Source organism: Pinus tabuliformis, chromosome 8, assembly GCF_031772625.1.
Source record: "Pinus tabuliformis cultivar Carrire ecotype Pingquan chromosome 8, CPIR1, whole genome shotgun sequence".
NCBI classification, from domain to species: Eukaryota; Viridiplantae; Streptophyta; class Pinopsida; order Pinales; family Pinaceae; genus Pinus; species Pinus tabuliformis.
Window position 1 is genome coordinate 2,062,096,512 of NC_142294.1, and position 72,089 is coordinate 2,062,168,600.

At 36.2% G+C, this 72,089-nt stretch overlaps 1 protein-coding gene across 3 annotated transcripts; it reads right to left on the reverse strand.

Moving 5' to 3' along the window:
• Window positions 1-6,521: 6,521 nt before the first annotated feature.
• Window positions 6,522-50,793, reverse strand: LOC149244745 (transcription factor MYB3-like). 3 transcript variants are annotated; one of them, XM_089368055.1, is made up of 3 exons: window positions 7,713-7,934; window positions 7,495-7,624; window positions 6,522-7,279 (listed from the first exon to the last, which is right to left on the reverse strand). In XM_089368055.1, exons 1-3 carry the CDS (start codon window positions 7,870-7,872, stop codon window positions 6,616-6,618), a joined length of 954 nt encoding a protein of 317 aa, XP_089224181.1. In that variant the 5' UTR covers window positions 7,873-7,934; the 3' UTR covers window positions 6,522-6,615. The 3 variants fall into 3 exon arrangements, with proteins under 3 accessions (XP_089224181.1, XP_089224183.1, XP_089224182.1); XM_089368057.1 differs by lacking the exons at window positions 7,495-7,624; window positions 7,713-7,934 and adding exons at window positions 50,352-50,481; window positions 50,593-50,793 and having other exon boundaries at window positions 6,532-7,279; XM_089368056.1 differs by lacking the exons at window positions 6,522-7,279; window positions 7,495-7,624; window positions 7,713-7,934 and adding exons at window positions 49,363-50,137; window positions 50,352-50,481; window positions 50,593-50,782.
• Between the last annotated feature and the right edge of the window lie 21,296 nt (window positions 50,794-72,089).

Here is a 72,089-nt window from a genome sequence, read left to right on the forward strand (position 1 = left end):
ATCCACAAGTCCTAGGATTCGGACAATACGAAAACTTGAAATGATAGACCCTCATAAATAATTTTCTTAAAGGGGACGCTGAATTGATTAATCTGAGAAATGTGAAATCATTGAAACTTGAAAAACGCGGGTTCAAATCCCCCCTGTTGTGACGCGGGTTGACATATCATAGCCCCCTAGAGGTTTACTAGTAGTTACGTGTCAGGCTGGATGTTGAGTTCATCTAGGTCACAATATATATATATATATATATATATATATATATATATATATTGTGACCTAGATGAACTCAACATCCAGCTTGACCACTTCAAAGATATCCTTAAAAGTGCTCTTTCTTAATAAAAACTCTTTCCTAAGATCTTTATGTGATAAAGTTCTGCTTATGGAATTTTATGTTGATGCTTTCTCTTATTAAGAATTTATTAAAAACTAATTCTTCCTATGAAATTGGTAGTGATTGATTCCAACAAAAATAAAAAATCCTTTAGAACACATATTCAATTAAAGCTTTTTACAACTCTTCATACGTTAGTTAGTAGAATAACAATTTTAATCTAGTAGCACCTCACTTCAACAAGAAACAAAAACGTTTTGTATTGTTTTTTATTTCCTTTAGTGCAAGATAGTGAAAACAAAAATGGTAACAATGACTCACATATGATGGTTAAGAAAACAATCAACATCCTTTCAAATGAAGAATGACTCCTCATGAGTGTCAACAGTTTTCTTACTATTGAGTAGAACCATGGTTTTGCTTAAGAAAAATCTTGACAAAAACAAAACATTAGATCTAACATTCAAATACTTGGATCTAGTTATTTACTAACAATTTTCTTATTACTGAATAATAATGGTTATAGTCAAGAAAAAACTTCACAAAAACAAATCATTAGATCTAACTTTCAAATCCTTGGATCTAGTTATCTATTCTCCATTTTCTGAAGATTTTTAAACGTCACTCTAATACCACCATGATAAATAAAGTCTTAAACCTCACTCTAATAAAATGTTAAACAAAGAAACAATAATAGGAATGAAGCAAGATAGAAAAAAAAGGCATTGCACACCCTTATATTCATTAAATTAGATTTTACAATAAATCATCCATTTTTAAAATCATCCAAAATTAACACTTTTAAAAATATCTAAAACTTTCATTAAAAAAATCTGAACTAATAGTTGAAAAAAAATCTGATTAAAAATAACTTGCAGCTAATTGTCCGCCTACCTCAATTATTAACAATTCTACTACCAATTATAAACAACCAGGTCCATCCTAACCATTAAAGTGAGCTACTGTACAACTCTTCATTTCCCAAATCTTCGGCGAATGTAAAACTGTTCATGGGTTATTTTGGGATGTTCTAGATCATATCACACTTGAATAAACCATTCCATTGCAAACAGGGCTCCTTGATCTCAATCTCCTTATATATCTTTTTCCTTTGCCAATACCTCTGGAAAATCCTTTGGTAATTTCATTAGTATTCACTTTTATAACTTTTATGACAAAGGAGGATATGCAACAAAATGTGGAAAAAAAGAGTGAAGTTCAACTAAGGATAGATATAGATGATGAGATTGATGGAATGTGGATGCTGAAGAGGAGAACATCCGAGAGAAAATGAAAAAGAAAAAGGAAACAAACAAAAATGTTCATCTAATTGCAATACCTTGCATCAACAAAGCAAGTGAACAACAACATGCAAATATGAAAGGACAACTACAACACAAGGTTTGGGATTCTTGAGGATTCATAAATTAATTACACATGACTAGGAGGTCATGAAATTTTTCTACCTTGGGAGTTCGATGCAGGAGCATAAAGCTACCAAGTGATCAAAATTTTTGGAGATAAAGCTCCAAACAAGGTCTTAACATGGAAAAGGAATTTTATTTCCTTATTGTAAATAATTTTAATTTCTTTATTTCTTAGAGAACTATAGATAGAGAAAAGATTTAGTAGATATGACTTTCAAGAAGAAAATATGCCTTTTAAGGCATGAAAAAATTAGCAAATAAATCATGAGGTTGTAGGGAAAAAAATCTTGGTAGCAATTAGCAAGTTGTTAGGATAAGAAAAAGTTTATAAATCTTAGAAACTATTGGGGGTACTTTTATGATTTATAAAACTATAGATAGACAAGATTTTGTCAATAAGGCAAAAGTGAGTCTACCTTGAAAATAGTCTACAATTTTCCTTTGTTTAACGTAAATGAAAATTTTGCAAAGCCTTTGTGTATGAATCTTTGTATTATTTTATGCGTTATTTGAAATAATTTGAGATGTAGTGAATAATATTTAATTGAGTAAATAACGAAAACTATGCATGTAATCTAGATTGAGAATTTGAACTTTGTAAGGAAAATTGAGTGTTTCATGCATCACTTTTGAAAAACTATCCATTTGGAGCTTTTCAAGAATACAAATTTCACAAGTGTTGATTTTCTCTCTCAATATGAGTCATCCTTTAACCACTGTTTGTTTTTATAAGAGAACAAGACTCCCAAAAGGTAGGTGACCATAACTAAGATGTCACAACCATGTCTCATATATTTTGAGACATTTTGTACATATGACTATGACATAATTACACTTCTGAGATTTAATGAGATATTTTAATCTTGGGCATTTGGACCTTTGCAACAAGTTTTCCACTCAATGACTTATATATTATTGTGCATATGGAGTCTTTGAATTTGACATCATAACCATGTGGACTTAACTATACAATAATTAATAGATTGTGCTTAATATTTGGTATGTAATAGACAACAAGGATATATTTCTTCTCATTTTTCTTAGTTTGGATAAACACCTATGGCCTTGACATGATAATTATATTCCAAATTAATTTCCATTAAATAGAGCTATCAATACTAGAAAACAACTTCTTGTTACTTTTAATGTAATTGTTATAACCATTATCTAGAAACCAATGATCTTTCTTTTGATATTCTTCAATTATTTGACATGAGATTAACATTGATTCATATGTCCCTTCTTCAATTTGGAGACATTAGCTCTACCCTTTTTCAAATATGAGTTCTTCTTTTCACATTCACTTTCATAATGTCCACATTTTTTGCAATAGTAACAATGTACCTTTGACTTTTCCATCTATCTTGTTCCACTTCCCCTCTCATTCCGAGAGTGTCTAGATTGATTTGGTTATCTTGACTCTTCTAGTATAGTTATTCCCTTTTATTGATGATTACCTCTACCTATAACTCTACCTCTACTAATGGATGTCGATTCTTCAAGGCATGTTTTGACGACTCCTCTTCCATGTTGATTCTTGTTTCATGGGGTAAAATACATCCCATTATTATTCTAATGTCATTTTGGATAGATCTTTGGACTTCTCTGTGGCAATGAGAACCATCTATAAATTCTTAGGTAGGATTCTCACAACTTCTCCACAATTTTCTAATTTTCAATCTTCTGTTCATGAGTCCTGAACTAATTCACAACTCCCAACACTATGGTCATAAATTAATCAATGCTCTATGCCTCCTTTATCTTTAATGTATCAAAATTTCTCTTGAAAGTCCAAAGCATCATAGTCTTCATTTTGTCATTACACTGATATACTAACTCTAGAATATTAAGGCTTGATTTGTGCTAAATATTCCCATTATCTTGGGATTTTTTTAGTCATACTAAACTTTCGATCCAAAATTTGGCCTTGTTCTCCCTTTTTCTCATTTATCTAAGCCGATTTTGCTTGGTATTAGAAATGGTCTTTAGAGGTATTTGATTTGGCTCTGTGAAGGCATTCTCCATTACTTCCCAACATTCATGCATATACAAGAAGGTGTTCCTTGCATGGACCAAAACTCATAGTTCTTGCCAAAAATAACTAGTCTTTATGTCTTCCCCACATTACTTCTATAGCCATTAAATAATCTCCTAAGTAAAGATATCATCCCTTTTATCTCTCTAATGTTTTTGCAACTTCAATCCATTTTTTAAGTCTTTTATTTTAAAATAAGACAAAAACCTATCTTAACCTCACTTCATTTTAATTTTTAATTTTTACTTTTTAATTAAAATAATAACAAAGAAAACCATTATAACTCCCTCTTTTTGATATAAAATATTTATATTTACAGTTCTAAATTTCAAGTAATAAGACAAGGAAAAAACATGTTTTTTGACTTCACTTAATATTTTTTTCAACAATGTCTCATGGGGGGTGATGCAGGAGCATCAACCCATCCTCTGAAAAAAATTAGCAAGAACGACTTGTGGAAGGCGAAAATGAGAAAAATGCTTCAAAAGGAAAGGGATTTGTTAAAAATCTTGAAAAATTAGATCCATCAAGGATCTTAGGGAGCTTTGTGAAAAAGATCATGTTGAGAGACTTGTGGAGAGGATCATGTTGAGAGCTTTATGGAGAAGATCATGGATTTTGAAATGATCCACAATATTGTAATTTCCTTTGTAAATTGTAGCCTTTGGGCATTGAAAAGATGCGGCCATTAGAATGAAGATCTAGCTAGCCAAGGTTCCAATATATGATACGTAATAGTTTAGTGGATTTAATTAATGAAATTTTATTTCTACTTTATGTAACTCTATGTGTTTGCATGATGATTTAATGCATTGATGGCTTGATGCATAAATCCGTTGATTTTGTGTGATGAATTAATGTTACATGTAGACCACGAGGTTATTCAGTTTGCGCAGGAAGCAAGGATGAGTTGAGTTTGTGGGCTCATAATCCACAGGTCCTAAGATAAGGACCATAAGAAAGCCTGACATGATAGACCCCCATAAATCGTTTTCATCAAGTGGTATCAAAGTGCAGAAGGTTCATGTGTGTAGTGTGGAGGAGAAGCAATAAAAGAAGGTACAAGTGATTGAAGGTATAGTTAGAGATTTGTTTTCATTGTGAAGGTGACAACAAAGGAAGGTGAGAATATTTTCAATAGCATGGAGCAAGGAGTTCTCGAAGGGTTCCATAGAAGAGAACCAGGAAGATGCCAAAATCCAAAACTCATGATAAAGTTTGGTTAGGTATCGTGTAGCAAGGTTGAGACTTGTTACTGCAAAGGCGAGTTTCATCTCATGAGTTGAAGCTGTTACGAGAAAACTAGATGCATATGACTAGGAGGTCATACATTTTTGTACCTTGAGAGTTTGATGCAAGAGCATCGACCCAACGTCTAAAAAAATTAGCAAGAATGACTTCTAGAATGTGAAAATGAGTAAAACACTTTAAAAGGCAAGGGATTTGTTAAAAAACTTGAAAAATTAGATCCATGAGGGACCTTAGGAGCTTTGTGAAAAAAATCATGTTGAGAGCTTTGTGGAGAAGATCACGTTGAGAGTTTTATGGAGAAGATCATGGATCTTGAAATGATCCACAATGTTGTAATTTCCTCTATAAATTGTGGCCTTTAGGCATTGAAAAGAGACGACCATTAGAATGAAGATCTGGTCAGTCAAGGCACCAATAGACGCTATCTAATAGTTTAGTGGGTTTAATTAATGAAATTTGATTTCTACTTTATGTAATTCTATGTGTGTGCATTGTGATTTAATGCATTGATGACTTGATGCATAAATTGGTTGACTCTATTTGATGAATTAATGTTACATATAGACCACACGGTTTTTCAGTTTGCAATTTAAGTGAGGATGAGTTGAGTATGTGGGCTCATAATCCATAGGTCCTAGGGTCGATACCATAAGAAAACTTGAAATGATAGACCCCTGTAAATCATTTTCATCGAGGAGAAGCTCAATTGGTTAATCTAAGAAATGTGAAATTGTTGAAACTCAAAAGACCTAGGTTCAAATCGTCGTGTTGTGTTGTGACCTTCACTACTGTGAAGAGGACATATCGTAACCCTCAGAAGTTTACTAGTAAATATGTGTGAGAAAAACAAAAAACCTATTCATTTAAAACTTTTTACTACTCTTCATATATTAGTCTGTGAAATAACAATTTTGATTTTAATCTAGTAACACATTAGTTTAACGAAAAAACAAACCTAACACATTAGTTTAACTAACAAACAAAACCCTTTTGTATTGCTTTTTATTTCCTTCAAAATACTCACCCATATGATGGCTAAGAAAACAATCACCATCTTTTCAAAACGAAGAACGACTCCTCATGGGTGTCGAGTTTTCTTACTATTGAGCAAAACCGTTGTTTTGATTAAGAAAAAAACTTGACAAAAACAAAACTTCAGAACTAACACTCAAGTACTTGGATCTAATTATTTACCATTGAGCAAAACCATTGTTTTGCTTAAGAAAAAACTTGACAAAAACAAAACATTATATCTAACTTTCAAATCCTTGGATCTAGTTATCTACTCTCCATTCTGCGAAGATTTTTAAACTTCACTCCAATACCACCATGATAAACAAGTCTTAAACCTCACTCCGATAAAATGTTAAACAGAGAAACAATAATAGGAATGAAGCCAGATAAAAACAAATAAGGCATTGCACACCCTTATAATAATTAAATTAGATTGTACGATAAATCATCCATTTTTAACAATATCCAAAATTAAGTGCATTTAAAAATATAAAATAACTTGCAATTAACAATTCTACTACCAATTATAAGCACTGGGTCCAACCTAACCATTAAAGTAATCCACTGTACAACTCTTCATTGCCCAGATCTTCGGCGAATGTAAAACTGTTCCTGGGCTCTATATTTCTTGGAAAAGAACACATTCCTTCAAACTCATTCGTTTCTGTGGCTAACGTAACCGGTGCCATGTAGAGCTCTTTTAATCCAAAATCTGTACTTAATGAACAGTACGATGGAGCCGAAAGCAGATTATAGTCTGGAGATGATACCTCCTTCACAAACATTAAACTCTGGGCTAAAGTAGGTGCTAAATTCTCGGAATTCTGGTCCGATAAGGGAGAGTTTGTCACATCCGCCATCGCTAGGGCAACGCGCCCTGAATCATCGTCTGCAATCGAATTTTCCACAGGGAGATCGCACCACGCAGGCTGCGAGGAGTTAGTAGTTTCTTGAAGATTACCCAATTTGAAGGAACCTTCATCCGAACTATGATTACTGCCATGACCCTTCCAGACGTTTGGTCTTACGATTTTCACCGGTTTGGGTTTGAACATATGATTTTGTACAGGAGACGGAAAAGTTGACTCTCTTTTGAGAACCTGCGTATTGCGTTTAGATACACTCATTTGCAGCTTCTTGCTGAGATGAGTGTTCCAGTGGTTCTTGATTTTGTTGTCTGTTCGCCCAGGCAGTCTCTTGGCTATCAGGGACCACCTGCATGCATATTTTTCGGAGAATACATTACAAGTATCTCCTGAACAAATTTGAAATATTGATTTCACTTCTGATTATCCGATTCTTAGATATTTTCAAAGTTTCAGACATAAAAATAGTCTCAGAATCTACCATCCACATAATTTCTACAAACCCAGATCAGATCAGACTTAAAAAACAATAAATTTTACAAATGAAGAAATATATCCTCATACCTATTACCAAGAAGGCGATGCATTCGAATAATAAGCTCCTCCTCATCGGTGGAAATATTTCCGTGGTCAATATCTGGACGAAGATAGTTCAGCCAACGTAATCTACAACTTTTTGCAGACCGCTTAAGACCTGCAAAGCAAAATTTATTATCCCCTTATTCAGCCTCTTAATACACATTACCTCTGCAATATTATATTTACCAGTAGAGATTTTCTACCATTAGAGATTCTCTGAGACTCGCCTGCTTTTTGGGGAAGATTTGTCCATGCACCATCCCCATGAATTCCAATGTAGTGGGACAGAATCATATCCTCCTCTGCAGTCCAAGCCCCACGCTTGAGCCCTTCTACTGAGCTGCTGCAAGGAGATCCACCCATTTTGGATAATTCTTTTTCCCGAACTCCAGTGGTTGATCTCCCTTTGGTCGGACAAGACGCAATAAATCGCATCCACCCTTTTCTTTCACGGTGCCATTTGTGATAAAACCTTTAAAAAAACCCTAACCAGTTCAGTATTAAAAGTTATTTAACCATATTCTATTTAAAATATAACAAAATCATCATAGCAGTTCAGCAACACATGAAATTTACATTAAATGTAACTCAGAATAGACTCAAAATTTGACTGGATTCAACCCCACCTTTAATCTGAAAATGGGGTCGGTCAGGTACTAGAGTAACCTTATTCCCTTCATGTCTATTAACTCTGCTGATTTAACATGTGCTTCACGATGGTACCGTTTACTAAAATGCACATGTGATTTCACTGAAATCATGGGAGGATAGCATTGCAATTTGCAATGCACGGACCATATAAAAGAATAGGAGTTGTTTAAAATGGTTTTTTAACTGCATATTTGGATTCAGCACTCTGGAAACCCTGGGAGGCTTTCATTGTCCAGAAACTAGCTATCAAACTTGCGATTCCAATAAATTCCTGCCGGATTTCGACCCGAAAAACCTGACCCAAAAGCTTTCAAAAAGTCGCGTTATAGACAACTGTGATAAAAGAATATGAAAGTACTGTAACAATTATAATTATGTTTTTTGGTACGGTAACAATTATGTTTTTTTGGTATCTAATTTTAGTAAAAATTATTAAAATTTATAATTTTAAGTGTTTTAATAGGTTTTGATGGTGTTGAACTTATTTCTATTATCAAAAACATAATTCAAACATTTTTAATTTTTTGAAAAACATGATTTACACAATTTTTAAATTTTTTTACTTTGATTCGTGACACTAACTTTCCGTCAATTCCTCAGCCTCCGTAGACTATACGACAGTGAACTCCGTGGCGCTTTTGGTGTCTGATAGCCAGGTAAACTCAGTGTCCTGTAACAGTCTTTGAGTACATTATTGCGCGACCAATGCCAAAGGTCTTTACTGGCTCGCCTAACTGAAGTAAATTCAGTGGGTTGTGCAGGTAGAAAATTGATTGAAAATGAGATCTGTTTGCAATCAAATTAATCATTCGGTGGATTAGTTGAAGTAAATTCGGTGTGTTGAGTGGGTTGAAAACTGATGGAAACTGAGATCTGTTTGCAATCAAATTAATTAGTGTAAAAGATATGTAATGACTGCATTAATTGTTGATTTAGCCTATTGGGGTTTGTAGTTTGAAATTTGATATAAGATAAGATATGTACCAGCTGGATTGAATGAAGCAAACTGAGTGGGGTGTTAGTTTGAAAATTGAATGTAAATGAAATTTGAGATTTGCTTACTAATTGGTTTTTTCAAAAGTAGTTTTATAAATTTTTTTTTTAATTTAAAAAGTTTATAAAAAGAAAAATATCAAAATTATTTATTTTATTATTATAAGTAAGTAAAATTATTTTACTTACTTGTCACAAAAATCTAGAATAATAAAATTATTAATTTTTTATGCCATCATGATTGTGAAATTGTTAGAAAAATAATTGGAATGTTTTTCACTAAATCTTTAAAGTGGAAAACTACTACACTAATAAATATCGTTGATATGCATCATTGATATTTGCTTATAAAATTGGAAAATGCCACTAATCCACATATGCCAACGACATTTACTAATGAGATTATGCTTGATCCAGGTAGATATTGGTGGCCACCCGCCAATTCCACTTCGACCCCATCATTGTTTATTTCAGTTTTTCAGTGCCCTTATTTGTAGCACAATTTACTATTTTTGGCAGTTTTTTGGGTCCTGAACTTCTGAAGCCGTTTTGAGGCCCTAAATGACGTTTTTTGGGAAAACTGAGAGCAACTTGAGTCCATCGATTGATCATTCTCTTCCCAAAGTTGTAGTCCTCGGATAAACCTTTCTTACGAGGTATTGTGCGCATCAAACAAAGATCGTATGCCAAAGTTATGACGTCGAGAAGTTGATGTACCAATTTACCCAAAACGAAGCCCATAGTTTGGCGCTTCATCTCCTAGAGTTAGGGTTTTTTATGTTTAGGGTTTTCCATTGTTTCTCAACAATAAATAGGCCTTCAAGCCTCAATGTAAGACAGTTGAGAGGCATGTAACCACCACATCTCTTCTTAGAGATAAGCTACCATCGCCCTGGCTGGTTTATTTCCATTTCTATTTGTAAGCATATTTCAGTATTTTACATTAATGAAATGAAGTAGTAGTTATGCTGCATCTCTGTATTTATGGTTATTTATGTACTTTATTGCGTTCCTATTTAAATCTGGATCAGTGGTATGAGAGGGGTCTACTCTTTCTCTGTTTCTCTTTGCATGTCCCCAACGAGGTCGGGATATAAGGAGTTAGGGCTTGAACTAGTCGAACCTTTGCAAGACCAGCCTCACAAATCCCGACAGACTTCCATGGCGAATGAAAAAAGTGATGAGGGGGTAAGAGATCCTATCAAAATCTTGCTCGAAGAGGCCCTCAAGCGACAAAGGAACGCGATGATGAACAACTTTTCCCAAATCCTTTAGTGGCTACCCAGGGGCAACACATCTATTTCCAGCACCTACTCTGGAAGCGCCACACCCTTTAAGGTACAATTTAACTTTGAAATTCCCATATTTGAGGGTCAGATAGATGTAGACATTGTAGATAAATGGTTAAATCTGCTAGAAGGGTATTTTTTTGTTCATGATTTTTCCGGTCGGGAAAAGATTACTTTCGCTCTTCTCAAAGCCTCCCCCCACGTCAAGGACTGGTGGGAAACCTATTGCGAGTAGAAGGATGAAAGTACGGCCTCATTTTTTTCAACCGCACCTACTTGGAATTCATTCCAGAATGCCATCAAGGAGTAGTACTACCCTGCCAAAAGCTATGAGGATAAATACATAAAGTGGACCACATTGCAGTAGGGAAGGGACCAAGATGTGTCGGAGTTTACTAATATTTTTCATACCCTTCACACAAAGTTGGGTATCAAGGATTCTGAGCTGCATTTGGTACTCAAATACTGCGGCTACCTACACAGGTACATCTAGGATGAGATGGAGTTCCTAGACATCGCCTCGCTCGGCACGACATACCGATACACTGTCAAGATTGAGCAGAAATTTAAACAGAAAAAGTGAGACTTTGTTTCTGCAAATCCGAAGCAAGGGAAAGGCGCCCCCAAATCGTTGAACAAAGGACAAAGCCAAGGCAGGGTGGCCCAGGACAACCCGCCAAATCCGCAAGCAAAGAACAACACCGTGAAGCCGAAGAAGGACACAGAAAAGTGGTGTGAGTTCCATAAGAGCTCCACTCACAACACAAGTGAGAGTCGGGCCAAGCAGTCACTAGTGGTCGAGCTAAAGTCTTCAGAATCATATGCATGTTCAAACTCTGAGTCAGAACCTAATAAGGGGAATGACAAAGGGAAGCAAATTATCAATGCGAAGCCCAACACCACCATTGCCATCACGAAGATCCAAAAGGAGGAACCTGAAGATCCAAAGGAGGAGGAGTGCCTCTTCCACTCCCAGATGTGGGTGAAGGGCTCCCCGCTACAGTTCATTATCGACAACGGGAGCCAAAATAACCTCATATCGAGAGAGGTCGTGAAGCTGTTGGGCTTACAGACCACAACACATTCATAACCATACACCATCGGGTGGCTTCACCAAGGACGAGATCTTCACGTGAGCTAGCAGTGTCGCCTTACATACAACATCAAGCCCTTTAACGATGAGGTATTGTGTGACGTTTCTCCAATTGATATTTGTGATGTGTTATTAGGCCAACCATAATTATGGAAGTGACATTCTGTATATGAGTCAGGGCCTCGTGTTGTTATTGTTACTTTGGGAAATAGTTTGTTTGCAATAAAATTAATTAGTGTAAAAGATATGTAAACTGAGATCTGTTTGCAATCAAATTAATTAGTGTAAAAGATATGTAATGACTGCATTAATTGTTGATTTAGCCTATTGGGGTTTGTAGTTTGATATTTGATATTTGATATAAGATAAGATATGTACCAGCTGGATTGAATGAAGCAAACTGAGTGGGGTGTTAGTTTGAAAATTGAATTTAAATGAAATTTGAGATTTGCTTACTAATTGGTTTTTTCAAAAGTAGTTTTATAAAATTATTTTTTAATTTAAAAAGGTTTATAAAAAGAAAAATATCAAAATGATTTATTTTATTGTTATAAGTAGGTAAAATTATTTTACTTACTTGTCATAAAAATCTAGAATAATAAAATTACTAATTTTTGATGCGATCATGATTGTGAAATTGCTAGAAAATAATTGGAATGTTTCTCACTAAATCTTTAAAGTGGATAGGACTTTTAAAACTACACTAATAAATATTGTTGATATGCATCATTGATATTTGCTTATAAAATTGGAAAATGCCACTAATCCACATATGCCAACGACATTTACTAATGAGATTATGCTTGATCCAGGTGGATATTGGTGGCCACCCGCCAATTCCACTTGGACCCCATCATTGTTTCTTTCAGTTTTTCAGTTTCCTTATTTGTAGCACAATTTACTATTTTTGGCAGTTTTTTAGGTCCTGAACTTCTGAAGCCTTTTTGAGGCCCTAAATGATGTTTTTTGGGAAAACTGAGAGCAACATGGGTCCATCGAATGATGATTCTCTTCCCAAAGTTGTTGTTCTCGGATAAATCTTTCTGACGAGGTATTGTGTGCAGCAAACAAAGATCGCATGCCAAAGTTATGACCTCGAGAAGTTGATGTACCAATTTACCCAAAACAGGGCCCATAGTTTGGCGCTTCATCTCCTAGAGTTAGGGTTTTTGATGTTTAGGGTTTTCCATAGTTTCTCAACAATAAATAGGCCTTCAAGCCTCAATGTAAGAAAGTTCAGAGGCATGTAGCCACCACATCTCTTCTCAGAGATAAGCTACCATTGCCTTGGCTGGTTTATTTCCATTTCTATTTGTAAGCATATTTCAGTATTTTACATTAATGAAATGAAGTAGTAGTTATGCTGCATCTATGTATTTATGGTTATTTATGTAATTTATTGTGTTCCTATTTAAATCTGGATCAGTGGTATGAGAGGGGTCTACTCTTTCTTTGTTTCTCTTTGTATGTCCCCAACGAGGTCAGGATATAAGGAGTTAGGGCTTGAACTAGTTGAACCTTTGCAAGACCAGCCTCGAAAATCCCGACGATCTCCCATGGTGGATGAAAAAAGTGATGAGGGGGCAGGAGATCCTATCAAAATCTTGCTCAAAGAGGCCCTCAAGCGACAAAGGAATGCGATGGTGAACAACTTTTCCCAAATCCTTCAGTGGCTACCCAGGGGTGACACATCTACTTCCAACAGCTACTCTGGAAGTGCCACACCCTTTAAGGTACAATTTAACTTTGACATTCCCATATTTGAGGGTCAGATAGATGTAGACATTGAAGATAAATGGTTAAATATGCTAGAAGGGTATTTTTCTGTTCATGATTTTTCCGATCGGGAAAAGATTACCTTCGCTCTTCTCAAAGCCCCCCCCCCCCACGTCAAGGATTGGTGGGAAACCTACTGCGAGTAGAAGGATGAAAGTACGACCTCATTTTTTTCAGCCGCACCTACTTGGAATTCATTCCGGAATGCCATCAAGGAGTAGTACTACCCTGCCAAAAGCTATGAGGATAAATACATAAAGTGGACCACATTGCAGTAGGGAAGGGACCAAGATGTGTCAGAGTTTACCAATATTTTTCATACCCTTCACACAAAGTTTGGTATCAAGGATTTTGAGCTGCATTTGGTACTCAAATATTGCGGCTACCTACACAGGTACATCCAGGATGAGATGGAGTTCCTGGACATCACCTCGCTCGGCACGACATACTAATACGCTGTCAAGATTGAGCAGAAATTTAAACAGAAGAAGCGAGACTTTGTTTCTACAAATCCAAAGCAATGGAAAGACACCCCCAAACCGTTGAACAAAGGACAAAGCCAAGACGAGGTGCCTAGGACAACGCGCCAAATCTGCAAGCAAAGAACAACATCGTGAAGCCAAAGAAGGACATGGAAAAGTGGTGTGAGTTCCATAAGAGCTCCACTCACAACACAAGTGAGTGTCGGGCTAAGCAGTCACTAGTGGCCGAGCTAAAGTCTTCAGAATCAGATGCATGTTCAAACTCTGAGTCAGAACCCGATAAGGGAAATGACAAAGGGAATAAAATTATCAATGCAGAGTCCAACGCCACCATTGCCATCATGAAGATCCAGAAGGAGGAACCTGAAGATCCAAAGGAGGAGGAGCGCCTCTTCCACTCCCAGATGTGGGTGAAGGGCTCCCCACTACGGTTCATTGTCTACAGCGGGAGCCAAAAGAACCTCATTTCGGGAGAGGTCGTGAAGCTGCTGGGCTTACAGACCACAACACATCCACAACCATACACCATCGGGTGGCTTCACCAAGGACGGGATCTTCACGTGAGCTAGCAGTGTTGCATTCCATACAACATTAAGCCCTTCAAGGATGAGGTATTCTGTGACGTTTCTCCCCTTGATGTTTGTGATGTGTTATTAGGCTAACCATACTTATGGAAGTGACATTGTATATGAGTCAGGGCCTCGCGTTGTTACTGTTACTTTGGGAAATAATTTGTACAGGATACCCAAGGTAGCACCTCCTACTGCCATCTCTTTGGTTATTGCAAAACAATGCAGTAAGCTCATTTCCAAAACCGGGAAATTTGTTTTCCTAATGATACACCCTCAAGGAAAGAAGAAGACGGTGGCCACGACCTTTAGACATGGCCCCTCCGCACGACTACTACATATGGACAAGGCTGTGGAGGAGTACAAGGACATCTTCACCTCCCCCACAAGGGTTCCTCTACACTGTCAGGTCAAGCACTCCATCGATCTGACCCCAGGTGCGCCGTTACCCAATGGACCAATCTATTGGCGCTCCCTTATGGAGAATGATGAAATCAAGAGACAGATTCAGGAGCTACTGCATAAATGTCACATCCGACCGAGTTCATCACCTTGTGGGAGCCTGATCGTGTTGGTATAGAAGAAGGATGGGACTTGGATACTCTGTATTGACTATCAAGTGCTGAAGAAGATCATTGTCCGAAATAGGTACCCAATCCCACAGATTGGTGATCTTTTGGACCAATTCAAGGGGGCAAAATATTTCAGCAAGATTGATTTGAAGTTAGGATATCACCAGGTACCAATCGAACCCTCCGATGTGTGGAAGACTGCCTTCAAAGCCAATGAGGGCCTTTTGAATGGTTGGTTATGCCTTTCGGGTTGACAAATGCTTCTGCAACCTTCATGAGGCTAATGGATGACATATTGTGGCCATTCACCAACTCATTTGTAGTGGTATACTTGGATGACATCCTGATATTCAGCCAGAGTTGGGAAGAGCACCTCCACCACATCCGACATGTTCTCCAAACACTGCGGCAACACAAGTTATGTCCCAATTTGGAGAAATGCACTTTTGGCATGACCCAAGTTCAATATCTGGGATACATTATTGATGAATAAGGGGTGCATGTGGATCCAACCAAGATCCAAGTCATTCGAGATTGACCATCTCCAACCACTCTGACAAAGCTGTGTAGCTTTATGGGTCTTGCCAACTTCTACCGCAGGTTCGTGTTAGGATTTTCTCATATCACTTGGCCCTTGATTCAAGTCACCAGGGGAGGAGCGAAAGAAAAATTATTTTGGTTTGAATCTCAACAGAAGGCATTCATAGATTTGAAACATCGCCTCTGCTCGGCACTAGTGCTCACATTACCAGACTTGCAAAAACCATTTGAGATCGAGACAGATGCCTCTGACTATGCTGTTGGGGCAGTCCTTACTCAACACGGGCATCTAATGGCATATCACAGTGAGACACTTTCAGACACAGTCCAGAAGTTTCCCACTTATGACAAAGAGATGCATTCCATTGTGCAGGCCTACCGACAATGGAAGCATTACATTTTGGGGAAGGAAACGGTCATCCACACAGACCACCAACCCCTGGAGTTCATATAGACGTAAGGGAAGTTGCAAAATGATCGCTATTAGAAGTGGTCCACATACCTGCAACAATTCCATTTTAATATTAAGTATAAGAAGGGCAACACCAATAATGTTGCAGATTGCCTCAGTCGACCACCAATCATGGCGTTAACCACCGTGCTTAACTTTTGTGGGCACAAGACTTCTAATTGTCCACTTCTCTACAAAAGCGACCCAAAATTCAGCCACACATACTAGACACTCTTGGAGGGTCAACATGTTCCAGATTTTCACCTCAAGGATGCCCTGTTATGCCACCTAGGTCAATTTTGTGTTCCTTCAAATGAGCGTGCCAAGATGATTTGGGAAGCACACTATAGTCGAGCTACTGGGCATTTCGGGGTGGAGAAAACGGTGGCAGTACTACAAAAGTATTGCTATTGGCTGAATCTTCGACAGGATGTCGGGAAGTACATCATAATCCTGCATTGCTTGCACCATTGCCAAACTGACCATTAAGAAGCAAGGCTTCTATACTCTGTTACCTACTCCTAGTCGACCTTGGGAATCCATCACCATGGATTACATGTCGGAACTTCCTTCTACTAAGCATGGAAACGACTGTGTTTTTATGGTCGTCGATAGTTTCTCAAAGATGGCCATTATGGTGGCCTGCAAGAAGAATATCACAGCAGAAGCCATTGCTAAACTCTTCTTTGAATGAGTGTGGGTATACTTTGGGATCCCACATTCTATCATCTCAGATCGAGACAACATGTTCCTCAGTACATTTTGGTCCAATCTCTCGTTGATGCTGGACACCAAACTCACTAAGTCCACAACCTTCCATCCCCAAACTGATGGCGAGACGGAGGTTGTCAACAGGATGATCGTACACATTTTGCACATGTACAACTCAAAGCATCCACACACATGGGATGAGAGTCTCCCCTATGTCCAACACAACTATAATCAGGCTCTCCACAACTCGACTGGCCACAACCCTTTTTAGGTGGGCTTGGGATTCCAACCACTATGTCCCATTGATGTGGCCATGCCATTTGCAGCTACTTAGGCAGATTCAGTTCATGTCTAGTCCGAAATAGATAAGGAGAATAGCTTCATTGAGCACATCCAACATATTCGCCAGTAGGTCCACGACATTCTGGAGAAATCAAATGCCAAGTATAAGCAACGACATAATCAACATCAGGTGCCACACAAGTTTCAGGTGGGTGACAAAGTCTGGTTGCATTTGCAAAAGGAACGCCTTACCGAAGCCTATTGGAAACTCAAACCACTCTGATATGGTCCCTACACCATTACCAAGGCTGTGGGAGACAATGCATTTGAGCTCAACATTCCCCCATTCCTTGGATTGCACCCAGTGTTCAATGTGGACCGCCTTCGGCCATACTTTCTACCATTACTAGACACATCCGACATTGCATAACAACTCACACCAACAGAGTTAAATCCAAATTGCATGGAACAAGTTGCAACTGATCGGATCATGGACACGCAGATCAAGCACACTCGCCAGCAAAATATCCAACTGTATCGAGTTGTCAAAGTAGGCCAACTCCTTCACTAGGGTAAGTGCCTCACCAAGGACCAAGTTCAACAGAAGTTTCCTCATCTCATGGAGGAACTCGACGCAATGGGGACCATTGCTTCCTAAAGGGGGAGGAATGATCCAGGTGGATATTGGTGGCAACCCGCCAATTCCACTTGGACCCCCACCATTGTTTTTTTTAGTTTTTTAGTTTCCTTATTTGTAGCACAATTTACTATTTTTGGCAGTTTTTTGGGTCCTGAACTTCCAGAGCCGTTTTGAGGCCCTAAACGATGTTTGTTTAGAAAAATGGGAGCAACATGGGCCCATGGACCAACGTTATTTTTCTCAAAGTTGTAGTCCTTGGATAGATCTTTCTAATGAGGTATTGTGTGCGTCAAACAGAGATCGTATGCCAAAGTTATGACCCCAGGAGTTGATGTACCAATTTACCCACAACGGGGCCCATAGTTTTGCACTTCATCTCCTAGGGTTAGGTTTTTGGATGTTTAGGGTTTTCCATTGTTTCTCAACAATAAATAAGACTTCAAGCCTCATTGTAAGACAATTCAGAGGCATGCAGCCGCCACATCTCTTCTCAGAGATAAGCTACCATCGCCATAGCTGGTTTATTTCCATTTATACTTGTAAGCATATTTCAATATTTTACATTAATGAAATGAAGTATTAGTTCTATTGCATCTCTGTATTTATGTTTATTTCTGTACTTTATTGCATTCCTATTTAAATCCAGATCAATGCTAGTTGGCGACCAACCTGTGTGGGGCAGATTCGTTGACTACGGTTGACCATGATTGAAGAGGGTTGATGGGTTCGATCATGATTGACGGAGGTTGATCGTGGTTGATAATGGTTGAATGAGGTTGGCCATGGTGAACCATTAATGTAACAATGTATTCATGTTACATCAATCTAACAATGTTATATCAATGTTGACCATGATTACATTGTTACATTAATGGTGACCATGGTTGATCGTTGTCGATCATGGTTGACAATGAATGATGTTACATTAATGTTAATGTTAAAACTACATTAATATTATGGTCATGGGGAAAAACTGGGTTGGTGATTACCGTATTATGTAAACTATGAAATCAATATTCATATCCCCCATGAGTGAAACCAACAAAAAAAAATGTTACAATTTTGTTTGCATTTATGGTTGATGTTGATTGATGAGGTTGACCATGGTGAATGAGGGTGACAATGGTTGAAGAAGGTAAACCATTATTGGTCAAGGAAAATTATGGTTTACCTCAGTTGACCATGATTAAAAATGCGTACCATGGTTGACCAAAGATTAAGAGGGAAGATTATGGTTGAAGTGGGTTGACCATGGTTGAAGAGGGTCAATAATGTTGGTCAAGGTAGACCATGTATAACCTTAATTAAACATGATTGACAATGATTACCATGCCTGTCCAGGGATTAAGAAGAAGATTATGGTTGACAATGTTTGGTTACTATTATTGTGTCTTACCAATGATAAAAAGGATAGATAATGGTTGACCTTCATTTATTATGGTTACGTATGGTTGACCATAGTTCGGCATGTTGGCTATGGTGTACCATGGGTTAACCATGGTAGACCTTGGTTGTCCATGTCTTGTATGGTTAAATATGGTTTATATGATTGACCATGAATGTGCATGTTTGACCATGTTTCCCCGCAGTTGAACATGGTTGTACTAGGTGTATCACATTTTGATGTTGGGCTATGTTCAATTGTTTGCAAAGTTAGACAATGTTTGTCACATTGTGATGTTTGATAAATTTTGTACCACTATGATATCACGACATGTTTGTCATAATGTTACTTAGGTTTGTTTATCATATTAGTTCATTTGTACCAATGTGACACTAGTTTTTTTTTTATCACAATGTCCAAGCCTTTATTTTCATAATAGTTTTACACACCCACATTATGTTGTTAGTTTTGTAATGTCATATTGAAACAATGTTTTTCTAATTATGATGTTGGATAAATTGTAGTTATGTCACATTATTGGATAAATTATTTGTCATTTTTGTAATATCACATTGTAATAATATTTTTCGCAATGTGACTTTCAATATGCTCCAATGTAATATGAGGTTGTGACAATGTTTGCCACATTGTGATGTTGGATATATTGCAATGTGATATCACAATACAGTAGTGATTGTCACATTATGATATTAGATATACTACAATGTAATATCACATTTAAACAATGTTTATCACATTATGACATTCGATATATAGCAATGTAATATCACATTCCAACCATGTTCATCACATGTTTGGACATTCAATAAATTACAACATAATGGCACATTGCTTTAATGTTTGTCACATTGTGACATCAGGTTATGTTTTCCATATTTCAACATTTGATAGATTTCATAAACATTTTGGTGTCGGAACATGTTTCTTTATTACAATGTGACATTGGTTTGTTTCTCGCATTAGTTCATTTTTCATAATGTGATGCTAGTTTCTTTTATCATAATGTCCAAACAATTGCTTTCGTAGTGGTTTCACATTGCGACAATGTTTGACCCATTGTGACAATGCCACATTGTTGAATAAATTGTTTGTTAGTTTTCTAACGTCACGTTGCGACATTGGATAAATTGCAATGTAAATTTTTCACATTGTGATATTGGATAAGTTTTTGTACCATTCTAACTTCTCAACATATTTGTTACAATGTGGCATTGGTCTTGTTATCATGTTAGTTCATTTATCATAGTGTGACACCAATTTTCTTCTTCACGATTTTTTTACACAACCACATTATGTTGTTAATTTTGTCATGTCACATAGCGACAAAGATATTTATTCAGCGAAATGCGACATGTAAATTCTTTTTCCATTCCATGTTCATGTTATTTTATTTGCACAAGCACATTGTGATGACCTATAATGTTCATCAAAGAGAAACATCTATTACTTTTTTATGACAATTGTGATGGTTTGTTTGTCCTACATTAGGATGATGTTTTTCATCACATTGTTTGAGCATTTATTTCATAGTATTTTGACACCATTTTTGTTGCACAATTGCATTGAGATATTAGTTTTTTATAATGACATTTTGATGATGGGTTTTGTTTATCAAACTACAACGCGCCCATTTTTGTTGCTTGTGACAATGAGACAAATAATTGTCTTTTAAAATTAAAAAAATTGTTTTTTTTAACAAAACCTTAAAACAATAAATATCACAAAAATACCTATTCATATTATTGGTTATAATATTATGTTTTTACTTCTATATAATAACGTTATATTAATTTTAAAAACATATTATTATTATTATAAAATTAAAATATATATATATATATATATCCCAAATCGAACCATTATATGCCATGCTCACCATTAAATAAAATTTACAATAAATGATAAATTATTTTAAAATAATTACTTTTAAAAATATACGGGGTCCATCCGAATCATTAAAGTGAGGAGATGATAGCTCCTTCACAAACACTAACTCTGGGCTAAAGCATGTGCTAAATTCTCAGAATAAGGAGATTTCTGGTCCGCTAAGGTAGAGTTTTTAACGACTCTTCCAGAAATATTAACATCCGCCATTCGCTAGAGAAACGATTTTCCACAAGTCTCTCGCACCATGAAGGCTCGGAGGAATTAGTATCTTCAACATTACCCAAATGCCTGGAGCAACTAGTAGTTTATTCAACATTACACAATCTGGAGGAAGCAGGGTTGCAGGAATTAGTAGCTTCTTCAACATTACGCAATTCCAAGGAACTATGATTTCTGCCATAACCGTTACAGCCGTTTGTTTTACGAGGGTCGAATACATTGGATTGGGTTTTACTTTATGAGGGTCGAATACATTGGATTCGATATGCATGTTTGTTGCTGATTTGATATGAGCAATTTCGGCTAGCGTTAACTTAGGACAACTCAGATCAATTCGTTCTCTTAATAATTGGTGATTCATTTCCAGGTGCTTAAACATAAGATTTGAAAGTCACATGTTTCAAATTTTTTTAAGGTCGGTTTTACTAGTTCCTCAAATGTAGTAATTCAAGGTTTTGTTTTTAAGTTATGAAAGTTTTATTTCGCAAACACTATTTTTTTTTACTGAAGCAAGAGACAATCCTTCTATTTCATTAAAGCAAAAATAATGTTACAAGATATACAAAAACTGTCCATCTTCATGGACTCAAGAGAAACAAAGGGCATCCCACCATAAACATGGCTCCCCCTACAACAGTCATTATCAAACTCTCAAATTACATTAAACATAGGGCTCAAAGGTTCTCCATCCCCGTGAAAAACTTCGGTACCTTCCACCTCTGCTGCCCGGAGAATCCACAACTATCACCACCGACCATACTTCTCGCGCCATCCACCGGCTGTGGGAAAAAGCGTCCCAATGAGATTCGTGAAGAAAAAGACCTGGCCCCACCAAAACAGCACTGTCATTTCTGACCGTAGATCCTGACGACTAGATCCGATGGCCAGGAGCAATCTCGTGCTGCCAAGCTGACCTGAAGTTAGTGAGCGATGGGGAGCAGTATTGCATACCACCCCACCGCCACGTGTAAGAATCCTTATGGGATCGCTGCCAAAAAACCAATACCATTTACCACTCAGGACTGTAGTGATAGTTTGGAAACTGCTGAGAACCCTGTTTTCCGATAAGAAAGTTGTTTGAAGGGATATTGTCGTCGCCGGAAATCCCTCCAATCTAGACCGATGAACTGCTCGATTAATCCCGGTCGCCGAATTGCCTAGTTTGATCCGACGGCTGAGGATTATTCCACAACTCCTAAAACCACTGAACATTATTGCTTCCTGCCAGCGAAATTGATAACTTGCATGATCAATCCCTGCCGTAGAATCACATAGCATGATCTGGCAGCTGAGGATCATTTCGCCCCGACTAAGTTCACTGAACATTAGTGTGCGATGAGGGCGGTATTTTAGCCGACCCCACCACCACGTGTTGCCCTCTGTATGGAATCACTCCAAATTCGGCCAAACCATTTCCTGCTTGTGAGGGTTGCAATCGTCAGAAAATATCTCTCGGCCCAGTAAACCGAACTCGGACGAAAAACCTCTGGTATTGTTATCGCCGAGAGCACCCGAGATTCTACCTATTGTTTTGTTTTCTCTGCCTGTGATCTGAAAGGACGAAACCTTCACCAGTCGATCTTTCTTAGACGAACCAGGGCCCCCTGAAAGATTAACCACTGGAATCTCTAAAACAATGCTGACTTGATATAAAATGGTCGACAAAGCACTGTTACCCCCTGAAGACCTGAAAGTATAACAAATAAGAAACATAGAACACAAGAATCAACTGGATTCCGTCTCCATGGCCCTACTTCGAAACACAAGCCTGTCTTCATCTGCGTGATCATAACATTTCGCTTTTAACCTATTCTGAGGCATATCTTGCCAGACAAAAGCAACCCTGTTCTCTGTGTTGATCACTCCTTGATTGGCAAGAAGATCAACCACTTTATTTGCCGATCTTCTTACATGTTTAAAGCTAACAGTCCGAAGGCTCTGGAGGTGCTGCTGAATCCGTTGAAAGCCCTGAATTAGACACCAGTTCCTCGAGACTTTTTCCGGTCTTGATCCCCAGTTGATCCTCTTCACTGAATCAATGATTAACTCTGAATCAGCTTCAACAATCATATTTTGCCGATTATCCTGTTTCAAGAAATCTAAGCACTACTCCATAGCCATCAATTCCACCATGTTGTTCGTTGCTCTTCCTAAATGGCAGTGGAAGATGAAAATAACTTCACCATACTCATCCCTTAACACTCCTCCGTAAGCCACAGAGCCCGGGTTGCCCTTTGAAGCCCCATCAATGTTGAATTTCAAAAAAGCAATTGGGGGGAGGATGCCAAAAGTCAAGCTCAGAAACTAGGGAGAAAACTTTCCTGTCCCATCCCTAAGGAATATGACCCTGCAGACCTAGATCATTGAGAGTTTTCAAATCCGCATCATAAGGAGGGTTCTTGGGGAGATTTCACACAATAGTGCCAACCGTTGCCTTGATTTGTTTTAAGATCTGCTCAAAAAGGCTTTGGGATGACCTCTTTTCATTCTTGAAGATTCTGTTGTTTCTTTCTTTCCAGACATTCCAAATAATGAAACTTGGCATGATGACCCATGCTGAGCTAAGAATCTCATTGTCTGAAAAGGTTCTTCTCCATATGTTTAGGGTATTGATGATGCTCCGTTTGTCCCTGTCAGACTATTGAAAAATGGTGGCAAACGAATCCCATAAACTGGAGGTGAATATGCAATTATTGAGAAGGTGCTCCATAGTTTCCTCTTAGGATTCACAAATATGACATTTGGAAGGCCCCAGGACACCCCTCTTCCTGATATTCTCCCAGGTCACGATTTTCTTATGCTAGACTAGCCACATGAAGAGTTTAATCTTCATCCATCCTTGATGTTTCCATAGGTTTTGCCAAGTCTTGTCTGGAGCTTGAGAGATGAGGTCAAGGAGAATGAGTTTTGCTTCTTTGAGATTAAAGGCACCCTCACTTTTGTTACCCCATCTTAGCTAGTCATGATCCCCTGATTTCAAAATCTTCCTTTGCTTTAACATATTATTTAGAGTCTCTGATTTAGCCTTTAGGGGGTTTTCATTCTTGAACTCAAAGTTCCTCCAGGTTCTCCATTTTCCACTACTTTCGGTTTAGATCCAAAAGTCTTCTACTTTAGATAATCCTTTAATATCTGTATCCTCCTTGAGATCCCTCATGTCTTCCTTCAACAAAATAGGTTCTTGTTGCCATCTGTCCTCCCAGAATAAGGCATGGTTTCTATCTCTGATTTCCCAGAAGCTGTTTCCTTGGACTAAGCCCCTATTGTCCCAGGCATTTTTCTAGATGTGAGAGCCCTTGTTGACTCCTGACATTCTTATTAGATCTTTATTTTGCCACATGTGTGCATATTTTTCTTTCCATATCCTTGCCCATTGTGCCTCAGGATCTTTAACCCATCTCCACCATAATTTAGCTCCTAAAGCCTTGCTTTGATTCTCAGGATCATCCAGACCAAGTCCTCCATAGCTTTTGGGTTTGCATATTTTTTCCCATGCTACTAGGGCCCATTTCTTTCTTTCTTCCCCCTTGCCCCAAAGAAAGTCTCTTTGCATGTTTCTAAATTGCTACAGAACACCTTTGGGGGCTGGGAGAGCTGATAACATGAAGACTGGAATTGATTGAAGGACTGCCTTGGTTAACACCAACCTTCCTGCCAAATTTAAAGATTTGAAAGTCCATTTCCTAATATTATCTTGCAGTTTGCTTATCACTAGCTCCCATATGCTCTTGTGTAAAGGATTGGTCGTTAGAGGGACTCCTAAATATTTTGAAGGGAGGATCTCCCTTTAAAAGCCCAAAATTCTTGAAATATTTTTCTTAATAGCAATCTGAGTATTGAAGAAAAAAATCTTAGATTTGGAGAGATTAACTTCCATACCTGAAGCCATGGCGAAGTCTCTCAGGATTTGCTTATAAGCTAGAGCTTCTTTGACCGTGGGGATGCCTTGCAGCATGGTATCGTCCACAAATTGTTGATGTTTTAAAGCTTGACCATCTTCAGTAAGTTGGAGACCTTTGAATTTTCCAACTTCTTTAGCATGCCTGATAGATCTACCCAACCCTTCCATCATAAGAATGACGAGAAAGGGAGAGAGTGGATCTCCCTGTTTGAGGCCTCTTGAAGGAATGAAAGTCTCTAAAGGAGAACCATTAAAAAGAATTGAAAAGCTAGGAGAAGTTACTAGGGCCATTACCCATCTGATCCAATTGTTATCAAACCCAAATCTAAGAGAACTTTTCTGATATAGTTCCAGTTCAGCTTATCATAAGCTTTGGCTATGTCCAACTACATGATCATTCTAGCTTTCCTCTTGCTTGGTAGTGAGTGCGCCACCTCATGAGCTTGAATTATATTGTCGAGGATTTTCCTGCCTTCCACGTATCCAGATTGTTCCCCTGACACCAAGGTGGGGAGAAGAGGCTTAAGTCTATTGGCCACAACCTTGGATATTATCTTGTAAACAACATTGCATAGGGAAATGGGTCTGAATCTCTCAAGAGTTAGAGCTGAATCTTGTTTAGGGATCAAGGCAATAAAGGTGGTATTTAGCTCTTTCAGAATGGTTTTGTCCCTTCTGGAGTCTTCCACAACCTTCAGAACATCTTGTTTAACAATATACCAGCAAGCTTTGAATAAATCCACATTGAAACCATCCGGACCTGGTGCCTTACCATTTTGCATTTCTTTTTGGACCTCACTAATCTCATCTTCCGTCACTGGTCTATTAAGGTTGAAATTGTCCTCATTGGAAACTAGCTTTGGAATATTTCTAGATATAACCCTAATAGATTGTTCCCTATCTATACAGGATTCCTGAGCAATACCACGAAAGTGTTGAACCAGTACTACTGCTATTTCTCCATGAGAATGAAGAAGATTACCATCTTCATCCTTGATAGTAGAAATCTTGTTGTGAGCTATGTTTGCCACAATGGATCTATGGAAAAATCTGGTACATTGCACTCTAGATTTTTGCCTCCAGAAAATCTCCTCTTGTTACAGAAGTTCTCCCATTCTTGTTGATACCTGGTTGCCTGCTCATTTATGACCTTATCAAAACCCTCCCTAATAAGGGTTTGGTTGAGTTCCCATTTTTCCTTCAACATGATTTTTTCCTTCAAAAATGTTACCAAACTCCTTCTTGTTCCACTCCTTGAACCTGAGTTTGATATGTTTTAGCCTTTTTTGGAGTAGGAATATGTTTGTGCCTTGAATGTTTAATTCTTCAGCCCACCAGATGGCTATGTTGTTGGCGAAATCTGGGTGGGAAAGCCAAATGTTTTCAAATCTGAAAGGTCTATTCCTGGGGAGCTAATACCCTGCATTTCCAGTTGCACGGGCTAGTGATTAGAGCCTCCAAAGGGGAGAATTCTTGCCACTATGTCCTTATCCTCGAGCATAAGATCCTCTGAGATGATGAATCTGTTTAATTTGGAAGCCACCTAAGACTCTCCTCCTCTTTTATTGTTCCAAGTATAGGAACCATTACTCATACTAATATCCAATAATTTCATAGTGTCTATGAAAGAAAGTAAAGCACAAGAATCTTTATTTAGAATTCTGGTGCCCCCTTTTTTCTCAGACAATGATTTGATCATATTGAAATCCCCCCCAAGATCCAAGGGATACTTGCATGTCTTTCCCTAAGATCCTGCAGGGAGTCTAAAAGCTTGAGTTTGCCATCCAATCTTTGGGGACCATACACATTTGTTACCAAGTAGGCTTCCTTATCTCCCACTGGCTGAATGACCATTGATAGATAATCCTTGGCTGCCTATGCATCTATAATGTCAATTTTTTGGGGGTTCCAAAGTGTGAGAATGCCACCAGTTGTATTCTCTGCTTTGACTTCCAGAAACTCAAATCTATTGAGCCATTTATTGTGAATCTCTTTTATTTTCTAAATGGAACATTTAGTTTCTTGGATGAAGATTACATCCGGTGCTGCTTGTTTCATTCTATTACTGAGTAACTTTTGTTTTCTTTTACTGCCTAGGCCTCTAATATTCCAAGAAGTGAATTTCATTATTAAATATTGTAAAGGAGTAACTGGATAGGTCTTTCATCTTACCTGAGTCTATCATTAGCTTTCCACTTTCCATCAAAAGCTCGTTCTGCCAAGCCCGGTGTGGTTTTCAAATCTTTCACTCCTTCGCTGCTCTGCCTTTTATGAGTACCTTGCTTTTCTATTCCTGTGTTCTAAGTTTTCCATAAGAACAACTGTTGAACTCTATTGAACTCCTCTGGAGGTAATGAATCCACTCCCTCCCTGGTTCCTTGTTTCAAGAATCCTTCTAGATCTAGATTCTCTTTCTCAAGAATCTCCTGTAGTTCATGATCTTCCATTTCCATCACCCTCTGGGTCATTTCCAGATCCATCTCCAGTTCTGTGTTGCTCATCATGTCTTCTTTCTGTCTGTTAATGGTTTGTGTTTGCTCCTCATTTTTTCCGTTCTCCTCATTCTCTGGAGTGTCTCCCTTGGCATGATCTGTTTTCGTTATCCCCTCTTCCTCTTCTAGTGCTTGAAACCTGTTTTGACTGGCTTGTTGCCTATCATTTTGATGTGTCTTCGATCCCCTCTTGCTCCATTTTCCTTTCTGGACCACTTTGTGAAAGCTTTCAGTGTCTTTCATGGTATTGGTTTTACTGTTATTTTCAATCTTACTAAGTGGGCAATATCTTAATAGATGCCCATGTTCATGACATTTACGACATCTGAATGGGATGTGCTCATAATCCACGGTTTGTACCCATTCTTCATCAAACACTTCCAATATGACCTCATCCGGCAGAGCTCCAGAAAGATCCATCTCCACACATATTCTTGCAAAGGATGTGTATTGTCCTCTTCTGGTGGCCTCGGAAGCTTTGACAAAACATCCTAACTTATTTCCTATGTCAGAAAGGGATTCTAGTTGCCAGTAATCTAAAGGTAGAGAGTAGAGTCTTACCCAGACCCGGACTGAGGTAAAAGTTTCATGTTCTAGGACAAAATTCATGATCCAAGGTCTCATATACAACCCTGCTGCTGCCTAAAAGTAGGGCCCTCCTTCAAATACTCTGTCCTTAGCTTCAATGTTTGCAAAGACTACCGTAAAGAATCCCTTTGACCCAAGATGTAGTTTTATGCTTCCTTTTGGTTTCCAATGGTATTTAATCCAAGATTGTAAAGCTTTTTCAGTGGGCCATAAACCCATGAACTTACAAATGATTGCATAAGTCTGCATGTGGTCCCTATGCTCCTGCAGAGCAGGATCATTCAAAACTAGTCTCGTGTGATAGTAGTCTTGGGTTTGCATGGGCTCCTTTGAGTTTTGTCTTTTGTGCCCTGTTCCTTGTCCGCTTCCTTGCTTTCTTTATTGTTGTTATTCTCTTTGGATTCAGAGCCCTCCTGCTCCCTTTCTCTATCTATTTGCTTTTCAGCTAAAGGATCTATATCCTCTTCTACTGGTTTTTTCCCTCTACTGGCTACTACCTGCTTGTAGGAGGGAGTGGAGCTCCCTCCTTTACGGCCTTCCATGGAGAACGAACTTTGCTAACCTGTAACCCTAGCTTCAAAATCGCCCTCCGCTAACGATTCCCCTTCTCTCTGGTCGGCTCTATTTCACAAACATTATCATATTATGAATTATGAATCAAATAATATACATCATAAATTTGTTGTTATTTTTATATTATTGCATTAATATATCATAATAATTTTAAGTTTTGCAAATTTTATAGTGCAAACATTATCATATTATATGAATTATGAATCAAATAATATACCTCATAAATTTGTTATTTTATATTCATTGCATTAATACATCATGGTAATTTTAGTGAGGGTTAACAAAGCTTATCGCCAAATAAGTTTAAGTTTTCTCAAAATTCATTTCCATTTTCTACAAATTTTATTTTTCAAATATTATTATATTATGAATCCAAAAAAACAAAAGATCTCTTTTTAATGAAAAAAATGAAACTTATATTTGTTCACCCTTCAAAATTGAAAAAAAAAAAACTAAAAAACTAGGCAATGCCTCTTGCTTCATTTGATAGAAACCTCAATTATCTTAGACTTCATAGTAAACATAACATGGCACAATAAGAGTCAAAAACCTCTGCACACACGAAGCAAATATGCCTCTGCAATTAGCATCCTTAGGAAGGATGAATTTCCTCAACAATTTATGGTTTCAGTTTACTTCTCTTTTTTCATGCTTTCACTTTCCTCCCTAGCATTTTATCACTGGCCCCTTCTTCTCCTCATAATAGATGGGGATAAAATATTCTAGTAAAGTTTAAGTAACTCTTATATATTAAATTATTAAAACACTATCTAATTTTTTTATTTATCAAATAAAATTTATATACTTTTCATTCTCAATAAAAATTTGGCATATTTTTAATATTTATTAAATACTTTAAAACATTATATGAATTATGTATTTAAAACATACATTGAATTTATATAACTTTATACTTAATGTAAATTTAATATATTAATTAAATTTATATTTTAATAAAGTAAATATTTTTAATATTTATTAAATACTTTAAAACATTATATGAATTATGTATTTAAAACATACATTGAATTTACATAACTTTATACTTAAGGTAAATTTAATATATTAATTAAATTTATATTTTAATAAAGTAAAAAGTATTACTCACATCTTATCAATTTCACATATTGAATTTATATTTCAATTAATTAATCAAAATAAACATTTTCATAGTTTAAAATTTATTTTTAGAAATATTATAAATTAAAATATTTTTAATCTTATCATTTTATTTTGAAATAATAATACAAATTATTTGGCCCCTAGCATTTTATCACTGGACCCTTCTTCTCCTCATAACAGATGGGGAGAAAATATTGAAGTAAAGTTTAAGTAACTTTTATATATAAAATTATTAAAACACTATCTAATTTTATTATTTATCAAATAAAATTTATATACTTTTCATTCTCAATAAAAATTTGGCATATTTTTAGTTTTTATTAAATACTTTAAAACATTATATGAATTATGTATTTAAAACATACATTGAATTTATATAACTTTATACTTAATGTAAATTTAATATATTAATTAAATTTATATTTTAATAAAGTAAAAAAGTATTACTCACATCTTATCAATTTCACATATTGAATTTATATTTCAATTAATTAATCAAAATAAACATTTTCATAGTTTAAAATTTATTTTTTAGAAATATTATAAATTAAAATATTTTTAATCTTATTATTTTATTTTGAAATAATAATACATATTATTTGGCATATATAGATAATCTTTATCATTATTTAAAACATAATCAAAATCTCAATTTTTTTTATATATAATAATTATTATTTAATTGAAAACATAATCAAAATCTCAATTTCTTTATATATGATGATGATGATGGTTACCATCCACTGAGACCAATCTTTGGTCTATCGAACCTAAAGAAACGAATTATTTAGTTTGATTTAAGATTTTATTCCTATGCTCAAAAATCTTGGAGAGAAGACTCCCGAGCTCACTGTAATTTTGACAACGTAAAAGGCTAGGAAGGTTAGTATTGCAACAAAGATTTTGAAATTGAGATCTAATGTGGTTGTACGTGGGGCACTCTAAGAGGAAGTGATTTTCATCATCGATGTTCGTATTCTCACAGAGATGGCAGAACCATTCCATCCATGGTGTTTTAGGAACTTCCCAATGACCCTTTTCACTATGGAGCTCATGAGAGTTCGTTCTAATCTTGGCTATATTAATTTTCTTCTTTGAGCAAGTTAAAACAGAGAGATACTTTTGATATTCTAGGGTGGGGTTGATGACCTCCTTATAATATCTTAATTTTATTTTAGCTGCTAAATCTTTCTCACACCACATGTTTTATTTGAACTTAGAAGTAACAATATTTTTAATGTTACTAATATTTTGCAATGCAACATTCTCGACAATCTCCCAATGGTTTAACCAGGCCCAGGTGTCTGTATACCAACCTCATTTGAGCCTTAGGTAGTTTTGGATAGAATTTAAAGCTAGCTTAGGAAATCTATGGTCTCCTGTGTTATTGAGTTTGTGCTTGTACAACAGAAGCCTAGTCATAGCTAGGCTCTCGATAAGGGAAATACCCATTTCTATAAGGAGAATAGGATAGGGTGTGTTGCTTTTAATTTTGAGTTTATACGTTATAAAACGCTTCTAGATTTGCTCAATCTTTCTCCAAGATTCTTTAGAGATGGTACAACCCCAAACCTCACATCCGTATAAGATAACCGAAGTGACTAAAGTTTCAAAGAGGAACTTATTTCTATCCTACATTACAATGGTTGTTGTTTTACAATTATTTTCAAGACCAAAATCAGCTTTCCATCCCTCATTAATCCTTTTCTAAATGCTATAGTTCCAGTTGAGCTTGTGATGAATATCAATTCCTAGGTAATTGTAGGAAGACACTTCCTCCAAGTTACTATTGTCATACATAAACTTAGCATAAGTGTCCTTCTTAGATTTGATAATCATAACTTTTGCTTTGTGAGTGTTAACAATCATACCCATGGTAGAGCAGAAATCCTTAAGAAGTATAAGTTGGTTATCAAGATCAGATGGGCACCTTGCGAGAAGAACAATATCGTCAGCATAGAGAAGAAGGATGATGACTACCGAGCCAAGATCATGTCAGCACATCCTACTTCCTCTAAACAACCTTCTAGCTTATCGATGTATTTGCCAAATAGGGTAGGGGAGAGGGGGAAACCTTGTTTAACTCTGATATTACACTTAATATCTTTCTACCACCCCTCATTTCTCTTTAACTTGGTAGTTACATTCTCATATAACCTTATAGTGGCATCTCTCAACTCAAAAGGAACCTTTATCTCTTCTAATATGTTCCAAACGTTGTTTCTAGGAATCGTATCGAAAGCCTTTCTAAGTCCACAAAGAAACAAAAGAGATTGGATTTATCATTGCGACATTCCTCCACGATGATCCAAAGCGTAATGAGGTGGTCTGTTGTTGAGTGCTACTTTCTAAAACCTGCTTGGACTTTAGCCCGCTTACCTTCACTTTCAAGCCATATGCTCAATTTCCTTTCCAAAATAATACCATATAACTTGGCTAGGAGAGGGCTGATCATAATTGTCCGATAATTAGAGGGGTTTTTTGTATCCCCACTTTTAAAAATAGGGATAATGAGGCTTTGAGTCCATGGTTTAGGGAACCCTTTCTTGATCGCTTGATTGAAAAGCTTGTGAATGTGGGGGATGAGGACATGACCTTCAATTTTTAAGATTTCCGCCTGGTAACCTTCAATGTCCTTAGTTTTCCCATTAGCCAAGCGATTAACCCCAAAATCAATGTCTTCTAATGAGAAAACTTCTTTCGTTGTGAGCACGGTTTCAAAGTTATCCATGACATTTGGAGATTCATAAAGCTTTTTAAGATAGGAATTTCAGTCGTGTAAAGAAATTTTATTATTATCTTTAGTTTTCCTACTTAGAATCTGCCTCTAGAATTTCTTAGGAGCTACCTTAGAGGGGTATAAGAGATTCTCTTGTCTTTTACGAATATACTGCCTTTTTTTTCCTTTTAGTTAGGGCTTTGTATTTTTATCTTGCCAATTTTAAGAGATTCATCAACAGGTTCCTTAATTGCTCTCCTCGCACTTTCACAATCTTTTTCATACCATGGGTTGGTTTTTCTCTTTCTTTTACTACTTGAAACTTCAATTGAGAACTTGTTAATAGAATATGAGAGGGTTGTAGTAAAATTATGATAGAGATATTCTGTGTTGTCTATACTAGATAAATGAAGAAAATTAGTTTTTAATTCATTTAGAAAGAGATCTTTTTTATTTCTATCAAAGATTAACTTCTTTTGGCTATAAGGATTATGTTCTATGGGATCTTTATGCATGACAAAATTGAGAGTTATAAGTAAAGGTCTATGATCAGAGTTAGGCTCGTGGCCGTTTAAGATGTCAAAATTTGTTATTCCGTTGTATAGAGGGAGATCAGAGATAACATAGTCTACCACGCTGCTACCAAGCCCATGGATGTAGGTCATCTGGCTAGAATTGGGCCACTTCTTTAGACCATTGCAAATTATGAGATCTTGAGCACTATAGAACTTGACTAGATCCGACCCAAACAAATCTCTCTGAGGTCTTCAAAGTTACTTTTGTACTGGCTAGCTAGAGGAAGGTCTTCGTCTAACCAAAGAGGATTAGGGTTGGAATGATTGCTTAGAAGAATAGCTTGCTTGATTGAAGTTAGAGCATTAAAGTCACCTATTAAAAGGACATTGCCTTCATTCGTTAGGGTAGAAATATCATTCTCTAAACTATTGTAAGGACTATTTTTATCTAGATTATTTTTCTTATAGAAGTTAGAATTGATGGGGGGAAATAACAAACTGCTATGTAGGTCTTTTTATCATAAATGTCAGTAATTTATATCCAACTATATTGGTTGTAAGGGTTGTTTTTATAAATCCTAGCATGGGGAGAGATGTTCTTCTTAATGTAACAAGCTATACCCCCAATGCCTCTATGGGAGGTTCGCTTATTCTTGGTAGACCATAATGTAAAGCCATCTATGTTAGGGACCTTAGATTCTTCGTGCTCCCAAGTTCCAACAAGCAAAATAATATCAACATCATTCGAGATCCAACTTAGCTCGGGGCCTCCATGGAAAGCCCCGACAATTCCAAGAAAGAATCCGAAGCATGTTGAATTGCTATTTATTATTATCTTTTTGGTTTCTATCTCGAATAACGACTTTTCTATTTCTGATTATTGCCCATTTTCCTTCCTTCCTAGCTTCCTTTACCTTTTTGAACCTCCTTTCTCAATTCTGCTTGATCTTCTGGAATGAGATCTTCATTTATAAATATTCTCGTTCCTTTGAGACTTGAGGTTTTACTAAGTATGTCATACTTATGGCCAATAGATCTCACCTTTATTCTCAGTTAGTTTCCCCAACCTTGTTGCTTATGTGAGACACATTGTTTCAATTTGTAATCCATTATGTAATTCTGTCTAGGCTATGGCTAAAGTATCCTCATATACCTCCTCTTTCAAACAGAAGATTATGAGGTTCAAGGTCCTTTTGCTATGCTCATGGTCTAATTCTATCAATTTTTTCATTTCATCTTTAATTGGTTTGATATCTAATTTACCTGCCACACTATTTAGGGTGAGACAGCTATTAACTTTTTCTTCTAGCTCTTTAATCACATCCTTCATTTTAAGACTCTCTAAAATATCAGCATCTACTTACTGGGATGTTTGGTTCATATCTTGGTTTTGTTTTTCTATACCCTGCAACCTAGTCTTCGTTGCCTCCATCTTATTCTCCAATAGTTCTATTTTATTTTCTATTTGTTTTTGGATCTTGTCTTCAAGAGATGTGAATTTATTTTCCAGCATGGCTGCTAACTCTGTTTGTAGCTCGACTTCTCTTTCTTCTTTACGTTTCTCTAAAGACTCTATATACTCATAGAGGCTCTATAGAGTATCTGTGTTAGGTCTACCTTTGGTAATTGTGGTGAATTATTCATACTTGAAAATATATGAGCATATATATATTAGAAAAATATAAGGAATGTGTGCAACTGATATCAGCAAACCAGACCGCAGACGCATGTGCCCTAGATTGTTTTTCTATTACTACAGAAAGATCGTAAAATATGATAATTTATTATTCACTTTTAATATATATAAATAAGTATTATTTTACAAATTTAAAATATTACCTGGCTAAGATTACATTGGATTTATATAATTTTATATTTTATGTATTATTTAGATTTATGTTTTAATAGCATTAAAATGCTTTAAGTTCATCTTACCAAAATTATATATTGGGTTTATATTTCAATTAATTAATTAAAATAAATATTTTTATAGTTTAATGCTTTCTTTTGAACATTTTACGAAGACAATTATGAATTAAAATATTTCCAATTTTATCATTTTTATTTAAAATAATAATATAAATTATTTTTCATATATATATATATATATATATATATAATCTTTATCATTATTCAAAATAATAAATTATCAATTAAAGTCCTCACTTTCACTCTTTTATATAATAATAATTCTTTGAAACCGTGCTCACAACGAAAGAAGTTTTCTCATTAGAAGACATTGATTTTGGGGTTAATCACTTGGCGAATGGGAAAGCTAAGGACATTGAAGGTTACTAGGCGAAAATCTTAAAAATTGGAGGTCATGTCCTCATCCCCCACATTCACAAGCTTTTCAATCAAGTGGTCAAGCAAGGGTTCCCTAAACCATGGACTCAAAGTCTCATTATCCCTATTTTTAAAAGTGGGGATACAAATAACCCCTCTAATTATCGGACAATTATGATCAACCCTCTCCTAGCCAATTTATATGGTATTAATTTGGGAAGGAAGTTGAGCATATGGCTTGAAAGTGAAAGTAAGCACGCTAAAGGCCAAGCAGGTTTTAGAAAGCAGCACTCAACAATAGACCACCTCGTTACGCTTAGGATCATTGTGGAGGAATGCCACACTGATAAATCCAATCTCTTTTGTTGCTTTGTGGACTTTAGAAAGGCTTGTGATACGGTTCCTAGAAACAACATTTGGAACATATTAGAAGAGCTAAAGGTTCCTTTTGAGTTGAGAGCTGTCACTATAAGGTTATACGAGAATATAATTTCCAAGTTAAAGAGCAATGAGGGGTGGTCGAAAGATATTAAGTGTAATATCGGAGTTAAACAAGGTTTCCCCCTCTCCCATACCCTATTTGGCATTTACATCGACAAACTAGAAGGTTGTTTAGAGGAAGCAGGATGTGCTGGCACGATCTTAGCTGGGATAGTCATCATCCTTCTTCTCTACGCTGACGATATTGTTCTTCTTGCAAGGTGCCCATCTGATCTTGATAAACAACTTATAGTTCTTAAGGATTTCTGCTCTACCATGGGTATGATTGTTAACATTGACAAAACAAAAGTTATGATTATCAAATCCAAGAAGGACACTTATGCTAATTTTATGTATGACAATAGTAACTTGGAGGAAGTGTCTTCCTAAATGTACCTAGGAATTGATATTCATCACAAGCTCAACTGGAACTATAGCATTGAGAAAAGGATTAATGGGGGATGGAAAGCTTATTTTGGTCTTGAAAATAATTGTAAAACAACAAACCTCGTAATGTTGGATAGAAAGAAGTTCCTCTTTAAAACTTTAGTCACTCCGGTTATCTTATATGGATGTGAGATTTGGGGTTGTAGCATCTCTAGAGAATTCTGGAGAAAGATTGAGCAAATCTAGAAGCATTTTATAACGTATAACCTCCAAATTAAAAGCAACACACCCTATCCTATTCTCCTTATAGAAGTGGGTCTTTCCCCTATCGAGAGCCTAGCTATGACTAGGCTTCTATTGTACAAGCACAAACTCAATAACATGGGAGACCATAGACTTCCTAAGCTAGCTTTAAATTCCAGCCAAAACCACCTAAGGCTCAAACGAGGTTGGTATAAAGACACCAGGGCCTCGTTAAACCATTGGGAGATCGACGAGAATGTTGCATTGCAAAACATTAATAACATTAAAAATATTGTTACTTCTAAGTTCAAAGAAAAAATGTGGCGTGAGAAAGATTTAACAGCTAAAAGAAAATTAAGATATTATAAGGAGGTCATAAACCCCACCCTAGAAGATGAAAAGTGTCTCTCTGTTTTAACTAGCTCAAAGAAAAAAATTAATATAACCAATATTAGAACGAACTCTCATGAGCTCCATAGTGAAATGGGTCGTTGGGTAGTTCCTAAAACACCATGGATGGAGAGGTTCTGCCATCTCTGTGAGAATACGAACATCGAGGATGAAAATCACTTCCTCTTAGAGTGCCCCGCATATAACCACATTAGATCTCAGTTTCAAAATTTTTGTTGCAATACTGACCTTCCTAGCCTTTTACGTTGTCAAAATTACAGTGAGCTCGGGAGGCTTCTCTCCAAGCTTTTTGAGCATAGGAATAAAATCTTAAATCAAACTAAATAATTTGTTTCTTTAGGTCAGTTTGGTCTTAGTGGACATTAACCACGACCACCATCATCATCATCAATAAAAAAAATTCAATTTGACAATTTATTATTCACTTGTAAAATATATAAACAATTATTATCTTACAAATTTAAAACATTACATCAATTTTATTTGATAATTATATAGTAATAATTATTTAATAAAGAATTCAATTTCACAATTTATTATTCACTTTTAAAATATATAAACAATTATTATCTTACAAATTTAAAACATTACATCAATTTTATCTCATAAAAAACGTTGGATTACATCAATTTTATCTAATAAAAAACGTTGGATTAAAAAGGGAAAGACAATTGAAATTTTAAAGTAGTATATCAATTAAGTTTATCTTCAAACCTAAAACATGTGATGACATATTGTTATAAACCTAAAATTCAACAAATAAACCTGTTGTTATGAACCTAAAACTTAATATTATAAATTTATTGTTGTAATTTTAAAATGTGATATTCTAAAGTTAGAACTTATAAAGCTATAAAACCTGTTGGGTCCTTATAATACTAGTGATTACCCCATTACTATTGTAGTTATACCCCTTATTTATATTGTTGTACCCCTATTACCCCCATATTGTTATTTCTGTGCCCCATGGAATCCCTCTATTGTTATTTTTGTGGCTTTATATTATTATTGTTAGGTCGGCTGGATTATATTGTGACTCCTTAGACTCCTATATATAGAAAGGAGGTTTTGTCATTTGTATCATCCAAGAATTGTTCATTTATGTAATGTAAAGGAGGTTGCCCCCTCGAAGAGGCTGAGTTCTAAGGCATTGATCTATCTTTTCTATCTTTTCTTGAGCTGGTTTCATAACATTTGGTATCAGAGCTTTGGATTCTAGGGTTTCGCTGCTCCAAACAGGTCATCGTGGAATTTTTGCTATAACTTTTTTTTCTGTGACGTTTCAGAAGTCGCAAAAAAAACCCATTTGAGAATAAATCGTGCGGAACCTTGGGTCCGAATTTCAGAGCTTTTCGCACGCTATTTGCGGAGATATGATCTAAGGAATTTGGTCTTTTTGCAGACTTCTGAATTACATTCAAAACAGGTGACCTGGGGAAAATCGTCATAACTTTCTCTCTGGGGATCGGATTGAAATTTCGTAAGAAGGTACAGAAAGAGGACGGACTGTAGTTTCTTGTGTGTGTGTTTCAGATTCAAAGGTTGAAACAGTGACTCGTGGCATGTCTTACACGTTCGTTCTACTGAACCAGTCTAAAAGCAAGTCACTGTGGGAGATTTCACATAACTCTTCCTTGGAGAATCCAATTTGGCTCAGAATTGTGGAATCGGAAAGAGGATGCAGAAGGCTACTACAGGTAGCAATTTCAGAACTGGATGATCCGAAATTATAGAGATACATCAGATTCAATATCAAGCTTCTATAAAGTGAAAAAGGGTGTGTAGTTTTTTTATTTTTATTTTTGTGTAAGCTTGGTTTAACGAAATTCAAAGGGCATAGTAAAGCATTATTATCGGTAACTGATGCCCCGAGGAAAGAAAATGAAAACACCTAGTAAGGAACCTGAAATCTCTAGCATGACTCATGAAGAAGAGGAAGAAATGTTACATGATATATCAAAATTACAAGAACAAGTGCAACAAATGTCACGCTCACAAAAGCTAACAGAAGCTAATATAAGTGGCGTGGAATCTAAGATAAATGGCGTGGAATCTAAGATAAAGGGCATGGAAGCTAAGAGGGATGATTCGAAAACAGATTTGAAGAGAGACATGCAGATTTGAAGATAGATTTGAAGACAGACATGGAAGAATTGAAGAAGTTGCTACAAGAAAGGGTCACTAATGGTGAAAAGGTAGTAAAGGAAACTCATGATGAGAACAAAAGAAATGTTAATCATGATTTCATAGACGCTAATGTTGGATTGAAGAATCACCATATTCCAAAAATCGATATGAGGAAGTTTGATGGCAAGGATCCCGCCACATGGATATTACAGATGGAGCAATTCTTCGATCTCAATAATGTGCAAAACGCACAAAAGGTACGTATGGAAACTGTATATTTGGAACCAAATCAGTTTGTATGGTATCAATGGCTTTGCTCTCATAAACAATTTATCACTTGGGCAATTTTTACGGAAGAATTGATAGCACATTATGAAGATACAAAAAGCAACACTTTTTTTAGCCAATTGATAAGTCTCAAACAAAATGGTTCAGTAATGGAGCACATTGAGGAGTTCCAAAAATTGAACATAAGGGTAAAAGATATCCCAGAGGAGCATAGGATTGATGTGTTCATAGGGTCTTTAAAGGATAATATTGGTGAGCTCCAGTATTGTAGCAATAATGCTACAACTCCTGGGGCTTCCTGTCTCTTAATTTTATCAACCCGGTAGTTCGTACAAACTTGGAAGCGACGGTGTTATATGCACAAGTACTAGCTCTTGTCGCAGCTGTCACTTGGTCAGCTGGCACAAGTCCGCTAGGGCTCAAGCCAACTTCTATAGGCTCTCAGAAGAAGCTTGCTAACTGATGGACGAAAGCTATTCTCAAAGGAAAGCTACTCTACTTGACAAACTGAACTGAAAGCAAATCAAAGCATGTAAACCTAGGAAACCCTAATTTAACTAGTCTAACCTCTACAATGCAAAGAATGTGAATGAAACTTCAACCAAGGCTGCTGTTACCTCTAATAAGTGCAAATGCATGGATCTAAACTACTTGCATCATGAAAGACATGTTTTTGTATTTTTCCTTTAAGTGTGTGGAATGATTGTGATTTTGTGCTAACTAGGGTTTGGTTGTGCAGATGGGATGGAGAAGGAAGGAAAGCGTGGGACAGGTTGGGGAGGCTAGGAGAGGTTCCTAGGGATCCTTAGCATCCATCCACAGAGGTTCCTCACATTCAGAAGCTCGGCAACCGAGTGAGTGGCCTCCTACAGGAAGCCTGCAGAGGATCCTACAGGATACTCTGTTTTCTACAAGATGTCTACAAATGGCTACAGGATGACCTACCATGAGTGTTTGGCGTGATGGAGGAGTGATGAAATGGTAGAGGGAGATGTGTAAGGTAGGAATGAGGCTGGTGATGGCTCAGAAGCTGGAAAATCAGATGAGGGAAGAGTGTATGCAATGGTTTGATGATTGGAAGGATGGAACCAACGAAAGTTGAAGGAGATGGAGCTATGTGGGAAATGAGAGAGTTGGAGGGTAAATGAGTGAGACAGAGGTTAAATAGAACTTGAGGAGGTGATGAAGATGATAGAGATGCCCTGCAAAATGCTCATTTAAACGAATCAATGAATTCTTGCAAACAAACCAAGTCCTAGCTAACTTAATCTAATTGTCAATGAAATAAATGAACAACAGCTTTGTTTGGAAAGAGAACCATGTACTTCACGTGAGAAAGAGCATTCCAAAAGATCTAAATGCATAACAAACTCCTACCAATTGATTCTAAGCATAAAAAGCTATGTTACCCATCAAAACCAACTACCATAACAAGCAAGATCTAAAGAGCAGATTTTTATTTCAAGAACGCAGCAAACACATAAAGATACACAAGGGAGGTACTGGGCGCTTGAGATGGGCCCAACCCCAAGAGCTACAACCTCCCATCAAATATTTAGAGCTGGTGCAAAGCTGGATCCATCTTTATTAATCAAGAAATGAAAAGTACATCAAAACTGTCCATAAGGAGAGCTTGAGAATGAGCTGAAAGCAAAGCTAATCCATGGCCTAAAAATCGAACTACAAGCTAGCTAACTAATGGCTAAAACAAAATGACTAACTAGCTACAAAAATGACTACCAACTAGCTAACCAAAATGAGGCCCCAAGCCTTCTTATTTATACAATTTGAGGACCCAACAGTCCTCCTAAAAGTTAGGGACTTGGCTGCCCAAGACTTGGAGTTAACAGCAGTCCAACTTGACTTGCTTGGCTGCCCTTGAGCTGATTGATTCGGTGGCCCTTGAACTCCGAGCTGATGGTGGAGAATTCGAGGTAAGGGCCCATAAATGAGGGGGACACCTTCCTACAAATCCTCTAGCTTGTTTTCCCACGAATTTGACTGCCAAGTGCTCATTAAGACCTTCAAATTTGTCTCCAAGTTGACCAACAAGGCTACACAAAATTAGACTTGTTGGCATAATGACTAACCAAATTCACTCTATTAACATAAAAATAATCAAAAACATGCAATAAACAAATGAGAATGGTGGATTAAGTCAAATTAGGAAGTTGAATGAGCCCAAATAATTGTACATTGTTGGGGCTCATCAAATATCTGACATGATGTTCGCCTTTGGGAACCCGATTCATTAGAGAAGGCATTCAGGTTAGCAAGAAAAATGGAAAGCAAAATTATGGCAACCAGGAAGCATACCACTCACAACTATAAAGACGGAAGTGTTGTTGCTCCTAGTCTTCCACAACCTATAAGGTTGACACCACAACAATTGGAAGAAAAAAGAGCAAAAGGGCTTTGTTACAGTTGTGATAGCAAATACACTAAAGGTCATAAGTGTGCTGAGAAGAAATTATTCTACACAGATTGTGAAGAGGAAGAAGAAAAGGAGCAAAAAAGGTCAAAAGAAGAAGATATACTCCAGGAACAAAGCCTAGATGAAGAACAAATAAATCCGACCATATCTTGTAATGCATTGGCGGGAATTACTACTCCTCAAACCATCAAGATAGAAGGACAAATCAAGAAGAAAAAGGTAATAGTGTTGATTGATTCACGAAGCACCCACAATTTTATTCATTGTAGGGTAGCAAAAGAATTGAATCGCTTCCTATATCCAGCACCAGAGTGTCAAGTGATGATTTCAAATGGAGGAACAATAAATTGCTCTGGAAAGTGCCATAATATCAAGCTATCCATGGGAGAATATGTATTGACTAGCCCAATGCTTTCCATTCCAGTGGGAGGTGCTGATGTTGTACTAGGAGTCCAATGGCTACAATCCTTGGGTACAATAGCTTTTAATTTTCAAGAACTTTTCAACAAATTTTCTACGGAAGGAAAGGAAGTTGAATTAAGGGGTATTTCAGGGAAACCAGGAAAGATAATCAGCTCTAATGGCATGACAAAGCTTCTAAAAAAGGAGCAAAGAGGTGTAATTGCACAATTATGTTCGCTAGATGTTTCCACATTGGAATCATCTATTTCTCTAGATCTCCAAAAAGTCCCGGACAATCATTCCAAGGTATTTGAGACTCGAAAAGGTCTCCCACCTATGCGTGATCATGATCATGCTATTCATCTGATTCCAGGAAGTGTTCCTCCAAACATCAGGCCGTACAGATATCCATATGTCCAAAAAAGTGAAATTTAATGTATGGTTGCAGAAATGCTAGAGGCTGGTATAATTCAACCGAGTCAAAGTTCTTTCTCAGCTCCAGTAGTATTGGTGCACAAGAAGGATGGATCATGGCGCATGTGTCCGGATTATAGGGAGCTCAACAAGCTCACTATTAAAGATAAGTTCCCCATTCCTGTTATTGATGAATTACTGGATGAATTGCATGGATCAATTTACTTCACCAAGTTGGATATTCGATCGAGATATCATCAAATCAGAATGAAGATTGAAGACATTCCGAAAATGGCATTTACAACTCATGAGGGTCATTATGAATTTTTGGTCATGCCTTTTGGCCTTACTAATGCACCTTCAACATTTCAAGGTTTGATGAATTCAATTTTCAAACCATTCCTTACAAAATTTGTGTTAGTATTTTTTGATGATATACTAATCTACATCAAGTCTTGGAAGGATCATGTTGAACATGTTGACAGGGTGCTACAACTATTGGAGAAGAAACAATTATATGCAAAAAGATCCAAATGTTTCTTTGGAGTCCAGGAAGTGGAATATTTGGGTCATATTGTATCTCATGAAGGAGTTAAGGTAGACCCTAGCAAAATTAAATCCATTAAGGAATGGAAAATCCCCACATCCATAAAGCATCTGCAAGGATTTCTTGGGTTGACAGGGTATTATCGCAAGTTTGTTAAGAATTATGGGAGAATAGCAGCACCTCTAACAACATTATTGAAGAAAGATTCATTTTCATGGACTTCGGAAGCAATCTCCAGAAGTAGAACCATGGTTTTGCTTAAGAAAAATCTTGACAAAAACAAAACATTAGATCTAACATTCAAATACTTGGATCTAGTTATTTACTAACAATTTTCTTATTACTGAATAATAATGGTTATAGTCAAGAAAAAACTTCACAAAAACAAATCATTAGATCTAAATTTCAAATCCTTGGATCTAGTTATCTATTCTCCATTTTCTGAAGATTTTTAAACTTCACTCTAATACCACCATGATAAATAAAGTCTTAAACCTCACTCTAATAAAATGTTAAACAAAGAAACAATAATAGGAATGAAGCAAGATAATAAAAAAATAAGGCATTGCACACCCTTATATTCATTAAATTAGATTTTACAATAAATCATCCATTTTTAAAATCATCCAAAATTAACACTTTTAAAAATATCTAAAACTTTCATTAAAAAAATCTGAACTAATAGTTGAAAAAAAATCTGATTAAAAATAACTTGCAGCTAATTGTCTGCCTACCTCAATTATTAACAATTCTACTACCAATTATAAACAACCGGGTCCATCCTAACCATTAAAGTGAGCTACTGTACAACTCTTCATTTCACAGATCTTCAGCGAATGTAAAACTGTTCATGGGTTATTTTGGGATGTTCTAGATATATCACACTTGAATAAACCATTCCATTGCAAACAGGGCTCCTTGATCTCAATCTCCTTATATATCTTTTTCCTTTGCCAATACCTCTGGAAAATCCTTTGGTAATTTCATTAGTATTCACTTTTATAACTTTTATGACAAAGGAGGATATGCAACAAAATGTGGAAAAAAAGAGTGAAGTTCAACTAAGGATAGATATAGATGATGAGATTGATGGAATGTAGATGCTGAAGAGGAGAACATCCGAGAGAAAATGAAATAGAAAAAGGAAAACAAACAAAAATGTTCATCTAATTGCAATACCTTGCATCAACAAAGCAAGTGAACAACAACATGCAAATATGAAAGGACAACTACAACACAAGGTTTGGGATTCTTGAGGATTCATAAATTAATTACACATGACTAGGAGGTCATGAAATTTTTCTACCTTGGGAGTTCGATGCAGGAGCATAAAGCTACCAAGTCATCAAGCTTTTTGGAGATAAAGCTCCAAACAAGGTCTTAACATGGAAAAGGAATTTTATTTTCTTATTGTAAATAATTTTAATTTCTTTATTTCTTAGAGAACTATAGATAGAGATAAGATTTAGTAGATATGACTTTTAAGAAGAAAATATGCCTTTTAAGGCATGAAAAAATTAGGAAATAAATCATGAGGTTGTAGGGAAAAAAATCTTGGTAGCAATTAGCGAGTTGTTAGGATAAGAAAAAGTTTATAAATCTTAGAAACTATTGGGGGTACTTTTACAATTTATAAAACTATAGATAGACAAGATTTTGTCAATAAGGCAAAAGTGAGTCTACTTTGAAAATAATCTACAATTTTCCTTTCTTTAACGTAAATGCAAATTTTCCAAAGCTTTGTGTATGAATCTTTGTATTATTTTATGCGTTATTTTAAATAATTTGAGATGTAGTGAATAATATTTAATTGAGTAAATAACGAAATCTATGCATGTAATTTAGATTGAGAATTTGAACTTTGTAAGGAAAATTGAGTGTTTCATGCATCACTTTTGAAAAACTATCTATTTGGAGCTTTTCTAGAATACAAATTTCGCAAGTGTTGATTTTCTCTCCCAATATTAGTCATTCTTTAACCACTATTTGTTTCTATAAGAGAATAGGACTCCCAAAAGGTAGGTGACCATAACTAATATGTCACAACCATGTCTCATATATTTTGAGACATTTTGTACATATGACTATGACATAATTACACTTCTCAGATTTAATGAGATATTTTAATCTTGGGCATTTTGACCTTTGCAACAAGTTTTCCACTCATTATTGTGCATATGGAGTCTTTGATTTGACATCATAACCATGTGGACTTAACTATACAATAATTAATAGATTGTGCTTAATATTTGGTATGTAATACTTAATATTTGGTATGTAATAGACAACAAGGATATATTTCTTCTCATTTTTCTTAGTTTGGATAAACACCTATGGCCTTGACATGATAATTATATTCCAAATTAATTTCAATTAAATAGAGCTATCAATGCTAGAAAACAACTTCTTGTTACTTTTAATGTGATTGTTATAGCCATTGTCTAGCAACCAATGATCCTTCTTTTGATATTCTTCAATTATTTGACGTGAGATTAACATTGATTCATATGTCCCTTCTTCAATTTGGAGACATTAGCTCTACCCTTTTTCAAATTTGAGTTCTTCTTTTCACATTCACTTTCATAATGCCCACATTTTTTGCAATAGTAACAATGTACCTTTGACTTTTCCATCTATCTTGTTCCACTTCCCCTCTCATTCCGAGAGTGTCTAGATTGATTTGGTTATCTTGAATTTTCTAGTATAGTTATTCCTTTTTATTGATGATTACCTCTACCTATACCTCTACCTCTACTAATGGATGTCAATTCTTCAAGACATGTTTTGACGACTCCTCTTCCATGTTGATTCTTGATTCATGGGGTAAAATGCATCCCATTAATTATTCTAATGTCATTTTGGATAGATCGTTGGACTTCTTTGTGGCAATGAGAACCATCTACAAATTCTTAGGTAGGCTTCTCACAACTTCTCCACAATTTTCTAATTTTCAATCTTCTCTTCATGAGTCCTAGACTAATTCACAACTCCCAACACTATGGTCATAAATTAATCAATGTTCTATGCCTCCTTTATCTTTAATGTCTCAAAATCTCCCTTGAAAGTCCAAAACATCATAGTCTTCACTTTGTCATTACACTGATATACTAACTCTAGAATATTAAGGCTTGATTTGTGCTAAATATTCCCATTATCTTGGGAATTTTTTAGTCATACTAAACTTTCGATCCAAACTTTGGCCTTGTTCTCCCTTTTTCTCATTTATCTAAGCCGATTTTGCTCGGTATTAGAAATGGTCTGTAGAGGTATTTGATTGGGCTCTATGAAGGCATTCTCCATTACTTCACAACATTCATGCATATACAAGAAGGTGTTCTTTGCATGGACCAAAACTCATAGTTCTTGCCAAAAATAACTAGTCTTTATGTCTTCCCCACATTACTTCTATAGCCATTAAATAATCTCCTAAGTAAATATAACATTTCTTTTATCTCTCTAATGTTTTTGCAACTTTAATCCATTTTTTACAGTCTTTTATTTTTAAATAAGACAAAAACCTATTTTAACCTCACTTCATTTTAATTTTTACATTTTAATTAAAATAATATCAAAGAAAACCATTATAACTCCCTCTTTTTGATATAAAATATTTATATTTACAGTTCTAAATTTCAAGTAATAAGACAAGGAAAAAAACATGTTTTTTGACTTCACTTAATATTTTTTTCACCAATGTCTTGGGGGGGGGGGGGGGGGGGGGTGATGTAGGAGCATCGACCCATCCTCTGAAAAAAATTAGCAAGAACGACTTGTGGAAGGCGAAAATGAGAAAAATGCTTCAAAAGGAAAGGGATTTGTTAAAAATCTTGAAAAATTAGATCCATCAAGGATCTTAGGGAGCTTTGTGAAAAAGATCATGTTGAGAGACTTGTGGAGAGGATCATGTTGAGAGCTTTATGGAGAAGATCATGGATTTTGAAATGATCCACAATATTGTAATTTCCTTTGTAAATTGTAGCCTTTGGGCATTGAAAAGATGCGGCCATTAGAATGAAGATCTGGCCAGCCAAGGTTCCAATATATGATATGTAATAGTTTAGTGGATTTAATTAATGAAATTTGAATTCTACTTTATGTAACTCTATGTGTTTGCATGATGATTTAATGCATTGATGGCTTGATGCATAAATCCGTTGATTTTGTTTGATGAATTAATGTTACATGTAGACCATGAGGTTATTCAGTTTGCACAGGAAGCAAGGATGAGTTGAGATTGTGGGCTCATAATCCACAGGTGCTAAGATAGGGACCATAAGAAAACCTGACATGATAAACCCCCATAAATCGTTTTCATCAAGTGGTATCAAAGTGCAGAAGGTTCCTGTGTGTAGTGTGGAGGAGAAGCAATAAAAGAAGGTACAAGTGATTGAAGGTATAGTTAGAGATTTGTTTTTGTTGTGAAGGTGACAACAAAGGAAGGTGAGAATATTTTCAATATCATGGAGCAAGGAGTTCTCGAAGGGTTCAATAGAAGAGAACGAAGAAGATTCCAAAATCCCAAACTCATGATAAAGTTTGGTTAGGTATCGTGTAGCAAGGTTGAGACTTGTGCTGCAAAGGCGAGTTTCATCTCATGAGTTGAAGCTGTTACGAAAAAACTAGATGCATATGACTAGGAGGTCATGCATTTTTGTATCTTGGGAGTTTGATGCAAGAGCATCGACCCATCCTCCAAAAAAATTAGCAAGAATGACTTCTAGAAGGTGAAAATGAGTAAAACACTTCAAAAGGCAAGGGATTTGTTAAAAAACTTGAAAAATCAGATCCATGAGGGACCTTAGGAGCTTTGTGAAAAAGATCATGTTGAGAGCTTTGTGGAGAGGATCATGTTGAGAGTTTTATGGAGAAGATCATGGATCTTGAAATGATCCACAATGTTGTAATTTCCTCTATAAATTTTGGCCTTTGGGCATTGAAAAGAGACCACCATTAGAATGAAGATCTGGTCAGTCAAGGCGCCAATAGATGCTATGTAATAGTTTAGTCAGTGTAATTAATGAAATTTGACTTCTACTTTATGTAATTCTATGTCTGTGCATTGTGATTTAATGCATTGATGGCTTGATGCATAAATTGGTTGACTCTGTTTGATGAATTAATGTTACATATAGACCACACGATTTTTCAATTTGCAGTTTAAGTGAGGATGAGTTGAGTATGTGGGCTCATAATCCATAGGTCCTAGGGTCGATACCATAAGAAAACTTGAAATGATAGACCCCTGTAAATAATTTTCATCAAGAAGTTCAATTGGTTAATCTAAGAAATGTGAAATTGTTGAAACTCAAAAGACCTAGGTTCAAATCCCCCCTGTAGTGAAGCTCAATTGGTTAATCCGAGAAATGTGAAATTGTTCAAACTCAAAAGACCTAGGTTCAAATCCCCCCTGTTGTGACCTTCACTACGGTGAAGAGGACATATTGTTGAAACTCAAAAGACCTAGGTTCAAATCCCCCCTGTTGTGACCTTCACTACGGTGAAGAGGACATATCGTGTTGTGACCTTCACTACGGTGAAGAGGACATATCGTAACCCTCAGAAGTCCTTCACTACCGTGAAAAGGACATATCAGTTGTGACCTTCACTACGGTGAAGAGGACATATAGTGTTGTGACCTTCACTACGGTGAAGAGGACATATCGTAACCCTCAGAAGTCCTTCACTACCGTGAAGAGGACATATCGTAACCCTCAGAAGTTTACTAGTAAATACGTGTGAGACAAACAAAAAGCCTATTCATTTAAAACTTTTTACTACTCTTAAATTTTTTTACTACTCTTAGTATATTAGTCTGTGAAATAACAATTTTAATTTTAATCTAGTAACACATGAGTTTAACAAAGAGAGAAAACTTTTTTGTATTGCTTTTTATTTCCTTTAAATGACTCACCCATATGATGGCTAAGAAAACAATCACCATCTTTTCAAAACGAAGAACGACTCCTCATGGGTGTAAGAGTTTTCTTACTATTGAGCAAAACCGTTGTTTTGATTAAGAAAAAAACTTGACAAAAACAAAACTTTAGAACTAACATTCAAATACTTGGATCTAATTATTTACCATTGAGCAAAACCATTGTTTTGCTTAGGAAAAAACTTGACAAAAACAAAACATTATATCTAACTTTCAAATCTTTGGATCTAGTTATCTACTCTCCATTTTGCGAAGATTTTTAAACTTCACTCCAATACCACCATGATAAACAAAGTCTTAAACCTCACTCCGATAAAATGTTAAACAGAGAAACAATAATAGGAATGAAGCCAGATAAAAACAAATAAGGCATTGCACACCCTTATGATAATTCAATTAGATTGTACGATAAATCATCCATTTTTAACAATATCCAAAATTAAGTGCATTTAAAAATATAAAATAACTTGCAATTAACAATTCTACTACCAATTATAAACACTGGGTCCAACCTAACCATTAAAGTAATCCACTGTACAACTCTTCATTGCCCAGATCTTCGGCGAATGTAAAACTGTTCCTGGGCTCTATATTTCTTGGAAAAGAACACATTCCTTCAAACTCATTCGTTTCTGTGGCTAACGTAACCGGTGCCATGTAGAGCTCTTTTAATCCAAAATCTGTACTTAATGAACAGTACGATGGAGCCGAAAGCAGATTATGGTCTGGAGATGGTACCTCCTTCACAAACATTAAACTCTGGGCTAAAGTAGGTGCTAAATTCTCGGAATTCTGGTCCGATAAGGGAGAGTTTGTAACTTCTTTTCCAAAAATATTAACATCCGCCATCGCTAGGGCAACGCGCCCTGAATCATCGTCTGCAATCGAATTTTCCACAAGTAGATCGCACCACGCAGGCTTGGAGGAATTTGTACTTTCTTGAAGATTACCCAATTTGAAGGAACCTTCATCCGAACTATGATTACTGCCATGACCCTTCCACACGTTTGGTCTTACGATTTTCACGGGTTTGGGTTTGAACATATGATTTTGTACAGGAGACGGAAAAGTTGACTCTCTTTTGAGAACCTGCGTATTGCGTTTAGATACACTCATTTGCACCTTCTTGCAGAGATGAGTGTTCCAGTGGTTCTTGATTTTGTTGTCTGTTCGCCCAGGCAGTCTCTTGGCTATCAGTGACCACCTGCATGCATATTTTTAGAGTATACAATTCAAGTATCTCATGAACAAATTTTAAATATTGATTTCACTTCTGATTATCCGATTCTTAGATATTTTCAAAGTTTCAGACATAAAAATAGTCTCAAAATCTACCATCCACATAATTTCTACAAACCCAGATCAGATCAGACTTAAAAAACAATAAATTTTACAAATTAAGAAATATATCCTCATACCTATTACCAAGAAGGCGATGCATTCGAATAATAAGCTCCTCCTCATCGGGGGAAATGTTTCCGTGGTCAATATCTGGACGAAGATAGTTCAGCCAACGTAATCTACAACTTTTTGCAGACCGCTTAAGACCTGCAAAGCAAAATTTATTATCCCCTTATTCAGCCTCTTAATACACATTACCTCTGCAATATTATATTTACATTAGAGATTTTCTACCATTAGAAATTCTCTGAGACTCACCTGCTTTTTGGGGAAGATTTGTCCATGCACCATCCCCATGAATTCCAATGTAGTGGGACAGAATCATATCCTCCTCTGCAGTCCAAGCCCCATGCTTGAGCCCTTCTACTGAGCTGCTGCAAGGACATCCACCCATTTTGGATAATTCTTCTTCCCCAACTCCGGTGGTTGATCTCCCTTTGGTCGGACAAGACACAATAAATAGCATCCACCCTTTTCTTTCACGGTGCCATTTGTGATAAAACCTTTAAAAAAACCCTAACCAGTTCAGTATTAAAAGTTATTTAACCATATTCTATTTAAAATATAACAAAATCATCATAGCAGTTCAGCAACACATGAAATTTACATTAAATGTAACTCAGAATAGACTCAAAATTTGACTGGATTCAACCGCACCTTTAACCTGAAAATGGGGTCGGTTAGGTACTAGAGTAACCTTATTCCCTTCATGTCTATTAACTCTGCTGATTTAACATGTGCTTCACGATGGTACCGTTTACGAAACTGCAATGCTTTGACAGAATAAATAAAGGCACTGTCTGACCGTTACTGCTGCTGATAGTACAAAAATGACGACGATACAATCAGTGTTCACTGTCACCATGTTCAGACCGCTGGATCACTGCACACGTGGTTCCTGCACATGTGATTTCACTGAAATCATGGGAGGATAGCCTTAAATGTCATTGCAATTTGGAATGCAAGGCCCATATAAAAGAATATGAAAGTATTGTAACAATTATGTTTTTTTTAAATCTAAATTCATAATTTTAAGTGTTTTAAAAGGTTTGGATGGCGTTGAACTTATTTCTATTATCAAAAACATAATTCAAACATTGTGGATGTTTTAATTTTTTTGAAAAACATGATTTAAACAAAATTTTTGCAAAATTTTCAAATTTTTTTACCCTGATTCGTGCCATCAATTCCTCAGCCTCGGTAGACTAGACGACAGTGAACTCCGTGGCGCTTCGGTGTCTGATAGCCAGGTAAACTCAGTGTCCTGTAACAGTTTTGAGTACATTGTTGCGCGACCAATGCCAAAGGTCTTTACTGGCTGGACTAACTGAAGTAAATTCAGTGGGTTGAGCAGGTAGAAAATTGATTGAAAATGAGATCTGTTTGCAATCAAATCAATCATTCGGTGGATTAGTTGAAGTAAATTCGGTGTGTTGAGTGGGTTGAAAACTGATGGAAACTGAGATCTGTTTGCAATCAAATTAATTAGTGTAAAAGATAATTAATGACTGCATTAATTGATTTAGCCTATTGGGGTTTGTAGTTTGAAATTTGATATAAGATAAGATATGTACCAGCTGGATTGAATGAAGCAAACTGAGTGGGGTGTTAGTTTGAAAATTGAATGTAAATGAATTTTGAGATTTGCTTAGTAATTGGTTTTTTCAAAATTAGTTTTATAAATTTATTTTTTAATTTAGAAAGGTTTATAAAAAAAAATATCAAAATTATTTATTTTATTACTATAAGTAGGTAAAATTATTTTACTTGTCATAAAAATCTAGAATAATAAAATTACTAATTTTTTATGCCATAATGATTGTGAAATTGCTAGAAAAATAATAAGCATGTTTCTAACTAAATCTTTAAAATGGATAAGATTTCCAAAACTACATTAATAAATATAGTTGATTTGCATTGTGGATATTTGCTTATAAAAATTGGAAAATGCCATTAATTTACATATGTCAACCACATTTATTTGTTGGGTGCAGGTGGTGTCAAATAGACTCCTTCACTTAATTGTCAACCGGGGGTTTCATAAACTTAGAGAAGAAGCACATGAAATGCCAGAAATGATATGAACTTTTCTAAACTCTATTCCTACTTCCTTAATTGCAATCTTCTAGAATAAAAAAGAAAAGATCACCTGGCAATTTACACCAAAAATATTCTAGTGTTGGAATATGAAAGAAATTACTTTTGGAGGAAAACAATTGCAAGGAATTCTCAAAACCTCTTGCAGCAATCTTTGAAAATGTAAATCTATGTTTATCTTTAGTATAGTTGTATCCCATATTAATAATTGGACCCTTGAAGATATCTTACTCCTTTTAGATCTTCCTCCATGTACTAAGTTATTATTCCTATACTTCTGCAATGTGCTTGACCCTTGAAGATATCTTACTCCTTTTAGATCTTCCTCCATGTACTAATTTATTATTCCTATACTTCTGCAATGTGCTTGCACTAGTACCAGAACAAAGTTTAAGTGCTCAGAGTATACTTTACACATGTACTGAAGATTTATGTCTTTATGCAAGAACTCTAAACCTCAAGGCTAGAGCACTCTGGAGATCGGTTCCTGTACCAGGACAGAGGTTCCTGCACCAAGCTTTCCAATCCTTCTTTAGAACAATTAAAGGATGTGTTAACTAAGAAAAATAACTTGCAAATGTGAACAAAACTTTTAAGGTAAATTCTTCAAACTGAAAGATGCTTCAGCTAATCTTTTAATGTCTAAAACGAGGATTAATTCCAAAGTCAAAGCACACTTTTAATTATTGAACTTCTGCATGTAATCTAAGGGATCATTGAAATATGACAGCAAGCTCTAGTCCTGTAATAGTTCTCCACACTATTGTTCTGCATGCATAACCTTTTAAACCCAGAAATATTTCCTTTAAGAATTATTACGCATGAATCAAATCTTTCCTAAATAATATAAAGTGCAGGCACAGACTAGTGTGTGTTGCAACAACATTTTGTTTCAGAAGTGTATTATTTTCTAAATACCAAAAGAACTTTAGAATGGAAATCACACTTTCAGAATTGCATTAAGACTTAATAGATATCACACTCTTCAGGATCGCATTAAGACATATCAAATGAAAACAAAATACCATTGCTATAATGAACCGAAAGAATTAATATGCGAAATTTCAAGTGCACTAGTGCATGAATGCGTGCCTACACGAGCCAGGCAGAAAACAAGATTAAACTTCAAAGAAGGAAATCATAAGATTAAACTTCAATCTAACTCGCACACCACGGATATGTCACACTGTAATGAAATCAGATTTAAACCTTATAGAAAGATAAAGGAAACATCTGCTTACTTCACACTTTGCATTAAAATAATTAACATACATTAATAAAAAACAAAAAGAACACAAGGGAGAACGAGATGGGTTGGTTGGGCCCTAGCCAACCAACTCGTTTCCCTGTTTTTGGAAACGTAAAAGCTCGGCTCTTTAAAAAATGCATCAACATAGAGTTGATTGAGAAAACATGGCATAGTTCCTTTCTATTAATGATCAACAAATATGCATCATGAATTCGAATTGAGCCCAAAAATAGGGCAATATAAGCAAAATTACAAAATGACAAAATCATAGTATCCTTTCTATATCTATCGCTCGCTACCATTTTCTATGTAAGTCCTACATTTTATACATTCATTGAGGCCTGTGGCTGTAACCAAGTTAGAATGAGCATTTCAATCTGAGCCTTTCGACGATAACAAAAATAACAACAACAACTAGAGCTGAACCTTTTGGCTATAACAAAACACTATTCTAGGTATTCGACCGACGACCTATTCTCGACCATATCCCTGATTTTCCTCCATGCTCCGAGCCCAACTCGAGTTAATCGTTCTGGAATACAATATCCGCATGGAGTCGTGAGCTGTCACGATAGTTGAATATTCGCCAGTGGTGCGGGAATCCTACCTGCACTTGACCATGCTAACAAAATAATTAATTCATTGTCCATCAAATACTTTCTAGGAAGAGAATTATTAGTTACAAATATTTAGAGGCATAAAATCTACAAGATTGATTTATTAAGCACATTCGTAAATCTTAAACATGAAACATAGAGCTAGTGCAGGAAGGGATACGATTCTTGGACTAGTGCAGGAATAAGGGAGTTTGAAAGGTTGAACAAAGGTATAATGTTATGGTTTTGAAGGGAAAAAGGGTTGAAAAAAGTAACAATTTGGCCTACCAACATTACTAATGTGGTTATGCTAGTTGAAGACCAACCTATGTGGGGAGGATTCGTTGACTATGTGATGAGCCTCATCATTGGGTAACTATATGGACCTTCATTCACCTCCTAGATTAGTCAAATCAACTATTCTCACAACTTATTACATGTTTTGATTATATTTTGTTTAATGAGATGAGTCAAAGTGAGATATTATGCCTAGTGGACTAATTTGCTTTAAATGCAGGTTATTGAGAGAAAATCAAGGAATTTTGGCAAGATTAAAGGTTGAAACTCAAATGGGACAAAGAATAGAGATTGTAGGAGGTAAATCCTCCTCATTTACTCCTCGCTCATTCGAATATTCCTCCATTAATCACACTAGCTCGGAGTACAAGCAACCAAGTCATAAAGATCAAAAGACAGTCGAGCAAGTGATAGTCAAAGAGTTAGTTCATCTCGAGTTTGGGAGTCGAGCCTCCCTAGATTTAAGGAAGTCGTTGGAGACTTCATTTCAATAAGTAAAGAGGCCTAGAGCCCCATTAGCATTTGAATTTTTGTTGTAAAAACACTAGTTATTTTTGAGCTCGAGACTTGTGGAAGACATTGCTATATAATTTTCTGTTTTGATAATGAGAATGAGCTTTTTCATGATCCAGTATTGAATTAACTCATACGGCTAAAGCTCTTGGGTTATGGCCCAACCCTAGCAGCAAAGGCTCCTCTTCTTGTATTTGTATGCTTAGATTACTTTTATAGATTCATGGTGAAATTGTCCTTAGAATTATTTCATTACAAGTAGTGTAAATGTGATAAGTTTGCTTCCATTTGTGCTTTACTTCAACAATAGGTTAGAAGGGATAAAAGGAGCATCAAAAAGTTGTCAGTGGGTGTCTTGGCCTCACCTATTCCTTCAGGGATCATGATTTGAGGAAAGGACCCCTATGAAGCCCCAAAAAAGACAGATTTCTACTTTCTCATAGAATTTAGAGTTTACTGTACGTGAACCAGCATTTGATCAGTTTGCAAGTGTAGGATTTAATTACCATTTCTTCCATTTTTAGTTTTATAGTAGATTTCATCAATGACTTCATCTTATTCTACAAATTTTCCTCATGCATGAAGTAGACAACTACCTCATTAAACTCTGTTTTTCTAGCTCATTGAAATTCTTCTTGTTTACATGATTTTTGGGCAAATATCATTGTTTGATGTAGTGCAGGTGTTTCAGAAGTAGAAAAATATTTCATAGTAAGCAACCTCCTTCCAACTTCATCCATCCATAATCATTTCTTGCTTTCACTAAGACCTTCACCAATTTCATCATTTTACATGGAAACTTCTCCAAGCATGTTGAGAAAATCCAACCATCTCCCAACTTTGGTTTCAGTTCTGAGTGATCCTAGGCATTTTCTCTCTCCCTTCGATCCACCAAACACCTTTCCTAAGCCTTCCATCACCTCCAACACCCATTGTTTTTCTCTCGGCTGTATCCTGTCGAAATACAAGGAGTCCTGTAGGTTTTTAGGACATCCTGTAGGTTTTCCTGTAGTGGCCTGTTTTGAGGCCGAATTGAGGGAAATTCTCCAGGAAGCCACACAAGGTCACCTAAGAGTCTCCCAAACCTTCCAACCATCCACCAGCATCCCTAACCCACCTGCCACATCACTAAAAGAGATTAGCTTTCACACTTGTTTTTCCATAAAAAGAATAAAAAGAAGAAAAAAAAGATTTATTTCAGTCCTTTACATGCACAGTAGTGATGTTTGATGTTTTGAAATTCCATGCTTAGGACATTAGCATTTCACACATGTTAGCTTGGCATTCTTGTAAAGCATAGTTTCTCAGCAGTTAGTTAGGAAATGATGTGTTTTAGTATTGGATTTCAGTCTTTTTCATTATTGCAATAGAGAAGCTTTCTCCTAGAGTAGATTTCTCTTCCTTTCATCAGTAATCAAGCTTCTTCTAAATCCATAGAAGTTTGGCTTGAAAACCCTAGTGGTCTCTCACCAGTTGAACAGTGACAAAAGGCAGAACCATCACTTTTACTTGTGTATACAACACTGTCACCTCCAAGTTTGTACGAACCTTGGGTTGATAAAGTAAATCTGGTAGCCCCACGAGTTGCAGCATTCTTGCTGCAACACTAGTGCTCATCACTTTTTTTGGCACCGTTGCCGAGGAGTTGTCTAAGTAATATGTGATTACTGCTTTCTTTCTTTCCTGCACCCTCCACCTGGCTTCGCCTATGGTTTTCTGGCGCCCATAGCATCAAGGGATAGGGCTAAAACTCTGCCTCTTTTTTGTAGCTCCTTCCAACTTGCACCATGGTTATATGGCACATGTCATGACCAGGGGCTGGGATGGTCCCAGCCTTCCTTCCTCTTAGCGCTTAACTGAACTCACCATTGGTCATATGGTGGTCTCTGTGACTAGGGGCTGGGGCTAGTCCCCGTCATTCGCTCCATTGTCTTATGTCGTCGGTCCCATACAATGACCAGGGGCTGAGGCTTGTGGCTGATCCCTCTCTCCCATATGCGCCATATTCAACTTCAAATATAACAGGTCACCATATATAATTGAGGAACAACCTAATGACGCAATGGTGAAGGCCGTAGTGCTGGTTGCGGGTTCGAACATTCCAGAGGCCCTGTTGACATATTGCTACATTTTAACATTCCACGAGGAGGCCATGTGACAACCATCCATTAGCCCAGATGGCACTCCATTATTTGTCAAACTCAAATATCAACCAACCAATCATAAATCATGAAAATTTGACCATAACATGTCATGAAAATCCGACCATAACATGCCACGAGGAGGCCACGTGAGAACCATCCATTAGCCCACGTGGCACTCCATTATTTGTCAAACTCAAATATCAACCAACCAATCATAAATCATGAAAATTTGACCATAACATGTCATGAAAATTCGACCATAACATGCCACGAGGAGGCCATGTGACAACCATCCATTAGCCCACGTGGCACTCCACGAGGAGGAAAGGTGACAACCATCCATTAGCCCACGTGGCACTCCATTATTTGTCAAACTCAAATATCAACCAACCAATCATAAATCATGAAAATTCGACCAACTAGAACATCTAGTTGTGGGTTCGAATGTCCCAAAGGCCCTGTCGACATAGCATTACATTTTAACATGCCACAAGGAAGCCACGTGACAACCATCCATTAGCCCACATGGCACTCCATTATTTGTCAAACTCAAATATCAACCCACCAATCATAAATCATGCAAATTTGACCAACCAGAATGCCCGGTTGCAGGTTTGAACGTCCAAGAGGCCCTATTGACATATCATTACATTTTAACATGCCACGAGGAGGCCACATGACAACCATCCATTAGCCCACGTGGTACTCCATTATTTGTCAAACTAAATATCAACCAACCAATCATAAATCATGAAAATTCGACCAACCAGAACATTTGGTTGTGGGTTTGAACATCCTAGAGGCCCTGTCGACATATCATTACATTTTAACATGCCACGAGGAGGCCGCGTGACAACCATCCATTAGCCCATGTGGCACTCCATTATTTTTCAAACTCAAATATCAGCGAACCAATCATAAATCATGAAAATTCGACCAACCAGAACGTGACAACCATCCATTAGCCCATGTGGCACTCCGTTATTTGTCAAACTCAAATATCAACCAGCCAATGATAAATCATGAAAATTTGACCAACCTGAATGAGACACTTGGCAAAAATCGAATACTCAAATATCAACCAACCAATCATTATATCATGAAAATTTGACCAAACAGAATGAAACACTTGGCGAAACTTGAACGTGCCATGTGTCAACAGGAACCTAAGCTTGGCTATTGACTAGTGGAACCAATCATAAATCATGAAAATTCGACCAACCAGAATGAGACACTTGGTGAAACTTGAATGCGCCATGTGTCAACCGGAACCTGAGCTTGCCTAGTGGAACCTTGAGTTGACCATTGACCACAAACTTTGAATTTTGACTTCTTTTTGGACTTTAGAAACTTTGACTGCTCATAACTTGTCTATACGATGTCCTTTTTCGCTTGTTTGAATTGCTTTGAATTCAGAATGACAAGATCTACATAATGAGCCTAGGTTCAACTACATCTGAGAACTTTGATTTTTGAGCATGTCAAGATCTCCTGCTATCCATAACTATCATGGTCTTAAAACATTACCAGACATAACCAATATGACTAGAGTCATTAGCAGTTCAAGATCCACCTGGATCAACAAATCATGATACATAAAAACAATGATTATTAAAGAATATATAATTTTCATGATTATGAAATGAGAGATCTGTCATGAGATTACTAGTTGAGCTTTGATTAGCAGATACATCTTCTACTGGAATAATATGTTTTGGTTCTTGATTAACCTATAAGGAAGAATCATCATTGACATGTTCATTGAATCGTGATTTTCTGGGAAGTTTAATGAATTATCCTCTTCAAAACCAGAATAAGAAGAGATTTCAAGAATATTTTCATGAAGATTGAGATCTAAATTAGTTTCATATCATTGAAATTTGGCAAAATAATCCCTGTTGTGTGTGGTTCCTTGTTGTGTTTGGTTGTGAGAGAGTTTTAGATTCATTGGTTGGCTCCAAAGATTTAAAAATAAGATCATGAGTAACCATTGTATATATATATATATATATATATATATATTAACCATAATAAAAAATTAACTACTTCAAATATATCCTTAAGGGTGTTTTTTCTTAATAAGATCTCTCTCCTAAGATCTCTATGTGAAAAAGTTCTCCTCATGGGATTTTACGTTTTACGTTGATGTTTTATTTTATTAAGAATTTATTAAAAAATAATTCTTCTTATGAAATTGGTAGTGATTGATTCCAACAAAAAAAAAGTCTTTAGAATGCTTATTCATAATGAAGTTGTCTTTCGAATTAATCATATCATATCATATCATTGAGATTTGGTCGACCTAATTTTAGGTTGATGCTTTTTCTTATTAAGAATTTATTAAAAACTAATTCTTCCTGTGAAATTGGTAGTGACCGAGTCCAACAAAAGGAAAAAAGTCTTTAGAACGCCTATTCATAATGAACCTGTCTTTCAAATTAATCACATCACATTATTGAGATTTGATCAACATAATTTTACGTTGATGTTTTCTCTTATTAAGAATTTATTAAAAACTAATTCTTCCTATGAAATTGGTAGTGATTGATTCCAACAAAAAGAAAAAAGTCTTTAGGATGCCTATTCATAATGAAATTGTGTTTGGAATTAATCACATCACATCATTGAGATTTGGTCGACATAATTTTGCGTTGAGGTTTTTTCTTATTAGGAATTTATTAAAAACTAATTCTTCTTATAAAATTGGTAATGATTGATTCCAACAAAAGAAAAAAGTCTTTAGAACACTTATTCATAATAAAGTTGTCTTTCGAATTAATCACATCATTGAGATTTGGTCGAAGTTTCGAACCATTTAATGTGTTTCATCCTCGGGACAAATGTAAAAAAATCACTCATAAATTAAATAGCAAAGATGCATCTAGATTCAAATTTAGTGGTTGGAATTAGCAGTTAAGAATTAGTTATTAGAAAAATAAAATTAATATTATTTAGGAATTAAATTGAAAAAATCAAATAAAATAAAATTAACTTTTAATACTAAAAATTAGCCTTTATGAAATAGTTGTTAGGAGTTAACAATTAGAAATTAAACCTTACAACAATTTTTATTAAAATAAATTAGAATAGATTAAATTAAATTGAATAAAATTAATATTTAATTATAGAATATATATGTATATTGATTATAAAATCAAAATAATAATAATAATAAAGCGCAATAAAAAAGAAAGGGTAAGAATTTAGCTATATTTAATTTCCAACTACTGTTTTTATTGAAATTGATTACATATTTCTCAATCTCAATGACTTCTCTTAACTTCCTAAACTTGTTATAATAGAAATGATCCACCCTTGATTAAACTTTTAATTAATAATGCAGCGTTTTACAACTCTTCGTACATTAATTAATAATAACAAATTTAATACGGTAGCACTTGACTCTAACGTTTAATCGGGTAGCACTTCACTTTAACGAAGAACGATACCTCATGGACGTCAACAGTTTCCTTAATATTGAGCAAAACCATGGTTTTGCTTAAGAAAAAACTTTAAAAAACAAAACATTAGATGTAACATTCAAATACTTGGATCTAGTTTTTCTTACTAGTTATATTGGAGAAAAATACTTCACAAAAACAAAACATTAAATTTTCAAATCCTTCGATCTAGTTATTTACTCTCCATTTTGTGAAAAGTTTTAAACTTCACTCTAATACCAAAGTCCTAAACAAAGTCTTAAACCTCACTCCGATAAAATGTTAAACAGAGAAACAATAAAAGGAATGAAGCTAGATAACAAGAAGTAAGGCATTGCACACCATTATATTCATTAAATTAGATTTTACAATAAATTATCTATTTTTAAAATTTTCCAAAATTAATTCTTTTTAAATGTGTTTGATTTTGGAGTAGCATGATCTGGATTATTCACAATATTATGTTCATTATGTCCATGTTTCAAATCCTAAAAGGGGTCCATCATCAGGACCAAAATTGATAGAATATGAATGATAATTTTTTAGAGAAGAATCTTCCGACAAATTATATATAAACCTAGAAAATGATAAATTTTTATATAGAAGCCGACCCTTACATATATATGATTTCTTTAATTTTAATTTTAATTATTATATTTATTTTAATTTTAATCATTCTAGCTTTAATTATTTGATTTTAATTAAATGTTAAATAAATTAATTATTAATCCCTAATAAATACAATTGATTTGAGATACTAATTGCAATAAGTTTATTTTTATGATGATGATGATGATGGTTAACGTCTGCTAAGACCAAACATTGGTCTATCGGACCTAAAGAAACAAATTATTTATTTTGATTTAATATTTTATTCCTATGCTCAAAAAGCTTGGAGAGAAGCCTCCCAAGCTCACTATAATTTTGACATTGTAAAAGGCTAGGAAGGTTAGTATTGTAACAAAGATTATGAAGCTCACTATAATGTAATCTGATTCTTTTTATTATTTTTATTTTTAAGATTGAGCAAATCCAGAAGCATTTTATAACTTATAACCTGAAAATTAAAGGTAATACACCCTATCCTATTCTTCTTATAGAAGCAAGTCTTTCCCCTATTGAGAGCCTAGCTATGCTTAGGTTTCTGTTGTACAAGCACAAACTCAATAACATAGACGATCATAGACTTCCTAAGCTAGCTTTAAATTCCAGCCAAAACCACCTAAGGCTCAATCGAGGGTGGCATAAAGACACAAGGGCCTGGTTAAACTACTGGGAGATCAACAAGAATGATGCATTGCAAAACATAAATAACATTAAAGATATTGTTACTTCTAAGTTCAAAGAAAAATTGTGGTGTGAGAAAGATTTAGCGACTAAAAGAAAATTAAGTTATTATAAGAAGGTCATCAACCCCACCCTAGAAGATCAAAAGTATCTCTCTATTTTAACTAGCTCAAAGAAGAAAATTAATATAGCAAAGATTAGAACGAATTCTCATGAGCTCCATAGTGAAACAGGTCGTTGGGCAGTTCCTAAAACGCCATGGATGGAAAGGATCTCAGTTTCACTATCTTAGAGTGCCCTGCGTACAACCACATTAGATCTCAGTTTCACAATCTTTGTTACAATACTGACCTTCCTAGCCTTTTACAATGTCAAAATTATAGTGAGCTCGGGAGGCTTCTCTCCAAGCTTTTTGAGCATAGGAATAAAATCTTAAATCAAAATAAATAATCTGTTTATTTAGGTCCGATAGATCATTGTTTGGTCTCAGCGGACGTTAACCATCATCATCATCATCAATTAGTTTTATTTTATTTTAATTAAAATTAATTTTTATTTATTACTAAATTAATTAATCACTCAATTAAGTTATTAACCCTAAGTATTTAATTAATAAATATATAAATTTTAATCCTATTTATTCCATTGATTATAGATTAGTTTTATTGTTTAATTAATTTTATTATTTCTATTTAACCTAAGTATCTAAGAAGAAAATAATTTAATTAATATAATTAATTAAGAAATTAGTTTAATTAATTCATTCATTAATGTAATTAATTTATAATTTCTGTTTTAATAATTATTTCTTCTCTCAAAAACTATCATTCGTATTCTATCAATTTTGGTCGTGATGATGGACCCGCTTTGGGGTTCGAAACGTTGACATAATGAACATAATACTGTGAATAATCCGGCTCATGCTACTCCAAAAAACTACCACAAAAGCTTAAAGTGTTTAATTTTGTTGTCTGTTCATCAAGGAATTGGTCCTGCTATTAGCGACCACTTGCCTGTATGCATGCAGATAAGAGTTTTTTTTAAGAGTTGTTGCGATATGCGACGTCGCATATCGCAACATCGTATAGCCAGCGCACAATGATTGATTACTAAGTGCGATCTGCGATCTGCGATTTGCGATTTGCGATTTGCGATCTGCGATTAACGATCTGCGATGTTGCGATCTGCGATGAATGCGATCGTCAATTTCTGCGATGACACATCTTGATGACGCGATCCTTGATACTGCGATGCAAGTCGCAGAAACCACCCATCACAAAGTTTCCCCAGCACAGTATTCAAGGAAAGCTGTCTGTAGACCAAAAATTGGGTGCGTGCCTTAAAGGAATTTAATGATTGTACGCCAAAGTATCCAGGAAGGATTGCGTTGTGTTTTTCGAAGAGTCAGTTCATTATGGGTGTCATGATTATGCATTCATTAGAGCTTAAAGCTTTCATGTCAATCTTTTCTTCATTTACTCTTTTCCTTTGCGTAAACTGTAAGACAGCAAATAACATAAAGCAATGTGCAGGAAACATCTAAGGAAAAGGGGAAAGCGTCGATGCTCGGAGAACAGAGAAGAGATGCCTTCACAAACGGATGCCGAATGCAACAGGACCACAGACTCCAGAGTATCACTTAACAGATACTGATGTCAATAGGCCATCCAAAACTCAGAATCAAAGGCGCACAAAAGCAGCATGTTTGCAAAAGATCCTGAAGCTTATGCCCGGTAAAGCAAAAAGAAAAAGGCGCAAAAGAGGGAAAACGCACCAGAAAAGCCCGGAACAAAGAACGGAGGCAGTTTTCAATACAGAAAATTGTTCAGAGAGCAAAGTCCCTGACTTATTCAGTCATTCGCAAGGCCGGAAACCGAAATAGCAAAAGCAGAATCAGTTTGAGAGAAATTTGGGTTATTACCAAGTATACACACAGTGTATACACCAAGCCAGAAGGAAGATTTTCGAAAATATCTTCTAATTTGCCAGAAAGTGGTGCCAGCACTTGTTATTTCTATTTTCGTAGCTCAAACGAAAGGAGAAGACGACCAGCCGACTCTTCCCAGGCGAATGTTGCATGCTTACAGCACTAAGGAGCAAATACAGAAACGGTTAGGAATTAGATTCAATTTTTAGAAATAATTTTGCTTTAGTAGAAGGGCGGTCATTTAAAACCGTGTCCTAAATTTATGTAATTAAGATTAATTAGTTAGCAGTATTTAAACCCTTCTCAGGCATTTGGAGAAGGGTCCAGAAATTTGTCAAAAAACTTGTCCTCAGAACATGCACTTTTGCACCCTCGGAGGGGGTTTTTGATGAATGGTTGGATCGAGATTTATCAATATTTGCATTTGATATCTGCTACTGATGTTGCACTTCTGTACTCTTAGTAGATGTTAGAACAAGTAGAGATAAATCGTTGTTGCTTGAAGCTTATGAGTGGAACCAGTCATAAATGGTACTTTTATCTCTTGACCATTTCTGCTTATATTCTTAAAGTGATATACAGTTTTCAGTTGTTTATATGTTAATGCATGAATGTGTGGGTTACCATTTGGCACTTCTGTACGGTGGAGTCATTTATTTGTGTTTGATATATGAATAACTTAGATATCCCAAAATGATATCTAATATAATGCACTGCGTAAACCCCCATACTTAAATTCAGAAAGATTCAAGGGATCTCTACTTGAATGGTTCATGAGGCACAATACTTGCTAAGGTTTTGCAAATGGGGTAGCAAGCTAAGTGGGCTTGATTGTGGGGAAAACTCCACAGTTAAGCGCGCTTGAGCCAGAGGAGTTTTGGGATGGGTGACCTCCTGGGAAGTCCTGGTTACCGAGTGCAAGCCCCGGAAGTGATGATTGATGCTATGTGATTCATTTCACTAGTTTCAATCCCACTTCTTCACCCCTGTGAGCATCACCCGATGCAATGAGTGCTAAGTGAAATATTCAAAAATCATGAGAAATTAGTCAGTTACGACTACCTCTCATGGAAATGGTCATACATGAATGACTTACTTAACGCAGTTGATTCCCAAAATGATATCTAATATAATGCACTGCGTAAACCCCATACTAAAATATGAATAACTTATTATGCGATATGTTGTTCACAACTGTTTTGCTTAACTTTTTATGTAGAGTGGTTTATCTTAATTGATTTCTATTCTTATGATAGCTGAATGATCTTTATTACCAGTTATTGTTCGAAATCTCTTTAGATCGCATAATAGAAGAAATACACCCCGGGTTAACATAGATTAGATGTGTTGTTTCCTATTAGATTACAGTAGCATAGAGTTAGTTTAGAAGTTTGAATTAAATTAGCTTTAAGTACTCCTAGATCAGCATCATCCAACTCTACACACACACACACCTCTTAGATTGGGAAACTGGTCCCGTTATCTCCAGTCGGACCCGCTATACCAAACGGATAAGGAGCTGTCGACCAAGGTCCGGACCGGGTGGGTATCCCCCTTGTTGTCGACCCGATTTTCGGGGCTTCAACATATTTGGCGCTAGAAGGAGGGCCCGAACTTTGAATGGCACCTAAATCAAAATCTAAATACCATTCTGAGAGTAAATCGCCCTCATCAACTCCCCCGACTTCCCCAGTACGTTTAAATCCAGAGTCAGAAGTCGCTCGAGTATCAACCACTGCTACATACCCTAATATTTCAGACCAATTTACCATTGAACCCCCTGAAGTTCAAACTCTGATTCGCAAACTCCAGGGATTTTCTATTTTTTCACAGAGGTCTGATAAATCTCAAAGCAGCGTGACTTCGCAGTACAATCTTGCTCATCCCCTGACCAAATTAAAGAGTGAAAAATTTGGCATCCAGCCAACTGAATTCCCTCTCCCCACCAGGAAAAGAGAAAGGAAAACACCACCAGAGTCTGACAGTGAGACTCTTTCATCTACGCCGTCCATCTCAACTCCCTCACCGCGAAGTCAGCCACCCACATCTTCATTCCAAACCACTCATCTATCTTCCACAATCCCTCCTCTTCAATCATCAAAAAGTACATTATCTTCATCTTCCGAGCCTCAGGGATCATCCTCTACACTTTCATTTGCTAGCAGCTCAGCGATGGCCCAGTCTCCATGGAACAATCCTGGGGCAGTTTTAATGCCACCACCCCTGAGCCAAATACTGGCCCATCCTGAGAAATGGCTACCCAAATTCAATCCAGAAGCAGGTATGCTAGCTGAAGAGCATATTAATAATTTCATGCTTTCTGTCAATCTCAACGGAGTTACCAACGAGGATGCTGTTGTCCGGCTTTTTCCCTATACAATGCAAGGAACAGCCGGGTCATGCTACTTTTCATTACCTTCCGGGTCTATCACTAGTTGGGACATTTTTCAAAGTCAATTCCTTACCAAGTTTGGCGATGACAGATCAACGACGACGTTAATCAATGACCTATCCAATCTTAAAGCCGAGGCTAGAGAACCCATCAAAGATTTCAATTTACGGTTCAATAAAATCCTCAACAAAATTCCCGCTGCTTCCCAACCCAGCGAAGAAGTAAGATGTGAATGGTATATTATGGCCTTACCATCAAATTTGGCACTCTTCGTGGATAGGGCAAATAACACAACCTTAGTTGAAAACTTGACAGAGGCGATAGCAGTAGAGAAACGCGTAGTAGCCCTGGAAAAAAGATCTGCGATAGAGGAACGCAAATCTAAGAAAATCTCCTTCAAGGAAGACCCCAAGAAGAAACAAACGAAAGACCCTTTCGATTTGGAAGGATTACAAAAAGTGTTAAAAACCATGTCCAATGAGATGATTGACATAAAAAAACAAGTAGCAGAAACTTCGTCCAAAAATTCCTACAAAGCTTTTAAAAGAAGTCCTTCAATGGATGTGAAACCACCCAACGCTATCTCAAACATCCAATCCGAAGAAGAGGAAGAAGAAGAGAATACCACTGAAGGGTAGACCGATGACGAAGAAGTTGTGGAACTACAAGGAATGTGGGATTTCATCCTCCCGCAAGAAGAAGATCAAGAAGCATTTCCGGTTAGCACACGAAGCAAAAATCAACTTGATCCTCCCCAAACTACCCCCAAGCAGAAGGGCGCAAGCCCTGCAGCAAAAGATAAAGTCGCAACAAAGAAAAATACCGCTAAAGCGACTCAATCTAGCCCAGTCCAATCAGACCAAACACCTCCATCAAGAACACTGATTGTGTCGGATGAAATGGAGTACAATATTATTGATGACATGAAAAAGACTAGGGCTAATATCACTCTTTATGAATTGAGAAAATTGAAACATCAACAGAAGATAATGATGAAAGAATTACATGCCCTACCTACTACATCTTTGCCTACAGCTGTAGCTTCCCACAACATGGGAAGACCTCCAACCGACACGATCAATAAGGTTGATCCAAATGACATCGCTTTGATTGGAGGAAGATCAAGGTCTCACACTCCCCCTTTTCTTCTCACTCATGAAATTTTCAATAAAAATGTGCACAATTGTTTGGTAGATTCTGGTGCTTCAACGAATATTTTACCTAGATCAATATGTGCCAAGTTGAATGTTCAACCACAAAAATCCGCAGTGCGCATATTTCAGCTTGATCGATCTCAGGTCGAAGTGATTGGTGAACTTAATCAAGTGACCATAAGATTGTCGTCTAACCCAAAGGTATGTCAGGTTATTGACATTCTTGTAGCTGATATCCCAGAATTCTATGATTTGATTCTTAGCAGGGATTGGTCCGAAAAACTCCATGGCTACTTCTCAACCGACTAGTCGCACATCTGGTTACCCTACAATGGTAAACCTAATCAAATAAAGGTTGAACGAGAGTTACACCAGAAGTAAATAGTGACGGAATTAGAGGGAGAAAACGAAGCAATAGCATACAACAGCAGTATCATAAGAAATTACTCGGTAGATTCTTTCCTCGGCAATTTCAATGCTCATACCTCACCTTACTTAGAAAATTCAGTTTTGTCCCAAGTCGAAATTTTTTCCCAAACTAATGATTCAAAGTGTGTTAATTTTTTAAATAAACCTGTAAATACATCTTTGTTTTGGAAATTATATTTTGATGGATCTAAATCTAACGAAGGAGCAGGAGCAGGATGCGTCCTGATTAGCCCAGAAGGAAATAAGACCATGCTTACGTGCAGACTTGAATTCGATTGCACAAACAATACAGTGGAATACGAGGCCTTGGTTCAAGGCCTATACAAAGCAATCGGGTTGAACGTTAAGTACCTTCAAGTCTTTGGAGACTCTGAGATTGTCGTCAAACAGGTACGTAACACCATACATTGCCTATCAGGTCATTTGAAACACTATCAATCTTTAGTACAAGATCTAACTGCACATTTCATAGCATTCAATATTTCGTCCATCCCAAGACTCCAAAATGCGAGCGCAGACCTGTTAGCTAACGTAGCCTCTAGACTTATTCCCTCTGAAGATTTTAGTCCAGATAGATTCTTAATAGAATTAATCTTTAGACCATCCATCCCTGACAACATTACAAACTGGAGAGTATTCAATGACGATCCTGACATTGTAAATTTCCTCACTTCTGAAGGATCCTACTCCAATCAAATAATTGACGAAGACCATCATGATCGACAAATACAACAACATAGCACTGATAATGCTATACCTAAATCGGTGGTTAAGTTAGAAGACTTATATGATTTGAAAAGTCGGTTTAAAAGGTCTGCCAATTCTAAGCTCTACAGTTCAACTCTGAACTACGAATTAGTGAACCTAGGAACCGATGATAAACCACAAAACGTTAATCTAGGCCACGGCCTAGCCTCTGAAGAAAAATTAGCGTATATCCGTCTTTTGAGACAATACAAAAATGTTTTTGCCTGGAATTATGATGAGCTGAAGACATACGACACTTCTATCATTCAACATACTATCCCTATGATTGACAATGAAAAACCTATCCAACAGAAACTCAGAAAAATTCACCCCAATTTAGAAAATCAGATAAAAACTGAGCTAAATAAGTTATTAAGAGCCAGAATAATTTTCCCCGTCAGACATTCCAAATGGGTCTCCAATATGGTACCCGTTAGAAAGAAAAACAGAGATATTAGAATCTGTATCGATTTTTGGAATCTCAACAAAGCCTGTCAAAAAGACAATTTTCCCCTCCCACCTATGGAGCAGATATTACAGGCAGTAGCAGGCTCAGAATTAATGTCTTTTTTGGGTGGATTTTTAGGATACAATCAAGTGCTGGTACATCCCGATGATCAGTTAAAAACCACATTTCGAACTAAATGGGGCACATACGCATATCGGAAGATGCCATTTGGTTTGATCAATGCCGGCGCTACATTCCAGAGAGCCATGGACATCGCATTCAAGGGTTTAGTCAATAAATCTGTAGTGATTTACCTGGATGATATAACAGTGTACTCCAAGAAGCGAAGCGACCATCTCAAAGACTTGAAACAAATTTTTCAACGATGCTTAAGGTATGGGATTTCACTTAACCCAAAGAAATCTTTTTTCGCATTAAGTGAAGGAAAACTTCTAGGATTCATAGTGTCAAAATCTGGTATTCACATTGAGCCTGACAGAATCAAAGAAATTTCTGAAATATCCATACCTCATAACAAAAAAGCCATGCAATCTTTCCTTGGTCAAATCAATTTTGTGAAGAGATTTGTCCCAGATTTTTCACGGATTGTTTCTCCTTTGCAAAATATGATCAAAAAGAATTCAAATTTTAAATGGAGTCAAGATGAGCATGAAGCATTCAACCTGATCAAACAAGCTATCATTAACGCTCCATCTTTAGCAACCCCGAATTTTTCATAATCCTTTATCTTATACACATTTGCCTCAGAGAAATCATATGTCGCGATTCTAACTCAAGCAAATCAAGAGAAAGCGGAAGCCCCAATCGCATTTTTTAGCTCGAATTTACAAGGTGTTGAACTTAACTATTCAGACGTGGAGAAACAGGCATATGCTGTTTTCAAAGCGATCAAATATTTCAGACCTTTTTTACTTAAAGCCCATACTAAGGTCATAGTACCGTTTCCAGCGGTAAGAAATCTTCTAATACAGAAGGATGTGGGTGAAAAAAGAGCAAATTGGATCACCGCTTTACAAGAATATGATCTTGAGATCAAACCAGCAAGCATTGTAAGAGGTCAAGGCTTCTGCAAAATGCTGGCTGGAGCATCGCGAATTCCTGAGAATTCATCTGAAGAGGTACAGACGTATGAGGTAAGCCTAAACGATGCAGAATCATTATATGCTGACACCATTTATTATCTTAAGAACGGGTATGCTCCATCACACCTGGATCACACTAAGAAAAGAGCTCTGAGATTGAAAGCTAAACAATACCAGCTCATAAATGATGTTCTGTTTAAAAGGAATTATGATTCTGTGCTCCTTAGGTGTCTTGAGAAAACTGAAGCCGAAAAGGTTTTGCAGGAACTCCACGATGGACCAGCAGGCGGACACTATGCTGGAGATGCTACTGCACATAAAATCTTGCGTGCATGATACTATTGGCCCACGCTGTTCAAAGACTCACACAGTTACGTGAGGAAATGCCAAGTCTGCCAGACTGCTACAGGGAGACAAAAGAAACCGTCCATGCCACTACAGCCGGTAAACATCGAACAACCATTCAGTCAGTGGGGCTTGGACATAATAGGTGAGATCGTTCCTCACTCTTCTAAGCAGCATAGGTACATCCTCACAGCAACAGATTATTTTACTAAATGGGTAGAAGCAGTTCCTCTCAAGACAGCTAATTCTGAAAACATTATTGAATTCATAGATAAATTTATAATCACTAGGTTTGGATTGCCAACGGCCTTAATGTTTGATAATGCCTCGTACTTTTCTGGAAATACAATGAGTGAGTTTGCACTTAAAAGAGGGTTCAAGCTTAAATATTCGGCCAACTACTATCCGCAAGGTAATGGATTGGCTGAATCGACAAATAAAAACCTGATCAGGATTATTAAAAAAACGGTTGACCAGAACCAAAAGAATTGGCACAAATCCTTGGTGAATGCTTTATGGGCAGATAGGATAACGAAGAAAGCTTCAATCGGCACTTCTCCCTTTAATTTAGTTTATGAGAAAGAAGTGGTTCTTCCAACTCACTTAGTCATCCCCTCTTTGTCTTTAGTACAACACATCGATGAGGTATCTACTTCCTCCGTACAACTAAGACAAATGGAAATAATTAAATTAGAAGAACGACGAGAACAAGCTAAGAAAACCCATGCTCATCACCAAGCGCTGATAAAATCCTCTTTTGACTCAAGCATAATGACCAGAAAGAATTTTCAGATGGGAGATTTAGTTTTGAAATGGGATAAGGCTCATGAAGAAAAGGGCAAACATACAAAATTTCAGAAGATGTGGCTTGGTCCTTTTCAGATTGTAGAAGTCATAGGCCCATCAACATTTGTGTTGCAGGATTTAGCAGGTCGAAGGGATTCTTTGCCTGTTAATGGACAGAGCCTTAAAATATATTTTCCATAGAAGATCACTCTTCTATTTTGTAGGATAGTTTAGTTTTTATTTGTTTTTCTCTTCCTTATAAATAAAACCAGTTGTAGATGGTTACTAAAGGGGTTCATGAAAAAGACACCAATTCTCTATCAGATTTTGAGCTTCTTCGCTTGTATAAGTAGCAAAAATTTTCGAAAAGTCTGATCTTTATTATTGACAGGTAGAGTTAACTTTAGCCTAGATATGATACTAGTCTCACTTCAAAAACTTTGATGAAAGCAACCTTTGGTAAAAAATTGTTTCATCTCAGCACAATGAAAGGTATCAATAATAAAATAAATATTCTCTGTAAAACTGTTGTTTTCAAACTCTATTATTGTCGTCCAGAGCTTGCTTAAGGAAAAACAATGACTTCCTCCCTGTTAAAGGAAATCGCAGCATTCAAAGAAACAATCTGAGAAAACACTGTATCTCAAAGAATAAGAGGTCTCATCACGAGCCGGCTTATCATGATCATAGATATTATAACTTGCTGACTTTGCCAATACTGTCCACCAAAACAGGGCAACGACTTAAGATTGTTGCAATCAAAAGACAATGGGTCTCATCACGAGCTAGCTTGTTCAGCAA

Coding starts and splice junctions, on each gene's coding strand:
- LOC149244745 (XM_089368055.1), bottom strand. CDS start 7,872: ATGGGTGGATCTCCTTGCAGCAGCTCAGTAGAAGGGCTCAAGCGTGGG. Junction 7,625..7,712: donor GTCTCAGAGAATCTCTAATG/GTAGAAAATCTC, acceptor TTTGCTTTGCAG/GTCTTAAGCGGTCTGCAAAA. Junction 7,280..7,494: donor CATCGCCTTCTTGGTAATAG/GTATGAGGATAT, acceptor ATATGCATGCAG/GTGGTCCCTGATAGCCAAGA.